Below are 72089 nucleotides of genomic sequence, written 5' to 3' on the forward strand. Positions count from 1 at the left end.
GCCAAAATTCAGCTCACAGACGATTCTAAATCAGAGGGAAAAGTCAAAAAGGAAGACACAACTTAGGGGGAAGATATGAGGAACATGGCATGGATACATAAAAAAAATACAAAAAAGAGAAAAAAACCTTTCCCAAAGTCCAAGCCATCAAAAGGCATGGCATGCCATCAGGTGCAGGGACATGCACCAAAGATTCCTCTCTTGGTCCCCATTGAAATCGCAAGATTCCTTTTCCCTTCGCGAAGGGAAATGAAATTTCCTTTTGGGAAGGGAAAAGGAATCTTGCGAAGCCCAAAAGAAAGGCTTACAAACACTCTGGAAAGGAGATAGGATCAAATGAAATGCAACTGCAAAAAACCTGAAAAAAACCAGAAAATGGGGACTCTGAGTGTCTTCAAAAAATAGGCTGTGAGGAAATGAGCTGCATTGCAAAGGACCAAAACTAAGCTCACGGATCTTGCAAAAGCATGGGGAAAAAGTCAAGGAGGAAGACACAACTTGGAGGGGAAGAGATGAGGGACATGGCATGGATACTTAAAAAAAAAAAAAAAACCAGAAAAATCTTTCCCAAAGTCAAAGCCATCAAAATGCAGGCAGGCCATATGCCATCAAGCGCAGGCACATGCAGCAAAGCTTGCCCAAAATGGATCCCCACTGAAGGCCAAAACAGAAAAGAAGGACTTGCAAACACTCCGGAATGGAGATACCATCAAAGGAATTGCAATTGGAGGAGAAAAAAAGAAAATTTGGGAAATTTGGTGACTAGAAGTAAATGGCCCGGGATTATATCAGGTGCAGTGCAAAGGACCAAACTCTGCCAAAATTCAGCTCACAGACGATTCTAAATCAGAGGGAAAAGTCAAAAAGGAAGACACAACTTAGGGGGAAGATATGAGGAACATGGCTTGGATACATAAAAAAAATACAAAAAAGAGAAAAAAATCTTTCCCAAAGTCCAAGCCATCAAAAGGCATGGCATGCCATCAGGTGCAGGGACATGCACCAAAGATTCCTCTCTTGGTCCCCACTGAAATCGCAAGATTCCTTTTCCCTTCCCGAAAGGAAATGAAATTTCCTTTTGGGAAGGGAAAGGAATCTTGCGAAGCCCAAAAGAAAGGCTTACAAACATCCTGGAAAGGAGATAGGATCAAATGAAATGCAACTGCAAAAAACCTGAAAAAAAACAGAAAATGGGGACTTTGAGTGTCTTCAAAAAATAGGCTGTGAGGAAATGAGCAGCATTGCAAAGGACCAAAACTAAGTTGACAGATCTTGCAAAAGCATGGGGAAAAAGTCAAGGAGGAAGACACAACTTGGAGGGGAAGAGATGAGGGACATGGCATGGATACGGAAAAAAAAAAAAAAAAAAAACCAGGAAAAATGTTTCCCAAAGTCAAAGCCATCAAAATGCAGGCAGGCCATATGCCATCAAGTGCAGGCACATGCAGCAAAGCTTGCCCAGAATGGATCCCCACTGAAGGCCAAAACAGAAAAGAAGGACTTGCAAACACTCCGGAATGGAGATACCATCAAAGGAATTGCAATTGGAGGAGAAAAAAAGAAAATTTGGGAAATTTGGTGACTAGAAGTAAATGGCCCGCGATTATATCAGGTGCAGTGCAAAGGACCAAACTCTGCCAAAATTCAGCTCACAGATGTTTCTAAATCAGAGGGAAAAGTCAAAAAGGAAGACACAACTTAGGGGGAAGATATGAGGAACATGGCATGGATACATAAAAAAAATACAAAAAAGAGAAAAAAATCTTTCCCAAAGTCCAAGCCATCAAAAGGCATGGCATGCCATCAGGTGCAGGGACATGCACCAAAGATTCCTCTCTTGGTCCCCATTGAAATCGCAAGATTCCTTTTCCCTTCGCGAAAGGAAATGAAATTTCCTTTCGGGAGGGGAAAGGAATCTTGCGAAGCCCAAAAGAAAGGCTTACAAACACTCTGGAAAGGAGATAGGATCAAATGAAATGCAACTGCAAAAAACCTGAAAAAAACCAGAAAATGGGGACTCTGAGTGTCTTCAAAAAATAGGCTGTGAGGAAATGAGCTGCATTGCAAAGGACCAAAACTAAGCTCACGGATCTTGCAAAAGCATGGGGAAAAAGTCAAGGAGGAAGACACAACTTGGAGGGGAAGAGATGAGGGACATGGCATGGATACTTAAAAAAAAAAAAAAAAACAGAAAAATCTTTCCCAAAGTCAAAGCCATCAAAATGCAGGCAGGCCATATGCCATCAAGTGCAGGCACATGCAGCAAAGCTTGCCCAAAATGGATCCCCACTGAAGGCCAAAACAGAAAAGAAGGACTTGCAAACACTCCGGAATGGAGATACCATCAAAGGAATTGCAATTGGAGGAGAAAAAAAGAAAATTTGGGAAATTTGGTGACTAGAAGTAAATGGCCCGCGATTATATCAGGTGCAGTGCAAAGGACCAAACTCTGCCAAAATTCAGCTCACAGATGTTTCTAAATCAGAGGGAAAAGTCAAAAAGGAAGACACAACTTAGGGGGAAGATATGAGGAACATGGCATGGATACATAAAAAAAATACAAAAAAGAGAAAAAAATCTTTCCCAAAGTCCAAGCCATCAAAAGGCATGGCATGCCATCAGGTGCAGGGACATGCACCAAAGATTCCTCTCTTGGTCCCCATTGAAATCGCAAGATTCCTTTTCCCTTCCCAAAAGGAAATGAAATTTCCTTTCGGGAAGGGAAAAGGAATCTTGCGAAGCCCAAAAGAAAGGCTTACAAACACTCTGGAAAGGAGATAGGATCAAATGAAATGCAACTGCAAAAAACCTGAAAAAAAACAGAAAATGGGGACTTTGAGTGTCTTCAAAAAATAGGCTGTGAGGAAATGAGCTGCATTGCAAAGGACCAAAACTAAGCTCACGGATCTTGCAAAAGCATGGGGAAAAAGTCAAGGAGGAAGACACAACTTGGAGGGGAAGAGATGAGGGACATGGCCTGGATACTTAAAAAAAAAAAAAAAAACCAGAAAAATCTTTCCCAAGGTCAAAGCCATCAAAATGCAGGCAGGCCATATGCCATCAAGTGCAGGCACATGCAGCAAAGCTTGCCCAAAATGGATCCCCACTGAAGGCCAAAACAGAAAAGAAGGACTTGCAAACACTCCGGAATGGACATACCATCAAAGGAATTGCAATTGGAGGAGAAAAAAAGAAAATTTGGGAAATTTGGTGACTAGAAGTAAATGGCCCGGGATTATATCAGGTGCAGTGCAAAGGACCAAACTCTGCCAAAATTCAGCTCACAGATGTTTCTAAATCAGAGGGAAAAGTCAAAAAGGAAGACACAACTTAGGGGGAAGATATGAGGAACATGGCATGGATACATAAAAAAAATACAAAAAAAAGAAAAAAATCTTTCCCAAAGTCCAAGCCATCAAAAGGCATGGCATGCCATCAGGTGCAGGGACATGCACCAAAGATTCCTCTCTTGGTCCCCATTGAAATCGCAAGATTCCTTTTCCCTTCCCAAAAGGAAATGAAATTTCCTTTCGGGAAGGGAAAAGGAATCTTGCGAAGCCCAAAAGAAAGGCTTACAAACACTCTGGAAAGGAGATAGGATCAAATGAAATGCAACTGCAAAAAACCTGAAAAAAACCAGAAAATGGGGACTTTGAGTGTCTTCAAAAAATAGGCTGTGAGGAAATGAGCTGCATTGCAAAGGACCAAAACTAAGCTCACGGATCTTGCAAAAGCATGGGGAAAAAGTCAAGGAGGAAGACACAACTTGGAGGGGAAGAGATGAGGGACATGGCATGGATACTTAAAAGAAAAAAAAAAAAACCAGAAAAATCTTTCCCAAAGTCAAAGCCATCAAAATGCAGGCAGGCCATATGCCATCAAGTGCAGGCACATGCAGCAAAGCTTGCCCAAAATGGATCCCCACTGAAGGCCAAAACAGAAAAGAAGCACTTGCAAACACTCCGGAATGGAGATACCATCAAAGGAATTGCAATTGGAGGAGAAAAAATGAAAATTTGGGAAATTTGGTGACTACAAGTAAATTGCCCGGGATTATATCAGGTGCAGTGCAAAGGACCAAACTCTGCCAAAATTCAGCTCACAGACGATTCTAAATCAGAGGGAAAAGTCAAAAAGGAAGACACAACTTAGGGGGAAGATATGAGGAACATGGCATGGATACATAAAAAAAATACAAAAAAGAGAAAAAAACCTTTCCCAAAGTCCAAGCCATCAAAAGGCATGGCATGCCATCAGGTGCAGGGACATGCACCAAAGATTCCTCTCTTGGTCCCCATTGAAATCGCAAGATTCCTTTTCCCTTCGCGAAGGGAAATGAAATTTCCTTTTGGGAAGGGAAAAGGAATCTTGCGAAGCCCAAAAGAAAGGCTTACAAACACTCTGGAAAGGAGATAGGATCAAATGAAATGCAACTGCAAAAAACCTGAAAAAAACCAGAAAATGGGGACTCTGAGTGTCTTCAAAAAATAGGCTGTGAGGAAATGAGCTGCATTGCAAAGGACCAAAACTAAGCTCACGGATCTTGCAAAAGCATGGGGAAAAAGTCAAGGAGGAAGACACAACTTGGAGGGGAAGAGATGAGGGACATGGCATGGATACTTAAAAAAAAAAAAAAAACCAGAAAAATCTTTCCCAAAGTCAAAGCCATCAAAATGCAGGCAGGCCATATGCCATCAAGCGCAGGCACATGCAGCAAAGCTTGCCCAAAATGGATCCCCACTGAAGGCCAAAACAGAAAAGAAGGACTTGCAAACACTCCGGAATGGAGATACCATCAAAGGAATTGCAATTGGAGGAGAAAAAAAGAAAATTTGGGAAATTTGGTGACTAGAAGTAAATGGCCCGGGATTATATCAGGTGCAGTGCAAAGGACCAAACTCTGCCAAAATTCAGCTCACAGACGATTCTAAATCAGAGGGAAAAGTCAAAAAGGAAGACACAACTTAGGGGGAAGATATGAGGAACATGGCTTGGATACATAAAAAAAATACAAAAAAGAGAAAAAAATCTTTCCCAAAGTCCAAGCCATCAAAAGGCATGGCATGCCATCAGGTGCAGGGACATGCACCAAAGATTCCTCTCTTGGTCCCCACTGAAATCGCAAGATTCCTTTTCCCTTCCCGAAAGGAAATGAAATTTCCTTTTGGGAAGGGAAAGGAATCTTGCGAAGCCCAAAAGAAAGGCTTACAAACATCCTGGAAAGGAGATAGGATCAAATGAAATGCAACTGCAAAAAACCTGAAAAAAAACAGAAAATGGGGACTTTGAGTGTCTTCAAAAAATAGGCTGTGAGGAAATGAGCAGCATTGCAAAGGACCAAAACTAAGTTGACAGATCTTGCAAAAGCATGGGGAAAAAGTCAAGGAGGAAGACACAACTTGGAGGGGAAGAGATGAGGGACATGGCATGGATACGGAAAAAAAAAAAAAAAAAAAACCAGGAAAAATGTTTCCCAAAGTCAAAGCCATCAAAATGCAGGCAGGCCATATGCCATCAAGTGCAGGCACATGCAGCAAAGCTTGCCCAGAATGGATCCCCACTGAAGGCCAAAACAGAAAAGAAGGACTTGCAAACACTCCGGAATGGAGATACCATCAAAGGAATTGCAATTGGAGGAGAAAAAAAGAAAATTTGGGAAATTTGGTGACTAGAAGTAAATGGCCCGCGATTATATCAGGTGCAGTGCAAAGGACCAAACTCTGCCAAAATTCAGCTCACAGATGTTTCTAAATCAGAGGGAAAAGTCAAAAAGGAAGACACAACTTAGGGGGAAGATATGAGGAACATGGCATGGATACATAAAAAAAATACAAAAAAGAGAAAAAAATCTTTCCCAAAGTCCAAGCCATCAAAAGGCATGGCATGCCATCAGGTGCAGGGACATGCACCAAAGATTCCTCTCTTGGTCCCCATTGAAATCGCAAGATTCCTTTTCCCTTCGCGAAAGGAAATGAAATTTCCTTTCGGGAGGGGAAAGGAATCTTGCGAAGCCCAAAAGAAAGGCTTACAAACACTCTGGAAAGGAGATAGGATCAAATGAAATGCAACTGCAAAAAACCTGAAAAAAACCAGAAAATGGGGACTCTGAGTGTCTTCAAAAAATAGGCTGTGAGGAAATGAGCTGCATTGCAAAGGACCAAAACTAAGCTCACGGATCTTGCAAAAGCATGGGGAAAAAGTCAAGGAGGAAGACACAACTTGGAGGGGAAGAGATGAGGGACATGGCATGGATACTTAAAAAAAAAAAAAAAACCAGAAAAATCTTTCCCAAAGTCAAAGCCATCAAAATGCAGGCAGGCCATATGCCATCAAGTGCAGGCACATGCAGCAAAGCTTGCCCAAAATGGATCCCCACTGAAGGCCAAAACAGAAAAGAAGGACTTGCAAACACTCCGGAATGGAGATACCATCAAAGGAATTGCAATTGGAGGAGAAAAAAAGAAAATTTGGGAAATTTGGTGACTAGAAGTAAATGGCCCGCGATTATATCAGGTGCAGTGCAAAGGACCAAACTCTGCCAAAATTCAGCTCACAGATGTTTCTAAATCAGAGGGAAAAGTCAAAAAGGAAGACACAACTTAGGGGGAAGATATGAGGAACATGGCATGGATACATAAAAAAAATACAAAAAAGAGAAAAAAATCTTTCCCAAAGTCCAAGCCATCAAAAGGCATGGCATGCCATCAGGTGCAGGGACATGCACCAAAGATTCCTCTCTTGGTCCCCATTGAAATCGCAAGATTCCTTTTCCCTTCCCAAAAGGAAATGAAATTTCCTTTCGGGAAGGGAACAGGAATCTTGCGAAGCCCAAAAGAAAGGCTTACAAACATCCTGGAGAGGAGATAGGATCAAATGAAATGCAACTGCAAAAAACCTGAAAAACACCAGAAAATGGGGACTTTGAGTGTCTTCAAAAAATAGGCTGTGAGGAAATGAGCTGCATTGCAAAGGACCAAAACTAAGCTCACAGATCTTGCAAAAGCATGGGGAAAAAGTCAAGGAGGAAGACACAACTTGGAGGGGAAGAGATGAGGGACATGGCATGGATACTTAAAAAAAACAAAAAAAAAAAAAAAAAGAAAATTATTTCCCAAAGTCAAAGCCATCAAAATGCAGGCAGGCCATATGCCATCAAGTGCAGGCACATGCAGCAAAGCTTGCCCAAAATGGATCCCCACTGAAGGCCAAAACAGAAAAGAAGGACTTGCAAACACTCCGGAATGGAGATACCATCAAAGGAATTGCAATTGGAGGAGAAAAAAAGAAAATTTGGGAAATTTGGTGACTAGAAGTAAATGGCCCGGGATTATATCAAATGCAGTGCAAAGGACCAAACTCTGCCAAAATTCAGCTCACAGATGTTTCTAAATCAGAGGGAAAAGTCAAAAAGGAAGACACAACTTAGGGGGAAGATATGAGGAACATGGCATGGATACATAAAAAAAATACAAAAAAGAGAAAAAAATCTTTCCCAAAGTCCAAGCCATCAAAAGGCATGGCATGCCATCAGGTGCAGGGACATGCACCAAAGATTCCTCTCTTGGTCCCCATTGAAATCGCAAGATTCCTTTTCCCTTCCCAAAAGGAAATGAAATTTCCTTTCGGGAAGGGAAAAGGAATCTTGCGAAGCCCAAAAGAAAGGCTTACAAACACTCTGGAAAGGAGATAGGATCAAATGAAATGCAACTGCAAAAAACCTGAAAAACCAGAAAATGGGGACTTTGAGTGTCTTCAAAAAATAGGCTGTGAGGAAATGAGCTGCATTGCAAAGGACTAAATCTAAGCTCACAGATCTTGCAAAAGCATGGGGAAAAAGTCAAGGAGGAAGACACAACTTGGAGGGGAAGAGATGAGGGACATGGCATGGATACTTAAAAAAAAAAAAAAAAATCCAGAAAAATCTTTCCCAAAGTCAAGGCCATCAAAATGCAGGCAGGCCATATGCCATCAAGTGCAGGCACATGCAGCAAAGCTTGCCCAAAATGGATCCCCACTGAAGGCCAAAACAGAAAAGAAGGACTTGCAAACACTCCGGAATGGAGATACCATCAAAGGAATTGCAATTGGAGGAGAAAAAAAGAAAATTTGGGAAATTTGGTGACTAGAAGTAAATGGCCCGGGATTATATCAAATGCAGTGCAAAGGACCAAACTCTGCCAAAATTCAGCTCACAGATGTTTCTAAATCAGAGGGAAAAGTCAAAAAGGAAGACACAACTTAGGGGGAAGATATGAGGAACATGGCATGGATACATAAAAAAATACAAAAAAAAGAAAAAAATCTTTCCCAAAGTCCAAGCCATCAAAAGGCATGGCATGCCATCAGGTGCAGGGACATGCACCAAAGATTCCTCTCTTGGTCCCCATTGAAATCGCAAGATTCCTTTTCCCTTCGCGAAGGGAAATGAAATTTCCTTTTGGGAAGGGAAAAGGAATCTTGCGAAGCCCAAAAGAAAGGCTTACAAACACTCTGGAAAGGAGATAGGATCAAATGAAATGCAACTGCAAAAAACCTGAAAAAAACCAGAAAATGGGGACTCTGAGTGTCTTCAAAAAATAGGCTGTGAGGAAATGAGCTGCATTGCAAAGGACCAAAACTAAGCTCACGGATCTTGCAAAAGCATGGGGAAAAAGTCAAGGAGGAAGACACAACTTGGAGGGGAAGAGATGAGGGACATGGCATGGATACTTAAAAAAAAAAAAAAAACCAGAAAAATCTTTCCCAAAGTCAAAGCCATCAAAATGCAGGCAGGCCATATGCCATCAAGCGCAGGCACATGCAGCAAAGCTTGCCCAAAATGGATCCCCACTGAAGGCCAAAACAGAAAAGAAGGACTTGCAAACACTCCGGAATGGAGATACCATCAAAGGAATTGCAATTGGAGGAGAAAAAAAGAAAATTTGGGAAATTTGGTGACTAGAAGTAAATGGCCCGGGATTATATCAGGTGCAGTGCAAAGGACCAAACTCTGCCAAAATTCAGCTCACAGATGTTTCTAAATCAGAGGGAAAAGTCAAAAAGGAAGACACAACTTAGGGGGAAGATATGAGGAACATGGCTTGGATACATAAAAAAAATACAAAAAAGAGAAAAAAATCTTTCCCAAAGTCCAAGCCATCAAAAGGCATGGCATGCCATCAGGTGCAGGGACATGCACCAAAGATTCCTCTCTTGGTCCCCACTGAAATCGCAAGATTCCTTTTCCCTTCCCGAAAGGAAATGAAATTTCCTTTTGGGAAGGGAAAGGAATCTTGCGAAGCCCAAAAGAAAGGCTTACAAACATCCTGGAAAGGAGATAGGATCAAATGAAATGCAACTGCAAAAAACCTGAAAAAAAACAGAAAATGGGGACTTTGAGTGTCTTCAAAAAATAGGCTGTGAGGAAATGAGCAGCATTGCAAAGGACCAAAACTAAGTTGACAGATCTTGCAAAAGCATGGGGAAAAAGTCAAGGAGGAAGACACAACTTGGAGGGGAAGAGATGAGGGACATGGCATGGATACGGAAAAAAAAAAAAAAAAAAAACCAGGAAAAATGTTTCCCAAAGTCAAAGCCATCAAAATGCAGGCAGGCCATATGCCATCAAGTGCAGGCACATGCAGCAAAGCTTGCCCAGAATGGATCCCCACTGAAGGCCAAAACAGAAAAGAAGGACTTGCAAACACTCCGGAATGGAGATACCATCAAAGGAATTGCAATTGGAGGAGAAAAAAAGAAAATTTGGGAAATTTGGTGACTAGAAGTAAATGGCCCGCGATTATATCAGGTGCAGTGCAAAGGACCAAACTCTGCCAAAATTCAGCTCACAGATGTTTCTAAATCAGAGGGAAAAGTCAAAAAGGAAGACACAACTTAGGGGGAAGATATGAGGAACATGGCATGGATACATAAAAAAAATACAAAAAAGAGAAAAAAATCTTTCCCAAAGTCCAAGCCATCAAAAGGCATGGCATGCCATCAGGTGCAGGGACATGCACCAAAGATTCCTCTCTTGGTCCCCATTGAAATCGCAAGATTCCTTTTCCCTTCGCGAAAGGAAATGAAATTTCCTTTCGGGAGGGGAAAGGAATCTTGCGAAGCCCAAAAGAAAGGCTTACAAACACTCTGGAAAGGAGATAGGATCAAATGAAATGCAACTGCAAAAAACCTGAAAAAAACCAGAAAATGGGGACTCTGAGTGTCTTCAAAAAATAGGCTGTGAGGAAATGAGCTGCATTGCAAAGGACCAAAACTAAGCTCACGGATCTTGCAAAAGCATGGGGAAAAAGTCAAGGAGGAAGACACAACTTGGAGGGGAAGAGATGAGGGACATGGCATGGATACTTAAAAAAAAAAAAAAAACCAGAAAAATCTTTCCCAAAGTCAAAGCCATCAAAATGCAGGCAGGCCATATGCCATCAAGTGCAGGCACATGCAGCAAAGCTTGCCCAAAATGGATCCCCACTGAAGGCCAAAACAGAAAAGAAGGACTTGCAAACACTCCGGAATGGAGATACCATCAAAGGAATTGCAATTGGAGGAGAAAAAAAGAAAATTTGGGAAATTTGGTGACTAGAAGTAAATGGCCCGCGATTATATCAGGTGCAGTGCAAAGGACCAAACTCTGCCAAAATTCAGCTCACAGATGTTTCTAAATCAGAGGGAAAAGTCAAAAAGGAAGACACAACTTAGGGGGAAGATATGAGGAACATGGCATGGATACATAAAAAAAATACAAAAAAGAGAAAAAAATCTTTCCCAAAGTCCAAGCCATCAAAAGGCATGGCATGCCATCAGGTGCAGGGACATGCACCAAAGATTCCTCTCTTGGTCCCCATTGAAATCGCAAGATTCCTTTTCCCTTCCCAAAAGGAAATGAAATTTCCTTTCGGGAAGGGAACAGGAATCTTGCGAAGCCCAAAAGAAAGGCTTACAAACATCCTGGAGAGGAGATAGGATCAAATGAAATGCAACTGCAAAAAACCTGAAAAACACCAGAAAATGGGGACTTTGAGTGTCTTCAAAAAATAGGCTGTGAGGAAATGAGCTGCATTGCAAAGGACCAAAACTAAGCTCACAGATCTTGCAAAAGCATGGGGAAAAAGTCAAGGAGGAAGACACAACTTGGAGGGGAAGAGATGAGGGACATGGCATGGATACTTAAAAAAAACAAAAAAAAAAAAAAAAAGAAAATTATTTCCCAAAGTCAAAGCCATCAAAATGCAGGCAGGCCATATGCCATCAAGTGCAGGCACATGCAGCAAAGCTTGCCCAAAATGGATCCCCACTGAAGGCCAAAACAGAAAAGAAGGACTTGCAAACACTCCGGAATGGAGATACCATCAAAGGAATTGCAATTGGAGGAGAAAAAAAGAAAATTTGGGAAATTTGGTGACTAGAAGTAAATGGCCCGGGATTATATCAAATGCAGTGCAAAGGACCAAACTCTGCCAAAATTCAGCTCACAGATGTTTCTAAATCAGAGGGAAAAGTCAAAAAGGAAGACACAACTTAGGGGGAAGATATGAGGAACATGGCATGGATACATAAAAAAAATACAAAAAAGAGAAAAAAATCTTTCCCAAAGTCCAAGCCATCAAAAGGCATGGCATGCCATCAGGTGCAGGGACATGCACCAAAGATTCCTCTCTTGGTCCCCATTGAAATCGCAAGATTCCTTTTCCCTTCCCAAAAGGAAATGAAATTTCCTTTCGGGAAGGGAAAAGGAATCTTGCGAAGCCCAAAAGAAAGGCTTACAAACACTCTGGAAAGGAGATAGGATCAAATGAAATGCAACTGCAAAAAACCTGAAAAACCAGAAAATGGGGACTTTGAGTGTCTTCAAAAAATAGGCTGTGAGGAAATGAGCTGCATTGCAAAGGACTAAATCTAAGCTCACAGATCTTGCAAAAGCATGGGGAAAAAGTCAAGGAGGAAGACACAACTTGGAGGGGAAGAGATGAGGGACATGGCATGGATACTTAAAAAAAAAAAAAAAAATCCAGAAAAATCTTTCCCAAAGTCAAGGCCATCAAAATGCAGGCAGGCCATATGCCATCAAGTGCAGGCACATGCAGCAAAGCTTGCCCAAAATGGATCCCCACTGAAGGCCAAAACAGAAAAGAAGGACTTGCAAACACTCCGGAATGGAGATACCATCAAAGGAATTGCAATTGGAGGAGAAAAAAAGAAAATTTGGGAAATTTGGTGACTAGAAGTAAATGGCCCGGGATTATATCAAATGCAGTGCAAAGGACCAAACTCTGCCAAAATTCAGCTCACAGATGTTTCTAAATCAGAGGGAAAAGTCAAAAAGGAAGACACAACTTAGGGGGAAGATATGAGGAACATGGCATGGATACATAAAAAAATACAAAAAAAAGAAAAAAATCTTTCCCAAAGTCCAAGCCATCAAAAGGCATGGCATGCCATCAGGTGCAGGGACATGCACCAAAGATTCCTCTCTTGGTCCCCATTGAAATCGCAAGATTCCTTTTCCCTTCCCAAAAGGAAATGAAATTTCCTTTCGGGAAGGGAAAAGGAATCTTGCGAAGCCCAAAAGAAAGGCTTACAAACACTCTGGAAAGGAGATAGGATCAAATGAAATGCAACTGCAAAAAACCTGAAAAACCAGAAAATGGGGACTTTGAGTGTCTTCAAAAAATAGGCTGTGAGGAAATGAGCTGCATTGCAAAGGACTAAATCTAAGCTCACAGATCTTGCAAAAGCATGGGGAAAAAGTCAAGGAGGAAGACACAACTTGGAGGGGAAGAGATGAGGGACATGGCATGGATACTTAAAAAAAAAAAAAAAAATCCAGAAAAATCTTTCCCAAAGTCAAAGCCATCAAAATGCAGGCAGGCCATATGCCATCAAGTGCAGGCACATGCAGCAAAGCTTGCCCAAAATGGATCCCCACTGAAGGCCAAAACAGAAAAGAAGGACTTGCAAACACTCCGGAATGGAGATACCATCAAAGGAATTGCAATTGGAGGAGAAAAAAAGAAAATTTGGGAAATTTGGTGACTAGAAGTAAATGGCCCGGGATTATATCAAATGCAGTGCAAAGGACCAAACTCTGCCAAAATTCAGCTCACAGATGTTTCTAAATCAGAGGGAAAAGTCAAAAAGGAAGACACAACTTAGGGGGAAGATATGAGGACCATGGCATGGATACATAAAAAAAATACAAAAAAGAGAAAAAAATCTTTCCCAAAGTCCAAGCCATCAAAAGGCATGGCATGCCATCAGGTGCAGGGACATGCACCAAAGATTCCTCTCTTGGTCCCCATTGAAATCGCAAGATTCCTTTTCCCTTCCCAAAAGGAAATGAAATTTCCTTTCGGGAAGGGAACAGGAATCTTGCGAAGCCCAAAAGAAAGGCTTACAAACATCCTGGAGAGGAGATAGGATCAAATGAAATGCAACTGCAAAAAACCTGAAAAACACCAGAAAATGGGGACTTTGAGTGTCTTCAAAAAATAGGCTGTGAGGAAATGAGCTGCATTGCAAAGGACCAAAACTAAGCTCACAGATCTTGCAAAAGCATGGGGAAAAAGTCAAGGAGGAAGACACAACTTGGAGGGGAAGAGATGAGGGACATGGCATGGATACTTAAAAAAAACAAAAAAAAAAAAAAAAAGAAAATTATTTCCCAAAGTCAAAGCCATCAAAATGCAGGCAGGCCATATGCCATCAAGTGCAGGCACATGCAGCAAAGCTTGCCCAAAATGGATCCCCACTGAAGGCCAAAACAGAAAAGAAGGACTTGCAAACACTCCGGAATGGAGATACCATCAAAGGAATTGCAATTGGAGGAGAAAAAAAGAAAATTTGGGAAATTTGGTGACTAGAAGTAAATGGCCCGGGATTATATCAAATGCAGTGCAAAGGACCAAACTCTGCCAAAATTCAGCTCACAGATGTTTCTAAATCAGAGGGAAAAGTCAAAAAGGAAGACACAACTTAGGGGGAAGATATGAGGAACATGGCATGGATACATAAAAAAAATACAAAAAAGAGAAAAAAATCTTTCCCAAAGTCCAAGCCATCAAAAGGCATGGCATGCCATCAGGTGCAGGGACATGCACCAAAGATTCCTCTCTTGGTCCCCATTGAAATCGCAAGATTCCTTTTCCCTTCCCAAAAGGAAATGAAATTTCCTTTCGGGAAGGGAAAAGGAATCTTGCGAAGCCCAAAAGAAAGGCTTACAAACACTCTGGAAAGGAGATAGGATCAAATGAAATGCAACTGCAAAAAACCTGAAAAACCAGAAAATGGGGACTTTGAGTGTCTTCAAAAAATAGGCTGTGAGGAAATGAGCTGCATTGCAAAGGACTAAATCTAAGCTCACAGATCTTGCAAAAGCATGGGGAAAAAGTCAAGGAGGAAGACACAACTTGGAGGGGAAGAGATGAGGGACATGGCATGGATACTTAAAAAAAAAAAAAAAAATCCAGAAAAATCTTTCCCAAAGTCAAGGCCATCAAAATGCAGGCAGGCCATATGCCATCAAGTGCAGGCACATGCAGCAAAGCTTGCCCAAAATGGATCCCCACTGAAGGCCAAAACAGAAAAGAAGGACTTGCAAACACTCCGGAATGGAGATACCATCAAAGGAATTGCAATTGGAGGAGAAAAAAAGAAAATTTGGGAAATTTGGTGACTAGAAGTAAATGGCCCGGGATTATATCAAATGCAGTGCAAAGGACCAAACTCTGCCAAAATTCAGCTCACAGATGTTTCTAAATCAGAGGGAAAAGTCAAAAAGGAAGACACAACTTAGGGGGAAGATATGAGGAACATGGCATGGATACATAAAAAAATACAAAAAAAAGAAAAAAATCTTTCCCAAAGTCCAAGCCATCAAAAGGCATGGCATGCCATCAGGTGCAGGGACATGCACCAAAGATTCCTCTCTTGGTCCCCATTGAAATCGCAAGATTCCTTTTCCCTTCCCAAAAGGAAATGAAATTTCCTTTCGGGAAGGGAAAAGGAATCTTGCGAAGCCCAAAAGAAAGGCTTACAAACACTCTGGAAAGGAGATAGGATCAAATGAAATGCAACTGCAAAAAACCTGAAAAACCAGAAAATGGGGACTTTGAGTGTCTTCAAAAAATAGGCTGTGAGGAAATGAGCTGCATTGCAAAGGACTAAATCTAAGCTCACAGATCTTGCAAAAGCATGGGGAAAAAGTCAAGGAGGAAGACACAACTTGGAGGGGAAGAGATGAGGGACATGGCATGGATACTTAAAAAAAAAAAAAAAAATCCAGAAAAATCTTTCCCAAAGTCAAAGCCATCAAAATGCAGGCAGGCCATATGCCATCAAGTGCAGGCACATGCAGCAAAGCTTGCCCAAAATGGATCCCCACTGAAGGCCAAAACAGAAAAGAAGGACTTGCAAACACTCCGGAATGGAGATACCATCAAAGGAATTGCAATTGGAGGAGAAAAAAAGAAAATTTGGGAAATTTGGTGACTAGAAGTAAATGGCCCGGGATTATATCAAATGCAGTGCAAAGGACCAAACTCTGCCAAAATTCAGCTCACAGATGTTTCTAAATCAGAGGGAAAAGTCAAAAAGGAAGACACAACTTAGGGGGAAGATATGAGGACCATGGCATGGATACATAAAAAAAATACAAAAAAGAGAAAAAAATCTTTCCCAAAGTCCAAGCCATCAAAAGGCATGGCATGCCATCAGGTGCAGGGACATGCACCAAAGATTCCTCTCTTGGTCCCCATTGAAATCGCAAGATTCCTTTTCCCTTCCCAAAAGGAAATGAAATTTCCTTTCGGGAAGGGAAAAGGAATCTTGCGAAGCCCAAAAGAAAGGCTTACAAACACTCTGGAAAGGAGATAGGATCAAATGAAATGCAACTGCAAAAAACCTGAAAAACCAGAAAATGGGGACTTTGAGTGTCTTCAAAAAATAGGCTGTGAGGAAATGAGCTGCATTGCAAAGGACTAAATCTAAGCTCACAGATTTTGCAAAAGCATGGGGAAAAAGTCAAGGAGGAAGACACAACTTGGAGGGGAAGAGATGAGGGACATGGCATGGATACTTAAAAAAAAAAAACAAAAAACCAGACAATTATTTCCCAAAGTCAAAGCCATCAAAATGCAGGCAGGCCATATGCCATCAAGTGCAGGCACATGCAGCAAAGCTTGCCCAAAATGGATCCCCACTGAAGGCCAAAACAGAAAAGAAGGACTTGCAAACACTCCGGAATGGAGATACCATCAAAGGAATTGCAATTGGAGGAGAAAAAAAGAAAATTTGGGAAATTTGGTGACTAGAAGTAAATGGCCCGGGATTATATCAAATGCAGTGCAAAGGACCAAACTCTGCCAAAATTCAGCTCACAGATGTTTCTAAATCAGAGGGAAAAGTCAAAAAGGAAGACACAACTTAGGGGGAAGATATGAGGAACATGGCATGGATACATAAAAAAAATACAAAAAAAAGAAAAAAATCTTTCCCAAAGTCCAAGCCATCAAAAGGCATGGCATGCCATCAGGTGCAGGGACATGCACCAAAGATTCCTCTCTTGGTCCCCATTGAAATCGCAAGATTCCTTTTCCCTTCCCAAAAGGAAATGAAATTTCCTTTCGGGAAGGGAAAAGGAATCTTGCGAAGCCCAAAAGAAAGGCTTACAAACACTCTGGAAAGGAGATAGGATCAAATGAAATGCAACTGCAAAAAACCTGAAAAACCAGAAAATGGGGACTTTGAGTGTCTTCAAAAAATAGGCTGTGAGGAAATGAGCTGCATTGCAAAGGACTAAATCTAAGCTCACAGATCTTGCAAAAGCATGGGGAAAAAGTCAAGGAGGAAGACACAACTTGGAGGGGAAGAGATGAGGGACATGGCATGGATACTTAAAAAAAAAAAAAAAAATCCAGAAAAATCTTTCCCAAAGTCAAGGCCATCAAAATGCAGGCAGGCCATATGCCATCAAGTGCAGGCACATGCAGCAAAGCTTGCCCAAAATGGATCCCCACTGAAGGCCAAAACAGAAAAGAAGGACTTGCAAACACTCCGGAATGGAGATACCATCAAAGGAATTGCAATTGGAGGAGAAAAAAAGAAAATTTGGGAAATTTGGTGACTAGAAGTAAAAGGCCCGGGATTATATCAAATGCAGTGCAAAGGACCAAACTCTGCCAAAATTCAGCTCACAGATGTTTCTAAATCAGAGGGAAAAGTCAAAAAGGAAGACACAACTTAGGGGGAAGATATGAGGAACATGGCATGGATACATAAAAAAATACAAAAAAAAGAAAAAAATCTTTCCCAAAGTCCAAGCCATCAAAAGGCATGGCATGCCATCAGGTGCAGGGACATGCACCAAAGATTCCTCTCTTGGTCCCCATTGAAATCGCAAGATTCCTTTTCCCTTCCCAAAAGGAAATGAAATTTCCTTTCGGGAAGGGAAAAGGAATCTTGCGAAGCCCAAAAGAAAGGCTTACAAACACTCTGGAAAGGAGATAGGATCAAATGAAATGCAACTGCAAAAAACCTGAAAAAAACCAGAAAATGGGGACTTTGAGTGTCTTCAAAAAATAGGCTGTGAGGAAATGAGCTGCATTGCAAAGGACTAAATCTAAGCTCACAGATCTTGCAAAAGCATGGGGAAAAAGTCAAGGAGGAAGACACAACTTGGAGGGGAAGAGATGAGGGACATGGCATGGATACTTAAAAAAAAAAAAAAAAATCCAGAAAAATCTTTCCCAAAGTCAAAGCCATCAAAATGCAGGCAGGCCATATGCCATCAAGTGCAGGCACATGCAGCAAAGCTTGCCCAAAATGGATCCCCACTGAAGGCCAAAACAGAAAAGAAGGACTTGCAAACACTCCGGAATGGAGATACCATCAAAGGAATTGCAATTGGAGGAGAAAAAAAGAAAATTTGGGAAATTTGGTGACTAGAAGTAAATGGCCCGGGATTATATCAAATGCAGTGCAAAGGACCAAACTCTGCCAAAATTCAGCTCACAGATGTTTCTAAATCAGAGGGAAAAGTCAAAAAGGAAGACACAACTTAGGGGGAAGATATGAGGAACATGGCATGGATACATAAAAAAAATACAAAAAAGAGAAAAAAATCTTTCCCAAAGTCCAAGCCATCAAAAGGCATGGCATGCCATCAGGTGCAGGGACATGCACCAAAGATTCCTCTCTTGGTCCCCATTGAAATCGCAAGATTCCTTTTCCCTTCCCAAAAGGAAATGAAATTTCCTTTCGGGAAGGGAAAAGGAATCTTGCGAAGCCCAAAAGAAAGGCTTACAAACACTCTGGAAAGGAGATAGGATCAAATGAAATGCAACTGCAAAAAACCTGAAAAACCAGAAAATGGGGACTTTGAGTGTCTTCAAAAAATAGGCTGTGAGGAAATGAGCTGCATTGCAAAGGACTAAATCTAAGCTCACAGATCTTGCAAAAGCATGGGGAAAAAGTCAAGGAGGAAGACACAACTTGGAGGGGAAGAGATGAGGGACATGGCATGGATACTTAAAAAAAAAAAACAAAAAACCAGACAATTATTTCCCAAAGTCAAAGCCATCAAAATGCAGGCAGGCCATATGCCATCAAGTGCAGGCACATGCAGCAAAGCTTGCCCAAAATGGATCCCCACTGAAGGCCAAAACAGAAAAGAAGGACTTGCAAACACTCCGGAATGGAGATACCATCAAAGGAATTGCAATTGGAGGAGAAAAAAAGAAAATTTGGGAAATTTGGTGACTAGAAGTAAAAGGCCCGGGATTATATCAGGTGCAGTGCAAAGGACCAAACTCTGCCAAAATTCAGCTCACAGATGTTTCTAAATCAGAGGGAAAAGTCAAAAAGGAAGACACAACTTAGGGGGAAGATATGAGGAACATGGCATGGATACATAAAAAAAATACAAAAAAGAGAAAAAAACCTTTCCCAAAGTCCAAGCCATCAAAAGGCATGGCATGCCATCAGGTGCAGGGACATGCACCAAAGATTCCTCTCTTGGTCCCCATTGAAATCGCAAGATTCCTTTTCCCTTCCCAAAAGGAAATGAAATTTCCTTTCGGGAAGGGAACAGGAATCTTGCGAAGCCCAAAAGAAAGGCTTACAAACATCCTGGAAAGGAGATAGGATCAAATGAAATGCAACTGCAAAAAACCTGAAAAACACCAGAAAATGGGGACTTTGAGTGTCTTCAACAAATAGGCTGTGAGGAAATGAGCTGCATTGCAAAGGACTAAAACTAAGCTCACAGATCTTGCAAAAGCATGGAGAAAAAGTCAAGGAGGAAGACACAACTTGGAGGGGAAGAGATGAGGGACATGGCATGGATACTTAAAAAAAACAAAAAAAACAAAAAAAAAGAAAATTATTTCCCAAAGTCAAAGCCATCAAAATGCAGGCAGGCCATATGCCATCAAGTGCAGGCACATGCAGCAAAGCTTGCCCAAAATGGATCCCCACTGAAGGCCAAAACAGAAAAGAAGGACTTGCAAACACTCCGGAATGGAGATACCATCAAAGGAATTGCAATTGGAGGAGAAAAAAAGAAAATTTGGGAAATTTGGTGACTAGAAGTAAATGGCCCGGGATTATATCAAATGCAGTGCAAAGGACCAAACTCTGCCAAAATTCAGCTCACAGATGTTTCTAAATCAGAGGGAAAAGTCAAAAAGGAAGACACAACTTAGGGGGAAGATATGAGGAACATGGCATGGATACATTAAAAAAATACAAAAAAAAGAAAAAAATCTTTCCCAAAGTCCAAGCCATCAAAAGGCATGGCATGCCATCAGGTGCAGGGACATGCACCAAAGATTCCTCTCTTGGTCCCCATTGAAATCGCAAGATTCCTTTTCCCTTCCCAAAAGGAAATGAAATTTCCTTTCGGGAAGGGAAAAGGAATCTTGCGAAGCCCAAAAGAAAGGCTTACAAACACTCTGGAAAGGAGATAGGATCAAATGAAATGCAACTGCAAAAAACCTGAAAAACACCAGAAAATGGGGACTTTGAGTGTCTTCAAAAAATAGGCTGTGAGGAAATGAGCTGCATTGCAAAGGACTAAAACTAAGCTCACAGATCTTGCAAAAGCATGGGGAAAAAGTCAAGGAGGAAGACACAACTTGGAGGGGAAGAGATGAGGGACATGGCATGGATACTTAAAAAAAAAACAAAAAAACAAAAAAAAAGAAAATTATTTCCCAAAGTCAAAGCCATCAAAATGCAGGCAGGCCATATGCCATCAAGTGCAGGCACATGCAGCAAAGCTTGCCCAAAATGGATCCCCACTGAAGGCCAAAACAGAAAAGAAGGACTTGCAAACACTCCGGAATGGAGATACCATCAAAGGAATTGCAATTGGAGGAGAAAAAAAGAAAATTTGGGAAATCTGGTGACTAGAAGTAAATGGCCCGGGATTATATCAAATGCAGTGCAAAGGACCAAACTCTGCCAAAATTCAGCTCACAGATGTTTCTAAATCAGAGGGAAAAGTCAAAAAGGAAGACACAACTTAGGGGGAAGATATGAGGAACATGGCATGGATACATAAAAAAAATACAAAAAAAAGAAAAAAATCTTTCCCAAAGTCCAAGCCATCAAAAGGCATGGCATGCCATCAGGTGCAGGGACATGCACCAAAGATTCCTCTCTTGGTCCCCATTGAAATCGCAAGATTCCTTTTCCCTTCCCAAAAGGAAATGAAATTTCCTTTCGGGAAGGGAAAAGGAATCTTGCGAAGCCCAAAAGAAAGGCTTACAAACACTCTGGAAAGGAGATAGGATCAAATGAAATGCAACTGCAAAAAACCTGAAAAACACCAGAAAATGGGGACTTTGAGTGTCTTCAAAAAATAGGCTGTGAGGAAATGAGCTGCATTGCAAAGGACTAAAACTAAGCTCACAGATCTTGCAAAAGCATGGGGAAAAAGTCAAGGAGGAAGACACAACTTGGAGGGGAAGAGATGAGGGACATGGCATGGATACTTAAAAAAAAAAAAAAAAAAACAAAAAAAAAGAAAATTATTTCCCAAAGTCAAAGCCATCAAAATGCAGGCAGGCCATATGCCATCAAGTGCAGGCACATGCAGCAAAGCTTGCCCAAAATGGATCCCCACTGAAGGCCAAAACAGAAAAGAAGGACTTGCAAACACTCCGGAATGGAGATACCATCAAAGGAATTGCAATTGGAGGAGAAAAAAAGAAAATTTGGGAAATCTGGTGACTAGAAGTAAATGGCCCGGGATTATATCAAATGCAGTGCAAAGGACCAAACTCTGCCAAAATTCAGCTCACAGATGTTTCTAAATCAGAGGGAAAAGTCAAAAAGGAAGACACAACTTAGGGGGAAGATATGAGGAACATGGCATGGATACATAAAAAAAATACAAAAAAAAGAAAAAAATCTTTCCCAAAGTCCAAGCCATCAAAAGGCATGGCATGCCATCAGGTGCAGGGACATGCACCAAAGATTCCTCTCTTGGTCCCCATTGAAATCGCAAGATTCCTTTTCCCTTCCCAAAAGGAAATGAAATTTCCTTTCGGGAAGGGAAAAGGAATCTTGCGAAGCCCAAAAGAAAGGCTTACAAACACTCTGGAAAGGAGATAGGATCAAATGAAATGCAACTGCAAAAAACCTGAAAAACACCAGAAAATGGGGACTTTGAGTGTCTTCAAAAAATAGGCTGTGAGGAAATGAGCTGCATTGCAAAGGACTAAAACTAAGCTCACAGATCTTGCAAAAGCATGGGGAAAAAGTCAAGGAGGAAGACACAACTTGGAGGGGAAGAGATGAGGGACATGGCATGGATACTTAAAAAAAAAAAAAAAAAAAACAAAAAAAAAGAAAATTATTTCCCAAAGTCAAAGCCATCAAAATGCAGGCAGGCCATATGCCATCAAGTGCAGGCACATGCAGCAAAGCTTGCCCAAAATGGATCCCCACTGAAGGCCAAAACAGAAAAGAAGGACTTGCAAACACTCCGGAATGGAGATACCATCAAAGGAATTGCAATTGGAGGAGAAAAAAAGAAAATTTGGGAAATTTGGTGACTAGAAGTAAATGGCCCGCGATTATATCAAATGCAGTGCAAAGGACCAAACTCTGCCAAAATTCAGCTCACAGATGTTTCTAAATCAGAGGGAAAAGTCAAAAAGGAAGACACAACTTAGGGGGAAGATATGAGGAACATGGCATGGATACATAAAAAAAATACAAAAAAGAGAAAAAAATCTTTCCCAAAGTCCAAGCCATCAAAAGGCATGGCATGCCATCAGGTGCAGGGACATGCACCAAAGATTCCTCTCTTGGTCCCCATTGAAATCGCAAGATTCCTTTTCCCTTCCCAAAAGGAAATGAAATTTCCTTTCGGGAAGGGAACGGGAATCTTGCGAAGCCCAAAAGAAAGGCTTACAAACATCCTGGAAAGGAGATAGGATCAAATGAAATGCAACTGCAAAAAACCTGAAAAACACCAGAAAATGGGGACTTTGAATGTCTTCAACAAATAGGCTGTGAGGAAATGAGCTGCATTGCAAAGGACTAAAACTAAGCTCACAGATCTTGCAAAAGCATGGAGAAAAAGTCAAGGAGGAAGACACAACTTGGAGGGGAAGAGATGAGGGACATGGCATGGATACTTAAAAGAAACAAAAAAAACAAAAAAAAAGAAAATTATTTCCCAAAGTCAAAGCCATCAAAATGCAGGCAGGCCATATGCCATCAAGTGCAGGCACATGCAGCAAAGCTTGCCCAAAATGGATCCCCACTGAAGGCCAAAACAGAAAAGAAGGACTTGCAAACACTCCGGAATGGAGATACCATCAAAGGAATTGCAATTGGAGGAGAAAAAAAGAAAATTTGGGAAATTTGGTGACTAGAAGTAAATGGCCCGGGATTATATCAAATGCAGTGCAAAGGACCAAACTCTGCCAAAATTCAGCTCACAGATGTTTCTAAATCAGAGGGAAAAGTCAAAAAGGAAGACACAACTTAGGGGGAAGATATGAGGAACATGGCATGGATACATAAAAAAAATACAAAAAAAAGAAAAAAATCTTTCCCAAAGTCCAAGCCATCAAAAGGCATGGCATGCCATCAGGTGCAGGGACATGCACCAAAGATTCCTCTCTTGGTCCCCATTGAAATCGCAAGATTCCTTTTCCCTTCCCAAAAGGAAATGAAATTTCCTTTCGGGAAGGGAACGGGAATCTTGCGAAGCCCAAAAGAAAGGCTTACAAACATCCTGGAAAGGAGATAGGATCAAATGAAATGCAACTGCAAAAAACCTGAAAAACACCAGAAAATGGGGACTTTGAATGTCTTCAACAAATAGGCTGTGAGAAAATGAGCTGCATTGCAAAGGACTAAAACTAAGCTCACAGATCTTGCAAAAGCATGGAGAAAAAGTCAAGGAGGAAGACACAACTTGGAGGGGAAGAGATGAGGGACATGGCATGGATACTTAAAAAAAAAAAAAAAAACAAAAAAAAGAAAATTATTTCCCAAAGTCAAAGCCATCAAAATGCAGGCAGGCCATATGCCATCAAGTGCAGGCACATGCAGCAAAGCTTGCCCAAAATGGATCCCCACTGAAGGCCAAAACAGAAAAGAAGGACTTGCAAACACTCCGGAATGGAGATACCATCAAAGGAATTGCAATTGGAGGAGAAAGAAAGAAAATTTGGGAAATTTGGTGACTAGAAGTAAATGGCCCGCGATTATATCAGGTGCAGTGCAAAGGACCAAACTCTGCCAAAATTCAGCTCACAGATGTTTCTAAATCAGAGGGAAAAGTCACAAAGGAAGACACAACTTAGGGGGAAGATATGAGGAACATGGCATGGATACATAAAAAAAATACAAAAAAGAGAAAAAAATCTTTCCCAAAGTCCAAGCCATCAAAAGGCATGGCATGCCATCAGGTGCAGGGACATGCACCAAAGATTCCTCTCTTGGTCCCCATTGAAATCGCAAGATTCCTTTTCCCTTCCCAAAAGGAAATGAAATTTCCTTTCGGGAAGGGAACAGGAATCTTGCGAAGCCCAAAAGAAAGGCTTACAAACATCCTGGAAAGGAGATAGGACCAAATGAAATGCAACTGCAAAAAACCTGAAAAACACCAGAAAATGGGGACTTTGAATGTCTTCAACAAATAGGCTGTGAGGAAATGAGCTGCATTGCAAAGGACTAAAACTAAGCTCACAGATCTTGCAAAAGCATGGAGAAAAAGTCAAGGAGGAAGACACAACTTGGAGGGGAAGAGATGAGGGACATGTCATGGATACTTAAAAAAAACAAAAAAAACAAAAAAAAAGAAAATTTTTTCCCAAAGTCAAAGCCATCAAAATGCAGGCAGGCCATATGCCATCAAGTGCAGGCACATGCAGCAAAGCTTGCCCAAAATGGATCCCCACTGAAGGCCAAAACAGAAAAGAAGGACTTGCAAACACTCCGGAATGGAGATACCATCAAAGGAATTGCAATTGGAGGAGAAAAAAAGAAAATTTGGGAAATTTGGTGACTAGAAGTAAATGGCCCGGGATTATATCAAATGCAGTGCAAAGGACCAAACTCTGCCAAAATTCAGCTCACAGATGTTTCTAAATCAGAGGGAAAAGTCAAAAAGGAAGACACAACTTAGGGGGAAGATATGAGGAACATGGCATGGATACATAAAAAAAATACAAAAAAAAGAAAAAAATCTTTCCCAAAGTCCAAGCCATCAAAAGGCATGGCATGCCATCAGGTGCAGGGACATGCACCAAAGATTCCTCTCTTGGTCCCCATTGAAATCGCAAGATTCCTTTTCCCTTCCCAAAAGGAAATGAAATTTCCTTTCGGGAAGGGAAAAGGAATCTTGCGAAGCCCAAAAGAAAGGCTTACAAACACTCTGGAAAGGAGATAGGATCAAATGAAATGCAACTGCAAAACACCTGAAAAACCAGAAAATGGGGACTTTGAGTGTCTTCAAAAAATAGGCTGTGAGGAAATGAGCTGCATTGCAAAGGACTAAAACTAAGCTCACAGATCTTGCAAAAGCATGGGGAAAAAGTCAAGGAGGAAGACACAACTTGGAGGGGAAGAGATGAGGGACATGGCATGGATACTTAAAAAAAAAAAAAAACAAATCCAGAAAAACCTTTCCCAAAGTCAAAGCCATCAAAATGCAGGCAGGCCATATGCCATCAAGTGCAGGCACATGCAGCAAAGCTTGCCCAAAATGGATCCCCACTGAAGGCCAAAACAGAAAAGAAGGACTTGCAAACACTCCGGAATGGAGATACCATCAAAGGAATTGCAATTGGAGGAGAAAAAAAGAAAATTTGGGAAATTTGGTGACTAGAAGTAAATGGCCCGCGATTATATCAAATGCAGTGCAAAGGACCAAACTCTGCCAAAATTCAGCTCACAGATGTTTCTAAATCAGAGGGAAAAGTCAAAAAGGAAGACACAACTTAGGGGGAAGATATGAGGAACATGGCATGGATACATTAAAAAAATACAAAAAAAAGAAAAAAATCTTTCCCAAAGTCCAAGCCATCAAAAGGCATGGCATGCCATCTGGTGCAGGGACATGCACCAAAGATTCCTCTCTTGGTCCCCATTGAAATCGCAAGATTCCTTTTCCCTTCCCAAAAGGAAATGAAATTTCCTTTCGGGACGGGAAAAGGAATCTTGCGAAGCCCAAAAGAAAGGCTTACAAACACTCTGGAAAGGAGATAGGATCAAATGAAATGCAACTGCAAAAAACCTGAAAAACCAGAAAATGGGGACTTTGAGTGTCTTCAAAAAATAGGCTGTGAGGAAATGAGCTGCATTGCAAAGGACCAAAACTAAGCTCACAGATCTTGCAAAAGCATGGGGAAAAAGTCAAGGAGGAAGACACAACTTGGAGGGGAAGAGATGAGGGACATGGCATGGATACTTAAAAAAAAAAAAACAAAAAACCAGAAAATTATTTCCCAAAGTCAAAGCCATCAAAATGCAGGCAGGCCATATGCCATCAAGTGCAGGCACATGCAGCAAAGCTTGCCCAAAATGGATCCCCACTGAAGGCCAAAACAGAAAAGAAGGACTTGCAAACACTCCGCAATGGAGATACCATCAAAGGAATTGCAATTGGAGGAGAAAAAAAGAAAATTTGGGAAATTTGGTGACTAGAAGTAAATGGCCCGCGATTATATCAAATGCAGTGCAAAGGACCAAACTCTGCCAAAATTCAGCTCACAGATGTTTCTAAATCAGAGGGAAAAGTCAAAAAGGAAGACACAACTTAGGGGGAAGATATGAGGAACATGGCATGGATACATAAAAAAAATACAAAAAAGAGAAAAAAATCTTTCCCAAAGTCCAAGCCATCAAAAGGCATGGCATGCCATCAGGTGCAGGGACATGCACCAAAGATTCCTCTCTTGGTCCCCATTGAAATCGCAAGATTCCTTTTCCCTTCCCAAAAGGAAATGAAATTTCCTTTCGGGAAGGGAACAGGAATCTTGCGAAGCCCAAAAGAAAGGCTTACAAACATCCTGGAAAGGAGATAGGATCAAATGAAATGCAACTGCAAAAAACCTGAAAAAAAACAGAAAATGGGGACTTTGAGTGTCTTCAAAAAATAGGCTGTGAGGAAATGAGCTGCTTTGCAAAGGACTAAAACTAAGCTCACAGATCTTGCAAAAGCATGGGGAAAAAGTCAAGGAGGAAGACACAACTTGGAGGGGAAGAGATGAGGGACATGGCATGGATACTTAAAAAAACCAAAAAAAACAAAAAACCAGAAAATTATTTCCCAAAGTCAAAGCCATCAAAATGCAGGCAGGCCATATGCCATCAAGTGCAGGCACATGCAGCAAAGCTTGCCCAAAATGGATCCCCACTGAAGGCCAAAACAGAAAAGAAGGACTTGCAAACACTCCGGAATGGAGATACCATCAAAGGAATTGCAATTGGAGGAGAAAAAAAGAAAATTTGGGAAATTTGGTGACTAGAAGTAAATGGCCCGGGATTATATCAAATGCAGTGCAAAGGACCAAACTCTGCCAAAATTCAGCTCACAGATGTTTCTAAATCAGAGGGAAAAGTCAAAAAGGAAGACACAACTTAGGGGGAAGATATGAGGAACATGGCATGGATACATAAAAAAAATACAAAAAAAAGAAAAAAATCTTTCCCAAAGTCCAAGCCATCAAAAGGCATGGCATGCCATCAGGTGCAGGGACATGCACCAAAGATTCCTCTCTTGGTCCCCATTGAAATCGCAAGATTCCTTTTCCCTTCCCAAAAGGAAATGAAATTTCCTTTCGGGAAGGGAAAAGGAATCTTGCGAAGCCCAAAAGAAAGGCTTACAAACACTCTGGAAAGGAGATAGGATCAAATGAAATGCAACTGCAAAAAACCTGAAAAACACCAGAAAATGGGGACTTTGAGTGTCTTCAAAAAATAGGCTGTGAGGAAATGAGCTGCGTTGCAAAGGACTAAAACTAAGCTCACAGATCTTGCAAAAGCATGGGGAAAAAGTCAAGGAGGAAGACACAACTTGGAGGGGAAGAGATGAGGGACATGGCATGGATACTTAAAAAAAAAAAAAAAAAACAAAAAAAAAGAACATTATTTCCCAAAGTCAAAGCCATCAAAATGCAGGCAGGCCATATGCCATCAAGTGCAGGCACATGCAGCAAAGCTTGCCCAAAATGGATCCCCACTGAAGGCCAAAACAGAAAAGAAGGACTTGCAAACACTCCGGAATGGAGATACCATCAAAGGAATTGCAATTGGAGGAGAAAAAAAGAAAATTTGGGAAATTTGGTGACTAGAAGTAAATGGCCCGCGATTATATCAGGTGCAGTGCAAAGGACCAAACTCTGCCAAAATTCAGCTCACAGATGTTTCTAAATCAGAGGGAAAAGTCAAAAAGGAAGACACAACTTAGGGGGAAGATATGAGGAACATGGCATGGATACATAAAAAAAATACAAAAAAGAGAAAAAAATCTTTCCCAAAGTCCAAGCCATCAAAAGGCATGGCATGCCATCAGGTGCAGGGACATGCACCAAAGATTCCTCTCTTGGTCCCCATTGAAATCGCAAGATTCCTTTTCCCTTCCCAAAAGGAAATGAAATTTCCTTTCGGGAAGGGAAAAGGAATCTTGCGAAGCCCAAAAGAAAGGCTTACAAACACTCTGGAAAGGAGATAGGATCAAATGAAATGCAACTGCAAAAAACCTGAAAAACACCAGAAAATGGGGACTTTGAATGTCTTCAACAAATAGGCTGTGAGGAAATGATCTGCATTGCAAAGGACTAAAACTAAGCTCACAGATCTTGCAAAAGCATGGAGAAAAAGTCAAGGAGGAAGACACAACTTGGAGGGGAAGAGATGAGGGACATGGCATGGATACTTAAAAAAAACAAAAAAAACAAAAAAAAAGAAAATTATTTCCCAAAGTCAAAGCCATCAAAATGCAGGCAGGCCATATGCCATCAAGTGCAGGCACATGCAGCAAAGCTTGCCCAAAATGGATCCCCACTGAAGGCCAAAACAGAAAAGAAGGACTTGCAAACACTCCGGAATGGAGATACCATCAAAGGAATTGCAATTGGAGGAGAAAAAAAGAAAATTTGGGAAATTTGGTGACTAGAAGTAAATGGCCCGGGATTATATCAAATGCAGTGCAAAGGACCAAACTCTGCCAAAATTCAGCTCACAGATATTTCTAAATCAGAGGGAAAAGTCAAAAAGGAAGACACAACTTAGGGGGAAGATATGAGGAACATGGCATGGATACATTAAAAAAATACAAAAAAAAGAAAAAAATCTTTCCCAAAGTCCAAGCCATCAAAAGGCATGGCATGCCATCAGGTGCAGGGACATGCACCAAAGATTCCTCTCTTGGTCCCCATTGAAATCGCAAGATTCCTTTTCCCTTCCCAAAAGGAAATGAAATTTCCTTTCGGGAAGGGAACAGGAATCTTGCGAAGCCCAAAAGAAAGGCTTACAAACACTCTGGAAAGGAGATAGGATCAAATGAAATGCAACTGCAAAACACCTGAAAAAAACCAGAAAATGGGGACTTTGAGTGTCTTCAAAAAATAGGCTGTGAGGAAATGAGCTGCATTGCAAAGGACCAAAACTAAGCTCACAGATCTTGCAAAAGCATGGGGAAAAAGTCAAGGAGGAAGACACAACTTGGAGGGGAAGAGATGAGGGACATGGCATGGATACTTAAAAAAAAAAAAAAAAACAAAAAAAAAGAAAATTATTTCCCAAAGTCAAAGCCATCAAAATGCAGGCAGGCCATATGCCATCAAGTGCAGGCACATGCAGCAAAGCTTGCCCAAAATGGATCCCCACTGAAGGCCAAAACAGAAAAGAAGGACTTGCAAACACTCCGCAATGGAGATACCATCAAAGGAATTGCAATTGGAGGAGAAAAAAAAAAATTTGGGAAATTTGGTGACTAGAAGTAAATGGCCCGGGATTATATCAAATGCAGTGCAAAGGACCAAACTCTGCCAAAATTCAGCTCACAGATGTTTCTAAATCAGAGGGAAAAGTCAAAAAGAAAGACACAACTTAGGGGGAAGATATGAGGAACATGGCATGGATACATTAAAAAAATACAAAAAAGAGAAAAAAACCTTTCCCAAAGTCCAAGCCATCAAAAGGCATGGCATGCCATCAGGTGCAGGGACATGCACCAAAGATTCCTCTCTTGGTCCCCATTGAAATCGCAAGATTCCTTTTCCCTTCGCGAAAGGAAATGAAATTTCCTTTCGGGAAGGGAAAAGGAATCTTGCGAAGCCCAAAAGAAAGGCTTACAAACACTCTGGAAAGGAGATAGGATCAAATGAAATGCAACTGCAAAAAACCTGAAAAACCAGAAAATGGGGACTTTGAGTGTCTTCAAAAAATAGGCTGTGAGGAAATGAGCTGCATTGCAAAGGACTAAATCTAAGCTCACAGATCTTGCAAAAGCATGGGGAAAAAGTCAAGGAGGAAGACACAACTTGGAGGGGAAGAGATGAGGGACATGGCATGGATACTTAAAAAAAAAAAAAAAAAACCAGAAAAATCTTTCCCAAAGTCAAAGCCATCAAAATGCAGGCAGGCCATATGCCATCAAGTGCAGGCACATGCAGCAAAGCTTGCCCAAAATGGATCCCCACTGAAGGCCAAAACAGAAAAGAAGGACTTGCAAACACTCCGGAATGGAGATACCATCAAAGGAATTGCAATTGGAGGAGAAAAAAAGAAAATTTGGGAAATTTGGTGACTAGAAGTAAATGGCCCGGGATTATATCAAATGCAGTGCAAAGGACCAAACTCTGCCAAAATTCAGCTCACAGATGTTTCTAAATAAGAGGGAAAAGTCAAAAAGCAAGACACAACTTAGGGGGAAGATATGAGGAACATGGCATGGATACATAAAAAAAATACAAAAAAAAGAAAAAAATCTTTCCCAAAGTCCAAGCCATCAAAAGGCATGGCATGCCATCAGGTGCAGGGACATGCACCAAAGATTCCTCTCTTGGTCCCCATTGAAATCGCAAGATTCCTTTTCCCTTCCCAAAAGGAAATGAAATTTCCTTTCGGGAAGGGAAAAGGAATCTTGCGAAGCCCAAAAGAAAGGCTTACAAACACTCTGGAAAGGAGATAGGATCAAATGAAATGCAACTGCAAAACACCTGAAAAAAAACAGAAAATGGGGACTTTGAGTGTCTTCAAAAAATAGGCTGTGAGGAAATGAGCTGCATTGCAAAGGACCAAAACTAAGCTCACAGATCATGCAAAAGCATGGGGAAAAAGTGAAGGATGAAGACACAACTTGGAGGGGAAGAGATGAGGGACATGGCATGGATACTTAAAAAAAAAAAAACAAAAAAACAGAAAATTATTTCCCAAAGTCAAAGCCATCAAAATGCAGGCAGGCCATATGCCATCAAGTGCAGGCACATGCAGCAAAGCTTGCCCAAAATGGATCCCCACTGAAGGCCAAAACAGAAAAGAAGGACTTGCAAACACTCCGGAATGGAGATACCATCAAAGGAATTGCAATTGGAGGAGAAAAAAAGAAAATTTGGGAAATTTGGTGACTAGAAGTAAATGGCCCGGGATTATATCAGGTGCAGTGCAAAGGACCAAACTCTGCCAAAATTCAGCTCACAGATGTTTCTAAATCAGAGGGAAAAGTCAAAAAGGAAGACACAACTTAGGGGGAAGATATGAGGAACATGGCATGGATACATAAAAAAAATACAAAAAAGAGAAAAAAATCTTTCCCAAAGTCCAAGCCATCAAAAGGCATGGCATGCCATCAGGTGCAGGGACATGCACCAAAGATTCCTCTCTTGGTCCCCATCGAAATCGCAAGATTCCTTTACCCTTCGCGAAAAGAAATTTCATTTCCTTTCGGGAAGGGGAAAGGAATCTTGCGAAGCCCAAAAGAAAGGCTTACAAACACTCTGGAAAGGAGATAGGATCAAATGAAATGCAACTGCAAAAAACCTTACAAAAACCAGAAAATGGGGACTTTGAGTGTCTTCAACAAATAGGCTGTGAGGAAATGAGCTGCATTGCAAAGGACCAAAACTAAGCTCACAGATCTTGCAAAAGCATGGGGAAAAATTCAAGGAGGAAGACACAACTTGGAGGGGAAGAGATGAGGGACATGGCATGGATATTTAAAAAAAAAAAAAAAAAACCAGAAAAATCTTTCCCAAAGTCAAAGCCATCAAAATGCAGGCAGGCCATATGCCATCAAGTGCAGGCACATGCAGCAAAGCTTGCCCAAAATGGATCCCCACTGAAGGCCAAAACAGAAAAGAAGGACTTGCAAACACTCCGGAATGGAGATACCATCAAAGGAATTGCAATTGGAGGAGAAAAAAAGAAAATTTGGGAAATTTGGTGACTAGAAGTAAATGGCCCGCGATTATATCAAATGCAGTGCAAAGGACCAAACTCCGCCAAAATTCAGCTCACAGATGTTTCTAAATAAGAGGGAAAAGTCAAAAAGGAAGACACAACTTAGGGGGAAGATATGAGGAACATGGCATGGATACATAAAAAAAATACAAAAAAAAGAAAAAAATCTTTCCCAAAGTCCAAGCCATCAAAAGGCATGGCATGCCATCAGGTGCAGGGACATGCACCAAAGATTCCTCTCTTGGTCCCCATTGAAATCGCAAGATTCCTTTTCCCTTCCCAAAAGGAAATGAAATTTCCTTTCGGGAAGGGAAAAGTAATCTTGCGAAGCCCAAAAGAAAGGCTTACAAACACTCTGGAAAGGAGATAGGATCAAATGAAATGCAACTGCAAAAAACCTGAAAAACCAGAAAATGGGGACTTTGAGTGTCTTCAAAAAATAGGATGTGAGGAAATGAGCTGCATTGCAAAGGACTAAAACTAAGCTCACAGATCTTGCAAAAGCATGGGGAAAAAGTCAAGGAGGAAGACACAACTTGGAGGGGAAGAGATGAGGGACATGGCATGGATACTTAAAAAAAAAAAAAAAAATCCAGCAAAATCTTTCCCAAAGTCAAAGCCATCAAAATGCAGGCAGGCCATATGCCATCAAGCGCAGGCACATGCAGCAAAGCTTGCCCAAAATGGATCCCCACTGAAGGCCAAAACAGAAAAGAAGGACTTGCAAACACTCCGGAATGGAGATACCATCAAAGGAATTGCAATTGGAGGAGAAAAAAAGAAAATTTGGGAAATTTGGTGACTAGAAGTAAATGGCCCGGGATTATATCAAATGCAGTGCAAAGGACCAAACTCTGCCAAAATTCAGCTCACAGACGATTCTAAATCAGAGGGAAAAGACAAAAAGGAAGACACAACTTAGGGGAAAGATATGAGGAACATGGCATGGATACATAAAAAAAATACAACAAAGAGAAAAAAACCTTTCCCAAAGTCCAAGCCATCAAAAGACATGGCATGCCATCAGGTGCAGGGACATGCACCAAAGATTCCTCTCTTGGTCCCCATTGAAATCGCAAGATTCCTTTTCCCTTCCCAAAAGGAAATGAAATTTCCTTTCGGGAAGGGAACAGGAATCTTGCGAAGCCCAAAAGAAAGGCTTACAAACACTCTGGAAAGGAGATAGGATCAAATGAAATGCAACTGCAAAACACCTGAAAAAAACCAGAAAATGGGGACTTTGAGTGTCTTCAAAAAATAGGCTGTGAGGAAATGAGCTGCATTGCAAAGGACCAAAACTAAGCTCACAGATCTTGCAAAAGCATGGGGAAAAAGTCAAGGAGGAAGACACAACTTGGAGGGGAAGAGATGAGGGACATGGCATGGATACTTAAAAAAAAAAAAAAAAAACCAGAAAAATCTTTCCCAAAGTCAAAGCCATCAAAATGCAGGCAGGCCATATGCCATCAAGTGCAGGCACATGCAGCAAAGCTTGCCCAAAATGGATCCCCACTGAAGGCCAAAACAGAAAAGAAGGACTTGCAAACACTCCGGAATGGAGATACCATCAAAGGAATTGCAATTGGAGGAGAAAAAAAGAAAATTTGGGAAATTTGGTGACTAGAAGTAAATGGCCCGGGATTATATCAGGTGCAGTGCAAAGGACCAAACTCTGCCAAAATTCAGCTCACAGATGTTTCTAAATCAGAGGGAAAAGTCAAAAAGGAAGACACAACTTAGGGGGAAGATATGAGGAACATGGCATGGATACATTAAAAAAATACAAAAAAAAGAAAAAAATCTTTCCCAAAGTCCAAGCCATCAAAAGGCATGGCATGCCATCTGGTGCAGGGACATGCACCAAAGATTCCTCTCTTGGTCCCCATTGAAATCGCAAGATTCCTTTTCCCTTCCCGAAAGGAAATGAAATTTCCTTTCGGGAAGGGAACAGGAATCTTGCGAAGCCCAAAAGAAAGGCTTACAAACACTCTGGAAAGGAGATAGGATCAAATGAAATGCAACTGCAAAAAACCTGAAAAAAACCAGAAAATTGGGACTTTGAGTGTCTTCAAAAAATAGGCTGTGAGGAAATGAGCTGCATTGCAAAGGACCAAAACTAAGCTCACAGATCTTGCAAAAGCATGGGAAAAAGTCAAGGAGGAAGACACAACTTGGAGGGGAAGAGATGAGGGACATGGCATGGATACTTATAAAAAAACAACAAAAATCCAGAAAATTATTTCCCAAAGTCAAAGCCATCAAAATGCAGGCAGGCCATATGCCATCAAGTGCAGGCACATGCAGCAAAGCTTGCCCAAAATGGATCCCCACTGAAGGCCAAAACAGAAAAGAAGGACTTGCAAACACTCCGGAATGGACAAACCATCAAAGGAATTGCAATTGGAGGAGAAAAAAAGAAAATTTGGGAAATTTGGTGACTAGAAGTAAATGGCCCGGGATTATATCAGGTGCAGTGCAAAGGACCAAACTCTGCCAAAATTCAGCTCACAGATGTTTCTAAATCAGAGGGAAAAGTCAAAAAGGAAGACACAACTTAGGGGGAAGATATGAGGAACATGGCATGGATACATAAAAAAAATACAAAAAAGAGAAAAAAATCTTTCCCAAAGTCCAAGCCATCAAAAGGCATGGCATGCCCTCAGGTGCAGGGACATGCACCAAAGATTCCTCTCTTGGTCCCCATTGAAATCGCAAGATTCCTTTTCCCTTTGCGAAAGGAAATTTCATTTCCTTTCGGGAAGGGAAAAGGAATCTTGCGAAGCCCAAAAGAAAGGCTTACAAACACTCTGGAAAGGAGATAGGATCAAATGAAATGCAACTGCAAAAAACCTTACAAAAACCAGAAAATGGGGACTTTGAGTGTCTTCAAAAAATAGGCTGTGAGGAAATGAGCTGCATTGCAAAGGACCAAAACTAAGCTCACAGATCATGCAAAAGCATGGGGAAAAAGTGAAGGATGAAGACACAACTTGGAGGGGAAGAGATGAGGGACATGGCATGGATACTTAAAAAAAAAAAAACAAAAAACCAGAAAATTATTTCCCAAAGTCAAAGCCATCAAAATGCAGGCAGGCCATATGCCATCAAGTGCAGGCACATGCAGCAAAGCTTGCCCAAAATGGATCCCCACTGAAGGCCAAAACAGAAAAGAAGGACTTGCAAACACTCCGGAATGGAGATACCATCAAAGGAATTGCAATTGGAGGAGAAAAAAAGAAAATTTGGGAAATTTGGTGACTACAAGAAAATGGCCCGTGATTATATCAGGTGCAGTGCAAAGGACCAAACTCTGCCAAAATTCAGCTCACAGATGTTTCTAAATCAGAGGGAAAAGTCAAAAAGGAAGACACAACTTAGGGGGAAGATATGAGGAACATGGCATGGATACATAAAAAAAATACAAAAAAGAGAAAAAAATCTTTCCCAAAGTCCAAGCCATCAAAAGGCATGGCATGCCATCAGGTGCAGGGACATGCACCAAAGATTCCTCTCTTGGTCCCCATCGAAATCGCAAGATTCCTTTACCCTTCGCGAAAAGAAATTTCATTTCCTTTCGGGAAGGGGAAAGGAATCTTGCGAAGCCCAAAAGAAAGGCTTACAAACACTCTGGAAAGGAGATAGGATCAAATGAAATGCAACTGCAAAAAACCTTACAAAAACCAGAAAATGGGGACTTTGAGTGTCTTCAACAAATAGGCTGTGAGGAAATGAGCTGCATTGCAAAGGACCAAAACTAAGCTCACAGATCTTGCAAAAGCATGGGGAAAAATTCAAGGAGGAAGACACAACTTGGAGGGGAAGAGATGAGGGACATGGCATGGATATTTAAAAAAAAAAAAAAAAAACCAGAAAAATCTTTCCCAAAGTCAAAGCCATCAAAATGCAGGCAGGCCATATGCCATCAAGTGCAGGCACATGCAGCAAAGCTTGCCCAAAATGGATCCCCACTGAAGGCCAAAACAGAAAAGAAGGACTTGCAAACACTCCGGAATGGAGATACCATCAAAGGAATTGCAATTGGAGGAGAAAAAAAGAAAATTTGGGAAATTTGGTGACTAGAAGTAAATGGCCCGCGATTATATCAAATGCAGTGCAAAGGACCAAACTCCGCCAAAATTCAGCTCACAGATGTTTCTAAATAAGAGGGAAAAGTCAAAAAGGAAGACACAACTTAGGGGGAAGATATGAGGAACATGGCATGGATACATAAAAAAAATACAAAAAAAAGAAAAAAATCTTTCCCAAAGTCCAAGCCATCAAAAGGCATGGCATGCCATCAGGTGCAGGGACATGCACCAAAGATTCCTCTCTTGGTCCCCATTGAAATCGCAAGATTCCTTTTCCCTTCCCAAAAGGAAATGAAATTTCCTTTCGGGAAGGGAAAAGGAATCTTGCGAAGCCCAAAAGAAAGGCTTACAAACACTCTGGAAAGGAGATAGGATCAAATGAAATGCAACTGCAAAAAACCTGAAAAACCAGAAAATGGGGACTTTGAGTGTCTTCAAAAAATAGGCTGTGAGGAAATGAGCTGCATTGCAAAGGACTAAAACTAAGCTCACAGATCTTGCAAAAGCATGGGGAAAAAGTCAAGGAGGAAGACACAACTTGGAGGGGAAGAGATGAGGGACATGGCATGGATACTTAAAAAAAAAAAAAAAAATCCAGCAAAATCTTTCCCAAAGTCAAAGCCATCAAAATGCAGGCAGGCCATATGCCATCAAGCGCAGGCACATGCAGCAAAGCTTGCCCAAAATGGATCCCCACTGAAGGCCAAAACAGAAAAGAAGGACTTGCAAACACTCCGGAATGGAGATACCATCAAAGGAATTGCAATTGGAGGAGAAAAAAAGAAAATTTGGGAAATTTGGTGACTAGAAGTAAATGGCCCGGGATTATATCAAATGCAGTGCAAAGGACCAAACTCTGCCAAAATTCAGCTCACAGACGATTCTAAATCAGAGGGAAAAGACAAAAAGGAAGACACAACTTAGGGGAAAGATATGAGGAACATGGCATGGATACATAAAAAAAATACAACAAAGAGAAAAAAACCTTTCCCAAAGTCCAAGCCATCAAAAGACATGGCATGCCATCAGGTGCAGGGACATGCACCAAAGATTCCTCTCTTGGTCCCCATTGAAATCGCAAGATTCCTTTTCCCTTCCCAAAAGGAAATGAAATTTCCTTTCGGGAAGGGAACAGGAATCTTGCGAAGCCCAAAAGAAAGGCTTACAAACACTCTGGAAAGGAGATAGGATCAAATGAAATGCAACTGCAAAACACCTGAAAAAAACCAGAAAATGGGGACTTTGAGTGTCTTCAAAAAATAGGCTGTGAGGAAATGAGCTGCATTGCAAAGGACCAAAACTAAGCTCACAGATCTTGCAAAAGCATGGGGAAAAAGTCAAGGAGGAAGACACAACTTGGAGGGGAAGAGATGAGGGACATGGCATGGATACTTAAAAAAAAAAAAAAAAAACCAGAAAAATCTTTCCCAAAGTCAAAGCCATCAAAATGCAGGCAGGCCATATGCCATCAAGTGCAGGCACATGCAGCAAAGCTTGCCCAAAATGGATCCCCACTGAAGGCCAAAACAGAAAAGAAGGACTTGCAAACACTCCGGAATGGAGATACCATCAAAGGAATTGCAATTGGAGGAGAAAAAAAGAAAATTTGGGAAATTTGGTGACTAGAAGTAAATGGCCCGGGATTATATCAGGTGCAGTGCAAAGGACCAAACTCTGCCAAAATTCAGCTCACAGATGTTTCTAAATCAGAGGGAAAAGTCAAAAAGGAAGACACAACTTAGGGGGAAGATATGAGGAACATGGCATGGATACATTAAAAAAATACAAAAAAAAGAAAAAAATCTTTCCCAAAGTCCAAGCCATCAAAAGGCATGGCATGCCATCTGGTGCAGGGACATGCACCAAAGATTCCTCTCTTGGTCCCCATTGAAATCGCAAGATTCCTTTTCCCTTCCCGAAAGGAAATGAAATTTCCTTTCGGGAAGGGAACAGGAATCTTGCGAAGCCCAAAAGAAAGGCTTACAAACACTCTGGAAAGGAGATAGGATCAAATGAAATGCAACTGCAAAAAACCTGAAAAAAACCAGAAAATTGGGACTTTGAGTGTCTTCAAAAAATAGGCTGTGAGGAAATGAGCTGCATTGCAAAGGACCAAAACTAAGCTCACAGATCTTGCAAAAGCATGGGAAAAAGTCAAGGAGGAAGACACAACTTGGAGGGGAAGAGATGAGGGACATGGCATGGATACTTATAAAAAAACAACAAAAATCCAGAAAATTATTTCCCAAAGTCAAAGCCATCAAAATGCAGGCAGGCCATATGCCATCAAGTGCAGGCACATGCAGCAAAGCTTGCCCAAAATGGATCCCCACTGAAGGCCAAAACAGAAAAGAAGGACTTGCAAACACTCCGGAATGGACAAACCATCAAAGGAATTGCAATTGGAGGAGAAAAAAAGAAAATTTGGGAAATTTGGTGACTAGAAGTAAATGGCCCGGGATTATATCAGGTGCAGTGCAAAGGACCAAACTCTGCCAAAATTCAGCTCACAGATGTTTCTAAATCAGAGGGAAAAGTCAAAAAGGAAGACACAACTTAGGGGGAAGATATGAGGAACATGGCATGGATACATAAAAAAAATACAAAAAAGAGAAAAAAATCTTTCCCAAAGTCCAAGCCATCAAAAGGCATGGCATGCCCTCAGGTGCAGGGACATGCACCAAAGATTCCTCTCTTGGTCCCCATTGAAATCGCAAGATTCCTTTTCCCTTTGCGAAAGGAAATTTCATTTCCTTTCGGGAAGGGAAAAGGAATCTTGCGAAGCCCAAAAGAAAGGCTTACAAACACTCTGGAAAGGAGATAGGATCAAATGAAATGCAACTGCAAAAAACCTTACAAAAACCAGAAAATGGGGACTTTGAGTGTCTTCAACAAATAGGCTGTGAGGAAATGAGCTGCATTGCAAAGGACCAAAACTAAGCTCACAGATCATGCAAAAGCATGGGGAAAAAGTGAAGGATGAAGACACAACTTGGAGGGGAAGAGATGAGGGACATGGCATGGATACTTAAAAAAAAAAAAACAAAAAACCAGAAAATTATTTCCCAAAGTCAAAGCCATCAAAATGCAGGCAGGCCATATGCCATCAAGTGCAGGCACATGCAGCAAAGCTTGCCCAAAATGGATCCCCACTGAAGGCCAAAACAGAAAAGAAGGACTTGCAAACACTCCGGAATGGAGATACCATCAAAGGAATTGCAATTGGAGGAGAAAAAAAGAAAATTTGGGAAATTTGGTGACTACAAGAAAATGGCCCGTGATTATATCAGGTGCAGTGCAAAGGACCAAACTCTGCCAAAATTCAGCTCACAGATGTTTCTAAATCAGAGGGAAAAGTCAAAAAGGAAGACACAACTTAGGGGGAAGATATGAGGAACATGGCATGGATACATAAAAAAAATACAAAAAAGAGAAAAAAATCTTTCCCAAAGTCCAAGCCATCAAAAGGCATGGCATGCCATCAGGTGCAGGGACATGCACCAAAGATTCCTCTCTTGGTCCCCATCGAAATCGCAAGATTCCTTTACCCTTCGCGAAAAGAAATTTCATTTCCTTTCGGGAAGGGGAAAGGAATCTTGCGAAGCCCAAAAGAAAGGCTTACAAACACTCTGGAAAGGAGATAGGATCAAATGAAATGCAACTGCAAATATCCTTACAAAAACCAGAAAATGGGGACTTTGAGTGTCTTCAACAAATAGGCTGTGAGGAAATGAGCTGCATTGCAAAGGACTAAAACTAAGCTCACAGATCTTGCAAAAGCATGGGGAAAAAGTCAAGGAGGAAGACACAACTTGGAGGGGAAGAGATGAGGGACATGGCATGGATACTTAAAAAAAAAAAAAAAAAAAAAAAAATCCAGAAAATTATTTCCCAAAGTCAAAGCCATCAAAATGCAGGCAGGCCATATGCCATCAAGTGCAGGCACATGCAGCAAAGCTTGCCCAAAATGGATCCCCACTGAAGGCCAAAACAGAAAAGAAGGACTTGCAAACACTCCGGAATGGAGATACCATCAAAGGAATTGCAATTGGAGGAGAAAGAAAGAAAATTTGGGAAATTTGGTGACTAGAAGTAAATGGCCCGGGATTATATCAGGTGCAGTGCAAAGGACCAAACTCTGCCAAAATTCAGCTCACAGATGTTTCTAAATCAGAGGGAAAAGTCAAAAAGGAAGACCCAACTTAGGGGGAAGATATGAGGAACATGGCATGGATACATAAAAAAAATACAAAAAAAAGAAAAAAATCTTTCCCAAAGTCCAAGCCATCAAAAGGCATGGCATGCCATCAGGTGCAGGGACATGCACCAAAGATTCCTCTCTTGGTCCCCATTGAAATCGCAAGATTCCTTTTCCCTTCGCGAAAGGAAATTTCATTTCCTTTCGGGAAGGGAAAAGAAATCTTGCAAAGCCCAAAAGAAAGGCTTACAAACACTCTGGAAAGGAGATAGGATCAAATGAAATGCAACTGCAAAAAACCTGACAAAAACCAGAAAATGGGGACTTTGAGTGTCTTCAAAAAATAGGCTGTGAGGAAATGAGCTGTATTGCATAGGACCAAAACTAAGCTCACAGATCTTGCAAAAGCATGGGGAAAAAGTCAAGGAGGAAGACACAACTTGGAGGGGAAGAGATGAGGGACATGGCATGGATACTTAAAAAAAAAAAAAAAAAAAAAAAAATCCAGAAAATTATTTCCCAAAGTCAAAGCCATCAAAATGCAGGCAGGCCATATGCCATCAAGTGCAGGCACATGCAGCAAAGCTTGCCCAAAATGGATCCCCACTGAAGGCCAAAACAGAAAAGAAGGACTTGCAAACACTCCGGAATGGAGATACCATCAAAGGAATTGCAATTGGAGGAGAAAAAAAGAAAATTTGGGAAATTTGGTGACTAGAACTAAATGGCCCGGGATTATATCAGGTGCAGTGCAAAGGACCAAACTCTGCCAAAATTCAGCTCACAGATGTTTCTAAATCAGAGGGAAAAGTCAAAAAGGAAGACACAACTTAGGGGGAAGATATGAGGAACATGGCATGGATACATAAAAAAAATACAAAAAAAAGAAAAAAATCTTTCCCAAAGTCCAAGCCATCAAAAGGCATGGCATGCCATCAGGTGCAGGGACATGCACCAAAGATTCCTCTCTTGGTCCCCATTGAAATCGCAAGATTCCTTTTCCCTTCGCGAAAGGAAATTTCATTTCCTTTCGGGAAGGGAAAAGGAATCTTGCGAAGCCCAAAAGAAAGGCTTACAAACACTCTGGAAAGGAGATAGGATCAAATGAAATGCAACTGCAAAAAACCTGACAAAAACCAGAAAATGGGGACTTTGAGTGTCTTCAAAAAATAGGCTGTGAGGAAATGAGCTGTATTGCATAGGACCAAAACTAAGCTCACAGATCTTGCAAAAGCATGGGGAAAAAGTCAAGGAGGAAGACACAACTTGGAGGGGAAGAGATGAGGGACATGGCATGGATACTTAAAAAAAAAAAAAAAAAAAAAAAAATCCAGAAAATTATTTCCCAAAGTCAAAGCCATCAAAATGCAGGCAGGCCATATGCCATCAAGTGCAGGCACATGCAGCAAAGCTTGCCCAAAATGGATCCCCACTGAAGGCCAAAACAGAAAAGAAGGACTTGCAAACACTCCGGAATGGAGATACCATCAAAGGAATTGCAATTGGAGGAGAAAAAATGAAAATTTGGGAAATTTGGTGACTAGAAGTAAATGGCCCGGGATTATATCAGGTGCAGTGCAAAGGACCAAACTCTGCCAAAATTCAGCTCACAGATGTTTCTAAATCAGAGGGAAAAGTCAAAAAGGAAGACCCAACTTAGGGGGAAGATATGAGGAACATGGCATGGATACATTAAAAAAATACAAAAAAAAGAAAAAATTCTTTCCCAAAGTCCAAGCCATCAAAAGGCATGGCATGCCATCAGGTGCAGGGACATGCACCAAAGATTCCTCTCTTGGTCCCCATTGAAATCGCAAGATTCCTTTTCCCTTCGCGAAAGGAAATTTCATTTCCTTTCGGGAAGGGAAAAGAAATCTTGCAAAGCCCAAAAGAAAGGCTTACAAACACTCTGGAAAGGAGATAGGATCAAATGAAATGCAACTGCAAAAAACCTGACAAAAACCAGAAAATGGGGACTTTGAGTGTCTTCAAAAAATAGGCTGTGAGGAAATGAGCTGTATTGCATAGGACCAAAACTAAGCTCACAGATCTTGCAAAAGCATGGGGAAAAAGTCAAGGAGGAAGACACAACTTGGAGGGGAAGAGATGAGGGACATGGCATGGATACTTAAAAAAAAAAAAAAAAAAAAAAAAAAAATCCAGAAAATTATTTCCCAAAGTCAAAGCCATCAAAATGCAGGCAGGCCATATGCCATCAAGTGCAGGCACATGCAGCAAAGCTTGCCCAAAATGGATCCCCACTGAAGGCCAAAACAGAAAAGAAGGACTTGCAAACACTCCGGAATGGAGATACCATCAAAGGAATTGCAATTGGAGGAGAAAGAAAGAAAATTTGGGAAATTTGGTGACTAGAAGTAAATGGCCCGGGATTATATCAGGTGCAGTGCAAAGGACCAAACTCTGCCAAAATTCACCTCACAGATGTTTCTAAATCAGAGGGAAAAGTCAAAAAGGAAGACCCAACTTAGGGGGAAGATATGAGGAACATGGCATGGATACATTAAAAAAATACAAAAAAAAGAAAAAAATCTTTCCCAAAGTCCAAGCCATCAAAAGGCATGGCATGCCATCAGGTGCAGGGACATGCGCCAAAGATTGCTCTCTTGGTACCCATTGAAATCGCAAGATTCCTTTTCCCTTCCCAAAAGGAAATGAAATTTCCTTTCGGGAAGGGAAAAGAAATCTTGCGAAGCCCAAAAGAAAGGCTTACAAACACTCTGGAAAGGAGATAGGATCAAATGAAATGCAACTGCAAAAAACCTGACAAAAACCAGAAAATGGGGACTTTGAGTGTCTTCAAAAAATAGGCTGTGAGGAAATGAGCTGCATTGCAAAGGACCAAAACTAAGCTCACAGATCTTGCAAAAGCATGGGGAAAATGTCAAGGAGGAAGACACAACTTGGAGGGGAAGAGATGAGGGACATGGCATGGATACTTAAAAAAAAAAAAAAAAAAAAAAAAAAACAGAAAAATCTTTCCCAAAGTCAAAGCCATCAAAATGCAGGCAGGCCATATGCCATCAAGTGCAGGCACATGCAGCAAAGCTTGCCCAAAATGGATCCCCACTGAAGGCCAAAACAGAAAAGAAGGACTTGCAAACACTCCGGAATGGAGATACCATCAAAGGAATTGCAATTGGAGGAGAAAAAAAGAAAATTTGGGAAATTTGGTGACTAGAAGTAAAAGGCCCGGGATTATATCAGGTGCAGTGCAAAGGACCAAACTCTGCCAAAATTCAGCTCACAGATGTTTCTAAATCAGAGGGAAAAGTCAAAAAGGAAGACACAACTTAGGGGGAAGATATGAGGAACATGGCATGGATACATAAAAAAAATACAAAAAAAAGAAAAAAATCTTTCCCAAAGTCCAAGCCATCAAAAGGCATAGCATGCCATCAGGTGCAGGGACATGCACCAAAGATTCCTCTCTTGGTCCCCATTGAAATCGCAAGATTCCTTTTCCCTTCGCGAAAGGAAATTTCATTTCCTTTCGGGAAGGGAAAAGAAATCTTGCAAAGCCCAAAAGAAAGGCTTACAAACACTCTGGAAAGGAGATAGGATCAAATGAAATGCAACTGCAAAAAACCTGACAAAAACCAGAAAATGGGGACTTTGAGTGTCTTCAAAAAATAGGCTGTGAGGAAATGAGCTGTATTGCATAGGACCAAAACTAAGCTCACAGATCTTGCAAAAGCATGGGGAAAAAGTCAAGGAGGAAGACACAACTTGGAGGGGAAGAGATGAGGGACATGGCATGGATACTTAAAAAAAAAAAAAAAAAAAAAAAAAATCCAGAAAATTATTTCCCAAAGTCAAAGCCATCAAAATGCAGGCAGGCCATATGCCATCAAGTGCAGGCACATGCAGCAAAGCTTGCCCAAAATGGATCCCCACTGAAGGCCAAAACAGAAAAGAAGGACTTGCAAACACTCCGGAATGGAGATACCATCAAAGGAATTGCAATTGGAGGAGAAAGAAAGAAAATTTGGGAAATTTGGTGACTAGAAGTAAATGGCCCGGGATTATATCAGGTGCAGTGCAAAGGACCAAACTCTGCCAAAATTCAGCTCACAGATGTTTCTAAATCAGAGGGAAAAGTCAAAAAGGAAGACCCAACTTAGGGGGAAGATATGAGGAACATGGCATGGATACATAAAAAAAATACAAAAAAAAGAAAAAAATCTTTCCCAAAGTCCAAGCCATCAAAAGGCATGGCATGCCATCAGGTGCAGGGACATGCGCCAAAGATTCCTTTCTTGGTCCCCATTGAAATCGCAAGATTCCTTTTCCCTTCGCGAAAGGAAATTTCATTTCCTTTCGGGAAGGGAAAAGAAATCTTGCAAAGCCCAAAAGAAAGGCTTACAAACACTCTGGAAAGGAGATAGGATCAAATGAAATGCAACTGCAAAAAACCTGACAAAAACCAGAAAATGGGGACTTTGAGTGTCTTCAAAAAATAGGCTGTGAGGAAATGAGCTGTATTGCATAGGACCAAAACTAAGCTCACAGATCTTGCAAAAGCATGGGGAAAAAGTCAAGGAGGAAGACACAACTTGGAGGGGAAGAGATGAGGGACATGGCATGGATACTTAAAAAAAAAAAAAAAAAAAAAAAAAGAAAAAACAGAAAAATCTTTCCCAAATTCAAAGCCATCAAAATGCAGGCAGGCCATATGCCATCAAGTGCAGGCACATGCAGCAAAGCTTGCCCAAAATGGATCCCCACTGAAGGCCAAAACAGAAAAGAAGGACTTGCAAACACTCCGGAATGGAGATACCATCAAAGGAATTGCAATTGGAGGAGAAAGAAAGAAAATTTGGGAAATTTGGTGACTAGAAGTAAATGGCCCGGGATTATATCAGGTGCAGTGCAAAGGACCAAACTCTGCCAAAATTCAGCTCACAGATGTTTCTAAATCAGAGGGAAAAGTCAAAAAGGAAGACACAACTTAGGGGGAAGATATGAGGAACATGGCATGGATACATAAAAAAAATACAAAAAAAAGAAAAAAATCTTTCCCAAAGTCCAAGCCATCAAAAGGCATGGCATGCCATCAGGTGCAGGGACATGCGCCAAAGATTCCTCTCTTGGTACCCATTGAAATCGCAAGATTCCTTTTCCCTTCGCGAAAGGAAATGAAATTTCCTTTCGGGAAGGGAAAAGAAATCTTGTGAAGCCCAAAAGAAAGGCTTACAAACACTCTGGAAAGGAGATAGGATCAAATGAAATGCAACTGCAAAAAACCTGACAAAAACCAGAAAATGGGGACTTTGAGTGTCTTCAAAAAATAGGCTGTGAGGAAATGAGCTGTATTGCATAGGACCAAAACTAAGCTCACAGATCTTGCAAAAGCATGGGGAAAAAGTCAAGGAGGAAGACACAACTTGGAGGGGAAGAGATGAGGGACATGGCATGGATACCTAAAAAAAAAAAAAAAAAAAAAAAAAATCCAGAAAATTATTTCCCAAAGTCAAAGCCATCAAAATGCAGGCAGGCCATATGCCATCAAGTGCAGGCACATGCAGCAAAGCTTGCCCAAAATGGATCCCCACTGAAGGCCAAAACAGAAAAGAAGGACTTGCAAACACTCCGGAATGGAGATACCATCAAAGGAATTGCAATTGGAGGAGAAAGAAAGAAAATTTGGGAAATTTGGTGACTAGAAGTAAATGGCCCGGGATTATATCAGGTGCAGTGCAAAGGACCAAACTCTGCCAAAATTCAGCTCACAGATGTTTCTAAATCAGAGGGAAAAGTCAAAAAGGAAGACCCAACTTAGGGGGAAGATATGAGGAACATGGCATGGATACATTAAAAAAATACAAAAAAAAGAAAAAAATCTTTCCCAAAGTCCAAGCCATCAAAAGGCATGGCATGCCATCAGGTGCAGGGACATGCGCCAAAGATTCCTCTCTTGGTCCCCATTGAAATCGCAAGATTCCTTTTCCCTTCGCGAAAGGAAATTTCATTTCCTTTTGGGAAGGGAAAAGAAATCTTGCAAAGCCCAAAAGAAAGGCTTACAAACACTCTGGAAAGGAGATAGGATCAAATGAAATGCAACTGCAAAAAACCTGACAAAAACCAGAAAATGGGGACTTTGAGTGTCTTCAAAAAATAGGCTGTGAGGAAATGAGCTGTATTGCATAGGACCAAAACTAAGCTCACAGATCTTGCAAAAGCATGGGGAAAAAGTCAAGGAGGAAGACACAACTTGGAGGGGAAGAGATGAGGGACATGGCATGGATACTTAAAAAAAAAAAAAAAAAAAAAAAAATCCAGAAAATTATTTCCCAAAGTCAAAGCCATCAAAATGCAGGCAGGCCATATGCCATCAAGTGCAGGCACATGCAGCAAAGCTTGCCCAGAATGGATCCCCACTGAAGGCCAAAACAGAAAAGAAGGACTTGCAAACACTCCGGAATGGAGATACCATCAAAGGAATTGCAATTGGAGGAGAAAGAAAGAAAATTTGGGAAATTTGGTGACTAGAAGTAAATGGCCCGGGATTATATCAGGTGCAGTGCAAAGGACCAAACTCTGCCAAAATTCAGCTCACAGATGTTTCTAAATCAGAGGGAAAAGTCAAAAAGGAAGACCCAACTTAGGGGGAAGATATGAGGAACATGGCATGGATACATTAAAAAAATACAAAAAAAAGAAAAAAATCTTTCCCAAAGTCCAAGCCATCAAAAGGCATGGCATGCCATCAGGTGCAGGGACATGCGCCAAAGATTCCTCTCTTGGTACCCATTGAAATCGCAAGATTCCTTTTCCCTTCCCAAAAGGAAATGAAATTTCCTTTCGGGAAGGGAAAAGAAATCTTGCGAAGCCCAAAAGAAAGGCTTACAAACACTCTGGAAAGGAGATAGGATCAAATGAAATGCAACTGCAAAAAACCTGAAAAAAAACAGAAAATGGGGACTTTGAGTGTCTTCAAAAAATAGGCTGTGAGGAAATGAGCTGCATTGCAAAGGACCAAAACTAAGCTCACAGATCTTGCAAAAGCATGGGGAAAATGTCAAGGAGGAAGACACAACTTGGAGGGGAAGAGATGAGGGACATGGCATGGATACTTAAAAAAAAAAAAAAAAAAAAAAAAAAAACAGAAAAATCTTTCCCAAAGTCAAAGCCATCAAAATGCAGGCAGGCCATATGCCATCAAGTGCAGGCACATGCAGCAAAGCTTGCCCAAAATGGATCCCCACTGAAGGCCAAAACAGAAAAGAAGGACTTGCAAACACTCCGGAATGGAGATACCATCAAAGGAATTGCAATTGGAGGAGAAAGAAAGAAAATTTGGGAAATTTGGTGACTAGAAGTAAATGGCCCGCGATTATATCAGGTGCAGTGCAAAGGACCAAACTCTGCCAAAATTCAGCTCACAGATGTTTCTAAATCAGAGGGAAAAGTCAAAAAGGAAGACACAACTTAGGGGGAAGATATGAGGAACATGGCATGGATACATTAAAAAAATACAAAAAAGAGAAAAAAATCTTTCCCAAAGTCCAAGCCATCAAAAGGCATGGCATGCCATCAGGTGCAGGGACATGCGCCAAAGATTCCTCTCTTGGTACCCATTGAAATCGCAAGATTCCTTTTCCCTTCGCGAAAGGAAATGAAATTTCCTTTCGGGAAGGGAAAAGAAATCTTGCGAAGCCCAAAAGAAAGGCTTAAAAACACTCTGGAAAGGAGATAGGATCAAATGAAATGCAACAGCAAAAAACCTGAAAAAAACCAGAAAATGGGGACTTTGAGTGTCTTCAAAAAATAGGCTGTGAGGAAATGAGCTGCATTGCAAAGGACCAAAACTAAGCTCACAGATCTTGCAAAAGCATGGGGAAAATGTCAAGGAGGAAGACACAACTTGGAGGGGAAGAGATGAGGGACATGGCATGGATACTTAAAAAAAAAAAACAAAAAAAAAAAACCCAGAAAAATCTTTCCCAAAGTCAAAGCCATCAAAATGCAGGCAGGCCATATGCCATCAAGTGCAGGCACATGCAGCAAAGCTTGCCCAAAATGGATCCCCACTGAAGGCCAAAACAGAAAAGAAGGACTTGCAAACACTCTGGAATGGAGATACCATCAAAGGAATTGCAATTGGAGGAGAAAGAAAGAAAATTTGGGAAATTTGGTGACTAGAAGTAAATGGCCCGGGATTATATCAGGTGCAGTGCAAAGGACCAAACTCTGCCAAAATTCAGCTCACAGATGTTTCTAAATCAGAGGGAAAAGTCAAAAAGGAAGACACAACTTAGGGGGAAGATATGAGGAACATGGCATGGATACATTAAAAAAATACAAAAAAGAGAAAAAAATCTTTCCCAAAGTCCAAGCCATCAAAAGGCATGGCATGCCATCAGGTGCAGGGACATGCGCCAAAGATTCCTCTCTTGGTACCCATTGAAATCGCAAGATTCCTTTTCCCTTCGCGAAAGGAAATGAAATTTCCTTTCGGGAAGGGAAAAGAAATCTTGCGAAGCCCAAAAGAAAGGCTTACAAACACTCTGGAAAGGAGATAGGATCAAATGAAATGCAACTGCAAAAAACCTGAAAAACACCAGAAAATGGGGACTTTGAGTGTCTTCAAAAAATAGGCTGTGAGGAAATGAGCTGCATTGCAAAGGACCAAAACTAAGCTCACAGATCTTGCAAAAGCATGGGGAAAATGTCAAGGAGGAAGACACAACTTGGAGGGGAAGAGATGAGGGACATGGCATGGATACTTAAAAAAAAAAAAAAAAAAAAAAAAACCCAGAAAAATCTTTCCCAAAGTCAAAGCCATCAAAATGCAGGCAGGCCATATGCCATCAAGTGCAGGCACATGCAGCAAAGCTTGCCCAAAATGGATCCCCACTGAAGGCCAAAACAGAAAAGAAGGACTTGCAAACACTCCGGAATGGAGATACCATCAAAGGAATTGCAATTGGAGGAGAAAGAAAGAAAATTTGGGAAATTTGGTGACTAGAAGTAAATGGCCCGGGATTATATCAGGTGCAGTGCAAAGGACCAAACTCTGCCAAAATTCAGCTCACAGATGTTTCTAAATCAGAGGGAAAAGTCAAAAAGGAAGACACAACTTAGGGGGAAGATATGAGGAACATGGCATGGCTACATAAAAAAAATACAAAAAAAAAGAAAAAAATCTTTCCCAAAGTCCAAGCCATCAAAAGGCATGGCATGCCATCAGGTGCAGGGACATGCACCAAAGATTCCTCTCTTGGTCCCCATTGAAATCGCAAGATTCCTTTTCCCTTCGCGAAAGGAAATTTCATTTCCTTTTGGGAAGGGAAAAGGAATCTTGCGAAGCCCAAAAGAAAGGCTTACAAACACTCTGGAAAGGAGATAGGATCAAATGAAATGCAACTGCAAAAAACCTGAAAAAAACCAGAAAATGGGGACTTTGAGTGTCTTCAAAAAATAGGCTGTGAGGAAATGAGCTGCATTGCAAAGGACCAAAACTAAGCTCACAGATCTTGCAAAAGCATGGGGAAAAAGTCAAGGAGGAAGACACAACTTGGAGGGGAAGAGATGAGGGACATGGCATGGATACTTAAAAAAAAAAAACAAAAAACCAGAAAAATCTCTCCCAACGTCAAAGCCATCAAAATGCAGGCAGGCCATATGCCATCAAGTGCAGGCACATGCAGCAAAGCTTGCCCAAAATGGATCCCCACTGAAGGCCAAAACAGAAAAGAAGGACTTGCAAACACTCCGGAATGGAGATACCATCAAAGGAATTGCAATTGGAGGAGAAAGAAAGAAAATTTGGGAAATTTGGTGACTAGAAGTAAATGGCCCGGGATTATATCAGGTGCAGTGCAAAGGACCAAACTCTGCCAAAATTCAGCTCACAGATGTTTCTAAATCAGAGGGAAAAGTCAAAAAGGAAGACACAACTTAGGGGGAAGATATGAGGAACATGGCATGGATACATAAAAAAAATACAAAAAAGAGAAAAAAATCTTTGCCAAAGTCCAAGCCATCTAAAGGCATGGCATGCCATCAGGTGCAGGGACATGCACCAAAGATTCCTCTCTTGGTCCCCATTGAAATCGCAAGATTCCTTTTCCCTTCGCGAAAGGAAATTTCATTTCCTTTTGGGAAGGGAAAAGGAATCTTGCGAAGCCCAAAAGAAAGGCTTACAAACACTCTGGAAAGGAGATAGGATCAAATGAAATGCAACTGCAAAAAACCTGAAAAAAACCAGAAAATGGGGACTTTGAGTGTCTTCAAAAAATAGGCTGTGAGGAAATGAGCTGCATTGCATAGGACCAAAACTAAGCTCACAGATCTTGCAAAAGCATGGGGAAAAAGTCAAGGAGGAAGACACAACTTGGAGGGGAAGAGATGAGGGACATGGCATGGATACTTAAAAAAAAAAAAAAAAAAAATTCAGAAAATTATTTCCCAAAGTCAAAGCCATCAAAATGCAGGCAGGCCATATGCCATCAAGTGCAGGCACATGCAGCAAAGCTTGCCCAAAATGGATCCCCACTGAAGGCCAAAACAGAAAAGAAGGACTTGCAAACACTCCGGAATGGAGATACCATCAAAGGAATTGCAATTGGAGGAGAAAGAAAGAAAATTTGGGAAATTTGGTGACTAGAAGTAAATGGCCCAGGATTATATCAGGTGCAGTGCAAAGGACCAAACTCTGCCAAAATTCAGCTCACAGATATTTCTAAATCAGAGGGAAAAGTCAAAAAGGAAGACACAACTTAGGGGGAAGATATGAGGAACATGGCATGGATACATTAAAAAAATACAAAAAAGAGAAAAAAATCTTTCCCAAAGTCCAAGCCATCAAAAGGCATGGCATGCCATCAGGTGCAGGGACATGCGCCAAAGATTCCTCTCTTGGTACCCATTGAAATCGCAAGATTCCTTTTCCCTTCGCGAAAGGAAATGAAATTTCCTTTCGGGAAGGGAACAAGAATCTTGCGAAGCCCAAAAGAAAGGCTTACAAACACTCTGGAAAGGAGATAGGATCAAATGAAATGCAACTGCAAAAAACCTGAAAAACACCAGAAAATGGGGACTTTGAGTGTCTTCAAAAAATAGGCTGTGAGGAAATGAGCTGCATTGCAAAGGACCAAAACTAAGCTCACAGATCTTGCAAAAGCATGGGGAAAATGTCAAGGAGGAAGACACAACTTGGAGGGGAAGAGATGAGGGACATGGCATGGATACTTAAAAAAAAAAAAAAAAAAAAAAACCCAGAAAAATCTTTCCCAAAGTCAAAGCCATCAAAATGCAGGCAGGCCATATGCCATCAAGTGCAGGCACATGCAGCAAAGCTTGCCCAAAATGGATCCCCACTGAAGGCCAAAACAGAAAAGAAGGACTTGCAAACACTCCGGAATGGAGATACCATCAAAGGAATTGCAATTGGAGGAGAAAGAAAGAAAATTTGGGAAATTTGGTGACTAGAAGTAAATGGCCCGGGATTATATCAGGTGCAGTGCAAAGGACCAAACTCTGCCAAAATTCAGCTCACAGATGTTTCTAAATCAGAGGGAAAAGTCAAAAAGGAAGACACAACTTAGGGGGAAGATATGAGGAACATGGCATGGATACATAAAAAAAATACAAAAAAGAGAAAAAAATCTTTGCCAAAGTCCAAGCCATCTAAAGGCATGGCATGCCATCAGGTGCAGGGACATGCACCAAAGATTCCTCTCTTGGTCCCCATTGAAATCGCAAGATTCCTTTTCCCTTCGCGAAAGGAAATTTCATTTCCTTTTGGGAAGGGAAAAGGAATCTTGCGAAGCCCAAAAGAAAGGCTTACAAACACTCTGGAAAGGAGATAGGATCAAATGAAATGCAACTGCAAAAAACCTGAAAAAAACCAGAAAATGGGGACTTTGAGTGTCTTCAAAAAATAGGCTGTGAGGAAATGAGCTGCATTGCATAGGACCAAAACTAAGCTCACAGATCTTGCAAAAGCATGGGGAAAAAGTCAAGGAGGAAGACACAACTTGGAGGGGAAGAGATGAGGGACATGGCATGGATACTTAAAAAAAAAAAAAAAAAAAATTCAGAAAATTATTTCCCAAAGTCAAAGCCATCAAAATGCAGGCAGGCCATATGCCATCAAGTGCAGGCACATGCAGCAAAGCTTGCCCAAAATGGATCCCCACTGAAGGCCAAAACAGAAAAGAAGCACTTGCAAACACTCCGGAATGGAGATACCATCAAAGGAATTGCAATTGGAGGAGAAAGAAAGAAAATTTGGGAAATTTGGTGACTAGAAGTAAATGGCCCAGGATTATATCAGGTGCAGTGCAAAGGACCAAACTCTGCCAAAATTCAGCTCACAGATGTTTCTAAATCAGAGGGAAAAGTCAAAAAGGAAGACACAACTTAGGGGGAAGATATGAGGAACATGGCATGGAAACATTAAAAAAATACAAAAAAAAGAAAAAAATCTTTCCCAAAGTCCAAGCCATCAAAAGGCATGGCATGCCATCAGGTGCAGGGACATGCGCCAAAGATTACTCTCTTGGTACCCATTGAAATCGCAAGATTCCTTTTCCCTTCCCAAAAGGAAATTTCATTTCCTTTCGGGAAGGGAAAAGGAATCTTGCAAAGCCCAAAAGAAAGGCTTACAAACACTCTGGAAAGGAGATAGGATCAAATGAAATGCAACTGCAAAACACCTGAAAAAAAACAGAAAATGGGGACTTTGAGTGTCTTCAAAAAATAGGCTGTGAGGAAATGAGCTGCATTGCAAAGGACCAAAACTAAGCTCACAGATCTTGCAAAAGCATGGGGAAAAAGTCAAGGAGGAAGACACAACTTGGAGGGGAAGAGATGAGGGACATGGCATGGATACTTAAAAGAAAAAAAAAAAAAAAAAACAACAAAAAGCAGAAAATTATTTCCCAAAGTCAATGCCATCAAAATGCAGGCAGGCCATATGCCATCAAGTGCAGGCACATGCAGCAAAGCTTGCCCAAAATGGATCCCCAATGAAGGCCAAAACAGAAAAGAAGGACTTGCAAACACTCCGGAATGGAGATACCATCAAAGGAATTGCAATTGGAGGAGAAAAAAAGAAAATTTGGGAAATTTGGTGACTAGAAGTAAATGGCCCGCGATTATATCAGGTGCAGTGCAAAGAACCAAACTCTGCCAAAATTCAGCTCACAGATGTTTCTAAATCAGAGGGAAAAGTCAAAAAGGAAGACACAACTTAGGGGGAAGATATGAGGAACATGGCATGGATACATAAAAAAAATACAAAAAAAAGAAGAAATTCTTTCCCAAAGTCCAAGCCATCAAAAGGCATGGCATGCCATCAGGTGCAGGGACATGCACCAAAGATTCCTCTCTTGGTCCCCATTGAAATCGCAAGATTCCTTTTCCCTTCGCGAAAGGAAATTTCATTTCCTTTTGAGAAGGGAAAAGGAATCTTGCGAAGCCCAAAAGAAAGGCTTACAAACACTCTGGAAAGGAGATAGGATCAAATGAAATGCAACTGCAAAAAACCTGAAAAAAAAACCAGAAAATGGGGACTTTGAGTGTCTTCAAAAAATAGGCTGTGAGGAAATGAGCTGCATTGCAAAGGACCAAAACTAAGCTCACAGATCTTGCAAAAGCATGGGGAAAAAGTCAAGGAGGAAGACACAACTTGGAGGGGAAGAGATGAATGACATGGCATGGATACTTAAAAAAATCAAAAAAAAAACCAGAAAAATCTTTCCCAAAGTCAAAGCCATCAAAATGCAGGCAGGCCATATGCCATCAAGTGCAGGCACATGCAGCAAAGCTTGCCCAAAATGGATCCCCACTGAAGGCCAAAACAGAAAAGAAGGACTTGCAAACACTCTGGAATGGAGATACCATCAAAGGAATTGCAATTGGAGGAGAAAGAAAGAAAATTTGGGAAATTTGGTGACTAGAAGTAAATGGCCCGGGATTATATCAGGTGCAGTGCAAAGGACCAAACTCTGCCAAAATTCAGCTCACAGATGTTTCTAAATCAGAGGGAAAAGTCAAAAAGGAAGACACAACTTAGGGGGAAGATATGAGGAACATGGCATGGATACATAAAAAAAATACAAAAAAGAGAAAAAAATCTTTCCCAAAGTCCAAGCCATCAAAAGGCATGGCATGCCATCAGGTGCAGGGACATGCGCCAAAGATTCCTCTCTTGGTACCCATTGAAATCGCAAGATTCCTTTTCCCTTCCCGAAAGGAAATGAAATTTCTTTTCGGGAAGGGAAAAGAAATCTTGCGAAGCCCAAAAGAAAGGCTTACAAACACTCTGGAAAGGAGATAGGATCAAATGAAATGCAACTGCAAAACACCTGAAAAAAAACAGAAAATGGGGACTTTGAGTGTCTTCAAAAAATAGGCTGTGAGGAAATGAGCTGCATTGCAAAGGACCAAAACTAAGCTCACAGATCTTGCAAAAGCATGGGGAAAAAGTCAAGGAGGAAGACACAACTTGGAGGGGAAGAGATGAGGGACATGGCATGGATACTTAAAAGAAAAAAAAAACAAAAAACCAGAAAAATCTCTCCCAAAGTCAAAGCCATCAAAATGCAGGCAGGCCATATGCCATCAAGTGCAGGCACATGCAGCAAAGCTTGCCCAAAATGGATCCCCACTGAAGGCCAAAACAGAAAAGAAGGACTTGCAAACACTCCGGAATGGAGATACCATCAAAGGAATTGCAATTGGAGGAGAAAAAAAGAAAATTTGGGAAATTTGGTGACTAGAAGTAAATGGCCCGCGATTATATCAGGTGCAGTGCAAAGAACCAAACTCTGCCAAAATTCAGCTCACAGATGTTTCTAAATCAGAGGGAAAAGTCAAAAAGGAAGACACAACTTAGGGGGAAGATATGAGGAACATGGCATGGATACATAAAAAAAATACAAAAAAAAGAAAAAAATCTTTCCCAAAGTCCAAGCCATCAAAAGGCATGGCATGCCATCAGGTGCAGGGACATGCACCAAAGATTCCTCTCTTGGTCCCCATTGAAATCGCAAGATTCCTTTTCCCTTTGCGAAAGGAAATGAAATTTCTTTTCGGGAAGGGAAAAGAAATCTTGCGAAGCCCAAAAGAAAGGCTTACAAACACTCTGGAAAGGAGATAGGATCAAATGAAATGCAACTGCAAAAAACCTGAAAAAAACCAGAAAATGGGGACTTTGAGTGTCTTCAAAAAATAGGCTGTGAGGAAATGAGCTGCATTGCAAAGGACCAAAACTAAGCTCACAGATCTTGCAAAAGCATGGGGAAAAAGTCAAGGAGGAAGACACAACTTGGAGGGGAAGAGATGAGGGACATGGCATGGATACTTAAAAGAAAAAAAAAACAAAAAACCAGAAAAATCTCTCCCAAAGTCAAAGCCATCAAAATGCAGGCAGGCCATATGCCATCAAGTGCAGGCACATGCAGCAAAGCTTGCCCAAAATGGATCCCCAATGAAGGCCAAAACAGAAAAGAAGGACTTGCAAACACTCCGGAATGGAGATACCATCAAAGGAATTGCAATTGGAGGAGAAAAAAAGAAAATTTGGGAAATTTGGTGACTAGAAGTAAATGGCCCGCGATTATATCAGGTGCAGTGCAAAGAACCAAACTCTGCCAAAATTCAGCTCACAGATGTTTCTAAATCAGAGGGAAAAGTCAAAAAGGAAGACACAACTTAGGGGGAAGATATGAGAAACATGGCATGGATACATAAAAAAAATACAAAAAAAAGAAGAAATTCTTTCCCAAAGTCCAAGCCATCAAAAGGCATGGCATGCCATCAGGTGCAGGGACATGCACCAAAGATTCCTCTCTTGGTCCCCATTGAAATCGCAAGATTCCTTTTCCCTTCGCGAAAGGAAATTTCATTTCCTTTTGGGAAGGGAAAAGGAATCTTGCGAAGCCCAAAAGAAAGGCTTACAAACACTCTGGAAAGGAGATAGGATCAAATGAAATGCAACTGCAAAAAACCTGAAAAAAAAAAAAGAAAATGGGGACTTTGAGTGTCTTCAAAAAATAGGCTGTGAGGAAATGAGCTGCATTGCAAAGGACCAAAACTAAGCTCACAGATCTTGCAAAAGCATGGGGAAAAAGTCAAGGAGGAAGACACAACTTGGAGGGGAAGAGATGAGGGACATGGCATGGATACTTAAAAGAAAAAAAAAAAAAAAAAAACAGAAAAATCTTTCCCAAAGTCAAAGCCATCAAAATGCAGGCAGGCCATATGCCATCAAGTGCAGGCACATGCAGCAAAGCTTGCCCAAAATGGATCCCCACTGAAGGCCAAAACAGAAAAGAAGGACTTGCAAACACTCCGGAATGGAGATACCATCAAAGGAATTGCAATTGGAGGAGAAAAAAAGAAAATTTGGGAAATTTGGTGACTAGAAGTAAATGGCCCGGGATTATATCAGGTGCAGTGCAAAGGACCAAACTCTGCCAAAATTCAGCTCACAGATGTTTCTAAATCAGAGGGAAAAGTCAAAAAGGAAGACACAACTTAGGGGGAAGATATGAGGAACATGGCATGGATACATAAAAAAAATACAAAAACGAGAAAAAAATCTTTCCCAAAGTCCAAGCCATCAAAAGGCATGGCATGCCATCAGGTGCAGGGACATGCGCCAAAGATTCCTCTCTTGGTACCCATTGAAATCGCAAGATTCCTTTTCCCTTCCCGAAAGGAAATGAAATTTCTTTTCGGGAAGGGAAAAGAAATCTTGCGAAGCCCAAAAGAAAGGCTTACAAACACTCTGGAAAGGAGATAGGATCAAATGAAATGCAACTGCAAAACACCTGAAAAAAAACAGAAAATGGGGACTTTGAGTGTCTTCAAAAAATAGGCTGTGAGGAAATGAGCTGCATTGCAAAGGACCAAAACTAAGCTCACAGATCTTGCAAAAGCATGGGGAAAAAGTCAAGGAGGAAGACACAACTTGGAGGGGAAGAGATGAGGGACATGGCATGGATACTTAAAAGAAAAAAAAAACAAAAAACCAGAAAAATCTCTCCCAAAGTCAAAGCCATCAAAATGCAGGCAGGCCATATGCCATCAAGTGCAGGCACATGCAGCAAAGCTTGCCCAAAATGGATCCCCACTGAAGGCCAAAACAGAAAAGAAGGACTTGCAAACACTCCGGAATGGAGATACCATCAAAGGAATTGCAATTGGAGGAGAAAAAAAGAAAATTTGGGAAATTTGGTGACTAGAAGTAAATGGCCCGGGATTATATCAGGTGCAGTGCAAAGGACCAAACTCTGCCAAAATTCAGCTCACAGATGTTTCTAAATCAGAGGGAAAAGTCAAAAAGGAAGACACAACTTAGGGGGAAGATATGAGGAACATGGCATGGATACATAAAAAAAATACAAAAAAAAGAAGAAATTCTTTCCCAAAGTCCAAGCCATCAAAAGGCATGGCATGCCATCAGGTGCAGGGACATGCACCAAAGATTCCTCTCTTGGTCCCCATTGAAATCGCAAGATTCCTTTTCCCTTCGCGAAAGGAAATTTCATTTCCTTTTGGGAAGGGAAAAGGAATCTTGCGAAGCCCAAAAGAAAGGCTTACAAACACTCTGGAAAGGAGATAGGATCAAATGAAATGCAACTGCAAAAAACCTGAAAAAAACCAGAAAATGGGGACTTTGAGTGTCTTCAAAAAATAGGCTGTGAGGAAATGAGCTGCATTGCAAAGGACCAAAACTAAGCTCACAGATCTTGCAAAAGCATGGGGAAAAAGTCAAGGAGGAAGACACAACTTGGAGGGGAAGAGATGAGGGACATGGCATGGATACTTAAAAAAAAAAGAAACAAAAAACCAGAAAAATCTTTCCCAAAGTCAAAGCCATCAAAATGCAGGCAGGCCATATGCCATCATGTGCAGGCACATGCAGCAAAGCTTGCCCAAAATGGATCCCCACTGAAGGCCAAAACAGAAAAGAAGGACTTGCAAACACTCCGGAATGGAGATACCATCAAAGGAATTGCAATTGGAGGAGAAAAAAAGAAAATTTGGGAAATTTGGTGACTAGAAGTAAATGGCCCAGGATTATATCAGGTGCAGTGCAAAGGACCAAACTCTGCCAAAATTCAGCTCACAGATGTTTCTAATACAGAGGGAAAAGTCAAAAAGGAAGACACAACTTAGGGGGAAGATATGAGGAACATGGCATGGATACATAAAAAAAATACAAAAAAAAGAAGAAATTCTTTCCCAAAGTCCAAGCCATCAAAAGGCATGGCATGCCATCAGGTGCAGGGACATGCACCAAAGATTCCTCTCTTGGTCCCCATTGAAATCGCAAGATTCCTTTTCCCTTCGCGAAAGGAAATTTCATTTCCTTTCGGGAAGGGAAAAGAAATCTTGCGAAGCCCAAAAGAAAGGCTTACAAACACTCTGGAAAGGAGATAGGATCAAATGAAATGCAACTGCAAAAAACCTGAAAAAAAAACCAGTAAATGGGGACTTTGAGTGTCTTCAAAAAATAGGCTGTGAGGAAATGAGCTGCATTGCAAAGGACCAAAACTAAGCTCACAGATCTTGCAAAAGCATGGGGAAAAAGTCAAGGAGGAAGACACAACTTGGAGGGGAAGAGATGAGGGACATGGCATGGATACTTAAAAAAAACACAAAAAAAAAAAAAAAAAAAACCAGAAAAATCTTTCCCAAAGTCAAAGCCATCAAAATGCAGGCAGGCCATATGCCATCAAGTGCAGGCACATGCAGCAAAGCTTGCCCAAAATGGATCCCCACTGAAGGCCAAAACAGAAAAGAAGGACTTGCAAACACTCCGGAATGGAGATACCATCAAAGGAATTGCAATTGGAGGAGAAAAAAAGAAAATTTGGGAAATTTGGTGACTAGAAGTAAATGGCCCAGGATTATATCAGGTGCAGTGCAAAGGACCAAACTCTGCCAAAATTCAGCTCACAGATGTTTCTAAATCAGAGGGAAAAGTCAAAAAGGAAGACACAACTTAGGGGGAAGATATGAGGAACATGGCATGGATACATAAAAAAAATACAAAAAAGAGAAAAAAACCTTTCCCAAAGTCCAAGCCATCAAAAGGCATGGCATGCCATCAGGTGCAGGGACATGCACCAAAGATTCCTCTTTTGGTCCCCATTGAAATCGCAAGATTCCTTTTCCCTTCCCAAAAGGAAATGAAATTTCCTTTCGGGAAGGGAAAAGGAGTCTTGCGAAGCCCAAAAGAAAGGCTTACAAACACTCTGGAAAGGAGATAGGATCAAATGAAATGCAACTGCAAAAAACCTGAAAAAAACCAGCAAATGGGGACTTTGAGTGTCTTCAAAAAATAGGCTGTGAGGAAATGAGCTGCATTGCAAAGGACCAAAACTAAGCTCACAGATCTTGCAAAAGCATGGGGAAAAAGTCAAGGAGGAAGACACAACTTGGAGGGGAAGAGATGAGGGACATGGCATGGATACTTAAAAAAAAAAAAAAAAAAACAGAAAAATCTTTCCCAAGGTCAAAGCCATCAAAATGCAGGCAGGCCATATGCCATCAAGTGCAGGCACATGCAGCAAAGCTTGCCCAAAATGGATCCCCACTGAAGGCCAAAACAGAAAAGAAGGACTTGCAAACACTCCGGAATGGAGATACCATCAAAGGAATTGCAATTGGAGGAGAAAAAAAGAAAATTTGGGAAATTTGGTGACTAGAAGTAAATGGCCCGGGATTATATCAGGTGCAGTGCAAAGGACCAAACTCTGCCAAAATTCAGCTCACAGACGTTTCTAATACAGAGGGAAAAGTCAAAAAGGAAGACACAACTTAGGGGGAAGATATGAGGAACATGGCATGGATACATTAAAAAAATACAAAAAAGAGAAAAAAACCTTTCCCAAAGTCCAAGCCATCAAAAGGCATGGCATGCCATCAGGTGCAGGGACATGCACCAAAGATTCCTCTTTTGGTCCCCATTGAAATCGCAAGATTCCTTTTCCCTTCCCAAAAGGAAATGAAATTTCCTTTCGGGAAGGGAAAAGGAGTCTTGCGAAGCCCAAAAGAAAGGCTTACAAACACTCTGGAAAGGAGATAGGATCAAATGAAATGCAACTGCAAAAAACCTGAAAAAAAACAGAAAATGGGGACTTTGAGTGTCTTCAAAAAATAGGCTGTGAGGAAATGAGCTGCATTGCAAAGGACCAAAACTAAGCTCACAGATCTTGCAAAAGCATGGGGAAAAAGTCAAGGAGGAAGACACAACTTGGAGGGGAAGAGATGAGGGACATGGCATGGATACTTAAAAAAAAAAAAAAAAAAACAGAAAAATCTTTCCCAAAGTCAAAGCCATCAAAATGCAGGCAGGCCATATGCCATCAAGTGCAGGCACATGCAGCAAAGCTTGCCCAAAATGGATCCCCACTGAAGGCCAAAACAGAAAAGAAGGACTTGCAAACACTCCGGAATGGAGATACCATCAAAGGAATTGCAATTGGAGGAGAAAAAAAGAAAATTTGGGAAATTTGGTGACTAGAAGTAAATGGCCCGCGATTATATCAGGTGCAGTGCAAAGGACCAAACTCTGCCAAAATTCAGCTCACAGACGATTCTAAATCAGAGGAAAAAGTCAAAAAGGAAGACACAACTTAGGGGGAAGATATGAGGAACATGGCATGGATACATAAAAAAAATACAAAAAAGAGAAAAAAACCTTTCCCAAAGTCCAAGCCATCAAAAGGCATGGCATGCCATCAGGTGCAGGGACATGCACCAAAGATTCCTCTTTTGGTCCCCATTGAAATCGCAAGATTCCTTTTCCCTTCGCGAAAGGAAATGAAATTTCCTTTCGGGAAGGGAAAATGAATCTTGCGAAGCCCAAAAGAAAGGCTTACAAAGAGTCTGGAAAGGAGATATGATCAAATGAAATGCAACTGCAAAAAACCTGAAAAAAACCAGCAAATGGGGACTTTGAGTGTCTTCAAAAAATAGGCTGTGAGGAAATGAGCTGCATTGCAAAGGACCAAAACTAAGCTCACAGATCTTGCAAAAGCATGGGGAAAAAGTCAAGGAGGAAGACACAACTTGGAGGGGAAGAGATGAGGGACATGGCATGGATACTTAAAAAAAAAAAAAAAAAAACAGAAAAATCTTTCCCAAGGTCAAAGCCATCAAAATGCAGGCAGGCCATATGCCATCAAGTGCAGGCACATGCAGCAAAGCTTGCCCAGAATGGATCCCCACTGAAGGCCAAAACAGAAAAGAAGGACTTGCAAACACTCCGGAATGGAGATACCATCAAAGGAATTGCAATTGGAGGAGAAAAAAAGAAAATTTGGGAAATTTGGTGACTAGAAGTAAATGGCCCGGGATTATATCAGGTGCAGTGCAAAGGACCAAACTCTGCCAAAATTCAGCTCACAGACGATTCTAAATCAGAGGGAAAAGTCAAAAAGGAAGACACAACTTAGGGGGAAGATATGAGGAACATGGCATGGATACATAAAAAAAATACAAAAAAGAGAAAAAAACCTTTCCCAAACTCCAAGCCATCAAAAGGCATGGCATGCCATCAGGTGCAGGGACATGCACCAAAGATTCCTCTCTTGGTCCCCATTGAAATCGCAAGATTCCTTTTCCCTTCCCAAAAGGAAATGAAATTTCCTTTTGGGAAGGGAAAAGAAATCTTGCAAAGCCCAAAAGAAAGGCTTACAAACACTCTGGAAAGGAGATAGGATCAAATGAAATGCAACTGCAAAAAACCTGAAAAAAACAAGAAAATGGGGACTTTGAGTGTCTTCAACAAATAGGCTGTGAGGAAATGAGCTGCATTGCAAAGGACCAAAACTAAGCTCACAGATCTTGCAAAAGCATGGGGAAAAAGTCAAGGAGGAAGACACAACTTGGAGGGGAAGAGATGAGGGACATGGCATGGATACTTAAAAGAAAAAAAAAAAAAAAAACCAGAAAAATCTTTCCCAAATTCAAAGCCATCAAAATGCAGGCAGGCCATATGCCATCAAGTGCAGGCACATGCAGCAAAGCTTGCCCAAAATGGATCCCCACTGAAGGCCAAAACAGAAAAGAAGGACTTGCAAACACTCCGGAATGGAGATACCATCAAAGGAATTGCAATTGGAGGAGAAAAAAAGAAAATTTGGGAAATTTGGTGACTAGAAGTAAATGGCCCGCGATTATATCAGGTGCAGTGCAAAGGACCAAACTCTGCCAAAATTCAGCTCACAGATATTTCTAAATCAGAGGGAAAAGTCAAAAAGGAAGACACAACTTAGGGGGAAGATATGAGGAGCATGGCATGGATACATTAAAACAATACAAAAAAAAGAAAAAAATCTTTCCCAAAGTCCAAGCCATCAAAAGGCATGGCATGCCATCAGGTGCAGGGACATGCACCAAAGATTCCTCTCTTGGTCCCCATTGAAATCGCAAGATTCCTTTTCCCTTCGCGAAAGGGAATTTCATTTCCTTTTGGGAAGGGAAAAGGAATCTTGCGAAGCCCAAAAGAATGGCTTACAAACAGTCTGGAAAGGAGATAGGATCAAATGAAATGCAACTGCAAAAAACCTGAAAAAAACCAGAAAATGGGGACTTTGAGTGTCTTCAAAAAATAGGCTGTGAGGAAATGAGCTGCATTGCAAAGGACCAAAACTAAGCTCACAGATCTTGCAAAAGCATGGGGAAAAAGTCAAGGAGGAAGACACAACTTGGAGGGGAAGAGATGAGGGACATGGCATGGATACTTAAAAGAAAAAAAAAACAAAAAACCAGAAAAATCTTTCCCAAAGTCAAAGCCATCAAAATGCAGGCAGGCCATATGCCATCATGTGCAGGCACATGCAGCAAAGCTTGCCCAAAATGGATCCCCACTGAAGGCCAAAACAGAAAAGAAGGACTTGCAAACACTCCGGAATGGAGATACCATCAAAGGAATTGCAATTGGAGGAGAAAAAAAGAAAATTTGGGAAATTTGGTGACTAGAAGTAAATGGCCCAGGATTATATCAGGTGCAGTGCAAAGGACCAAACTCTGCCAAAATTCAGCTCACAGATGTTTCTAATACAGAGGGAAAAGTCAAAAAGGAAGACACAACTTAGGGGGAAGATATGAGGAACATGGCATGGATACATTAAAAAAATACAAAAAAAAGAAAAAATTCTTTCCCAAAGTCCAAGCCATCAAAAGGCATGGCATGCCATCAGGTGCAGGGACATGCACCAAAGATTCCTCTCTTGGTCCCCATTGAAATCGCAAGATTCCTTTTCCCTTCGCGAAAGGAAATTTCATTTACTTTTGGGAAGGGAAAAGGAATCTTGCGAAGCCCAAAAGAAAGGCTTACAAACACTCTGGAAAGGAGATAGGATCAAATGAAATGCAACTGCAAAAAACCTGAAAAAAACCAGAAAATGGGGACTTTGAGTGTCTTCAAAAAATAGGCTGTGAGGAAATGAGCTGCATTGCAAAGGACCAAAACTAAGCTCACAGATCTTGCAAAAGCATGGGGAAAAAGTCAAGGAGGAAGACACAACTTGGAGGGGAAGAGATGAGGGACATGGCATGGATACTTAAAAGAAAAAAAAAAAAAAACAGAGAAATCTTTCCCAAAGTCAAAGCCATCAAAATGCAGGCAGGCCATATGCCATCAAGTGCAGGCACATGCAGCAAAGCTTGCCCAAAATGGATCCCCACTGAAGGCCAAAACAGAAAAGAAGGACTTGCAAACACTCCGGAATGGAGATACCATCAAAGGAATTGCAATTGGAGGAGAAAAAAAGAAAATTTGGGAAATTTGGTGACTAGAAGTACGTGGCCTGGGTTTATATCAAGTGCAGTGCAAAGGACCAAACTCTGCCAAAATTCAGCTCACAGATGTTTCTAAATCAGAGGGAAAAGTCAAAAAGGAAGACACAACTTAGGGGGAAGATATGAGGAACATGGCATGGATACATTAAAATAATACAAAAAAAAGAAGAAATTCTTTCCCAAAGTCCAAGCCATCAAAAGGCATGGCATGCCATCAGGTGCAGGGACATGCACCAAAGATTCCTCTCTTGGTCCCCATTGAAATCGCAAGATTCCTTTTCCCTTCGCAAAAGGAAATTTCATTTCCTTTCGGGAAGGGAAAAGAAATCTTGCGAAGCTCAAAAGAAAGGCTTACAAACAGTCTGGAAAGGAGATAGGATCAAATGAAATGCAACTGCAAAAAACCTGAAAAAAACCAGAAAATGGGGACTTTGAATGTCTTCAAAAACTAGGCTGTGAGGAAATGAGCTGCATTGCAAAGGACCAAAACTAAGCTCACAGATCTTGCAAAAGCATGGGGAAAATGTCAAGAAGGAAGACACAACTTGGAGGGGAAGAGATGAGGGACATGGCATGGATACTTAAAAAAAACACAAAAAAAAAAAAAAAAAAAAACCAGAAAAATCTTTCCCAAAGTCAAAGCCATCAAAATGCAGGCAGGCCATATGCCATCAAGTGCAGGCACATGCAGCAAAGCTTGCCCAAAATGGATCCCCACTGAAGGCCAAAACAGAAAAGAAGGACTTGCAAACACTCCGGAATGGAGATACCATCAAAGGAATTGCAATTGGAGGAGAAAAAAAGAAAATTTGGGAAATTTGGTGACTAGAAGTAAATGGCCCGGGATTATATCAGGTGCAGTGCAAAGGACCAAACTCTGCCAAAATTCAGCTCACAGATGTTTCTAAATCAGAGGGAAAAGTCAAAAAGGAAGACACAACTTAGGGGGAAGATATGAGGAACATGGCATGGATACATTAAAACAATACAAAAAAAAGAAAAAAATCTTTCCCAAAGTCCAAGCCATCAAAAGGCATGGCATGCCATCAGGTGCAGGGACATGCACCAAAGATTCCTCTCTTGGTCCCCATTGAAATCGCAAGATTCCTTTTCCCTTCGCGAAAGGAAATTTCATTTCCTTTTGGGAAGGGAAAAGGAATCTTGCGAAGCCCAAAAGAAAGGCTTACAAACACTCTGGAAAGGAGATAGGATCAAATGAAATGCAACTGCAAAAAACCTGAAAAAAACCAGAAAATGGGGACTTTGAGTGTCTTCAAAAAATAGGCTGTGAGGAAATGAGCTGCATTGCAAAGGACCAAAACTAAGCTCACAGATCTTGCAAAAGCATGGGGAAAAAGTCAAGGAGGAAGACACAACTTGGAGGGGAAGAGATGAGGGACATGGCATGGATACTTAAAAGAAAAAAAAAAAAAAAAACCAGAAAAATCTTTCCCAAAGTCAAAGCCATCAAAATGCAGGCAGGCCATATGCCATCATGTGCAGGCACATGCAGCAAAGCTTGCCCAAAATGGATCCCCACTGAAGGCCAAAACAGAAAAGAAGGACTTGCAAACACTCCGGAATGGAGATACCATCAAAGGAATTGCAATTGGAGGAGAAAAAAAGAAAATTTGGGAAATTTGGTGACTAGAAGTAAATGGCCCGCGATTATATCAGGTGCAGTGCAAAGGACCAAACTCTGCCAAAATTCAGCTCACAGATGTTTCTAAATCAGAGGGAAAAGTCAAAAAGGAAGACACAACTTAGGGGGAAGATATGAGGAACATGGCATGGATACATTAAAAAAATACAAAAAAAAGAAAAAAATCTTTCCCAAAGTCCAAGCCATCAAAAGGCAAGCATGCCATCAGGTGCAGGGACATGCACCAAAGATTCCTCTCTTGGTCCCCATTGAAATCGCAAGATTCCTTTTCCCTTCGCGAAAGGAAATTTCATTTCCTTTCGGGAAGGGAAAAGAAATCTTGCGAAGCTCAAAAGAAAGGCTTACAAACAGTCTGGAAAGGAGATAGGATCAAATGAAATGCAACTGCAAAAAACCTGAAAAAAATCAGAAAATGGGGACTTTGAGTGTCTTCAAAAAATAGGCTGTGAGGAAATGAGCTGCATTGCAAAGGACCAAAACTAAGCTCACAGATCTTGCAAAAGCATGGGGAAAAAGTCAAGGAGGAAGACACAACATGGAGGGGAAGAGATGAGGGACATGGCATGGATACTTAAAAGAAACAAAAAAAAAAAAACCAGAAAAATCTATCCCAAAGTCAAAGCCATCAAAATGCAGGCAGGCCATATGCCATCAAGTGCAGGCACATGCAGCAAAGCTTGCCCAAAATGGATCCCCACTGAAGGCCAAAACAGAAAAGAAGGACTTGCAAACACTCCAGAATGGAGATACCATCAAAGGAATTGCAATTGGAGGAGAAAAAAAGAAAATTTGGGAAATTTGGTGACTAGAAGTAAATGGCCCGGGATTATATCAGGTGCAGTGCAAAGGACCAGACTCTGCCAAAATTCAGCTCACAGATGTTTCTAAATCAGAGGGAAAAGTCAAAAAGGAAGACACAACGTAGGGGGAAGATATGAGGAACATGGCATGGATATATTAAAAAAATACAAAAAAAAGAAAAAAATCTTTCCCAAAGTCCAAGCCATCAAAAGGCATGGCATGCCATCAGGTGCAGGGACATGCACCAAAGATTCCTCTCTTGGTCCCCATTGAAATCGCAAGATTCCTTTTCCCTTCGCGAAAGGAAATGAAATTTCCTTTCGGGAAGGGAAAAGAAATCTTGCGAAGCCCAAAAGAAAGGCTTACAAACACTCTGGAAAGGAGATAGGATCAAATGAAATGCAACTGCAAAAAACCTGAAAAAAACCAGAAAATGGGGACTTTGAGTGTCTTCAAAAAATAGGCTGTGAGGAAATGAGCTGCATTGCAAAGGACCAAAACTAAGCTCACAGATCTTGCAAAAGCATGGGGAAAAAGTCAAGGAGGAAGACACAACTTGGAGGGGAAGAGATGAGGGACATGGCATGGATACTTAAAAGAAAAAAAAAAAAAAACAGAGAAATCTTTCCCAAAGTCAAAGCCATCAAAATGCAGGCAGGCCATATGCCATCAAGTGCAGGCACATGCAGCAAAGCTTGCCCAAAATGGATCCCCACTGAAGGCCAAAACAGAAAAGAAGGACTTGCAAACACTCCGGAATGGAGATACCATCAAAGGAATTGCAATTGGAGGAGAAAAAAAGAAAATTTGGGAAATTTGGTGACTAGAAGTACGTGGCCTGGGATTATATCAAGTGCAGTGCAAAGGACCAAACTCTGCCAAAATTCAGCTCACAGATGTTTCTAAATCAGAGGGAAAAGTCAAAAAGGAAGACACAACTTAGGGGGAAGATATGAGGAACATGGCATGGATACATTAAAATAATACAAAAAAAAGAAGAAATTCTTTCCCAAAGTCCAAGCCATCAAAAGGCATGGCATGCCATCAGGTGCAGGGACATGCACCAAAGATTCCTCTCTTGGTCCCCATTGAAATCGCAAGATTCCTTTTCCCTTCGCAAAAGGAAATTTCATTTCCTTTCGGGAAGGGAAAAGAAATCTTGCGAAGCTCAAAAGAAAGGCTTACAAACAGTCTGGAAAGGAGATAGGATCAAATGAAATGCAACTGCAAAAAACCTGAAAAAAACCAGAAAATGGGGACTTTGAATGTCTTCAAAAACTAGGCTGTGAGGAAATGAGCTGCATTGCAAAGGACCAAAACTAAGCTCACAGATCTTGCAAAAGCATGGGGAAAATGTCAAGAAGGAAGACACAACTTGGAGGGGAAGAGATGAGGGACATGGCATGGATACTTAAAAAAAACACAAAAAAAAAAAAAAAAAAAAACCAGAAAAATCTTTCCCAAAGTCAAAGCCATCAAAATGCAGGCAGGCCATATGCCATCAAGTGCAGGCACATGCAGCAAAGCTTGCCCAAAATGGATCCCCACTGAAGGCCAAAACAGAAAAGAAGGACTTGCAAACACTCCGGAATGGAGATACCATCAAAGGAATTGCAATTGGAGGAGAAAAAAAGAAAATTTGGGAAATTTGGTGACTAGAAGTAAATGGCCCGGGATTATATCAGGTGCAGTGCAAAGGACCAAACTCTGCCAAAATTCAGCTCACAGATGTTTCTAAATCAGAGGGAAAAGTCAAAAAGGAAGACACAACTTAGGGGGAAGATATGAGGAACATGGCATGGATACATTAAAACAATACAAAAAAAAGAAAAAAATCTTTCCCAAAGTCCAAGCCATCAAAAGGCATGGCATGCCATCAGGTGCAGGGACATGCACCAAAGATTCCTCTCTTGGTCCCCATTGAAATCGCAAGATTCCTTTTCCCTTCGCGAAAGGAAATTTCATTTCCTTTTGGGAAGGGAAAAGGAATCTTGCGAAGCCCAAAAGAAAGGCTTACAAACACTCTGGAAAGGAGATAGGATCAAATGAAATGCAACTGCAAAAAACCTGAAAAAAACCAGAAAATGGGGACTTTGAGTGTCTTCAAAAAATAGGCTGTGAGGAAATGAGCTGCATTGCAAAGGACCAAAACTAAGCTCACAGATCTTGCAAAAGCATGGGGAAAAAGTCAAGGAGGAAGACACAACTTGGAGGGGAAGAGATGAGGGACATGGCATGGATACTTAAAAGAAAAAAAAAACAAAAAACCAGAAAAATCTTTCCCAAAGTCAAAGCCATCAAAATGCAGGCAGGCCATATGCCATCATGTGCAGGCACATGCAGCAAAGCTTGCCCAAAATGGATCCCCACTGAAGGCCAAAACAGAAAAGAAGGACTTGCAAACACTCCGGAATGGAGATACCATCAAAGGAATTGCAATTGGAGGAGAAAAAAAGAAAATTTGGGAAATTTGGTGACTAGAAGTAAATGGCCCGCGATTATATCAGGTGCAGTGCAAAGGACCAAACTCTGCCAAAATTCAGCTCACAGATGTTTCTAAATCAGAGGGAAAAGTCAAAAAGGAAGACACAACTTAGGGGGAAGATATGAGGAACATGGCATGGATACATTAAAAAAATACAAAAAAAAGAAAAAAATCTTTCCCAAAGTCCAAGCCATCAAAAGGCAAGCATGCCATCAGGTGCAGGGACATGCACCAAAGATTCCTCTCTTGGTCCCCATTGAAATCGCAAGATTCCTTTTCCCTTCGCGAAAGGAAATTTCATTACCTTTCGGGAAGGGAAAAGAAATCTTGCGAAGCTCAAAAGAAAGGCTTACAAACAGTCTGGAAAGGAGATAGGATCAAATGAAATGCAACTGCAAAAAACCTGAAAAAAATCAGAAAATGGGGACTTTGAATGTCTTCAAAAACTAGGCTGTGAGGAAATGAGCTGCATTGCAAAGGACCAAAACTAAGCTCACAGATCTTGCAAAAGCATGGGGAAAAAGTCAAGGAGGAAGACACAACTTGGAGGGGAAGAGATGAGGGACATGGCATGGATACTTAAAAGAAACACAAAAAAAAAAAAAAAAAAAAAACCAGAAAAATCTTTCCCAAAGTCAAAGCCATCAAAATGCAGGCAGGCCATATGCCATCAAGTGCAGGCACATGCAGCAAAGCTTGCCCAAAATGGATCCCCACTGAAGGCCAAAACAGAAAAGAAGGACTTGCAAACACTCCGGAATGGAGATACCATCAAAGGAATTGCAATTGGAGGAGAAAAAAAGAAAATTTGGGAAATTTGGTGACTAGAAGTAAATGGCCCGGGATTATATCAGGTGCAGTGCAAAGGACCAAACTCTGCCAAAATTCAGCTCACAGATGTTTCTAAATCAGAGGGAAAAGTCAAAAAGGAAGACACAACTTAGGGGGAAGATATGAGGAACATGGCATGGATACATTAAAACAATACAAAAAAAAGAAAAAAATCTTTCCCAAAGTCCAAGCCATCAAAAGGCATGGCATGCCATCAGGTGCAGGGACATGCACCAAAGATTCCTCTCTTGGTCCCCATTGAAATCGCAAGATTCCTTTTCCCTTCGCGAAAGGAAATTTCATTTCCTTTTGGGAAGGGAAAAGGAATCTTGCGAAGCCCAAAAGAAAGGCTTACAAACACTCTGGAAAGGAGATAGGATCAAATGAAATGCAACTGCAAAAAACCTGAAAAAAACCAGAAAATGGGGACTTTGAGTGTCTTCAAAAAATAGGCTGTGAGGAAATGAGCTGCATTGCAAAGGACCAAAACTAAGCTCACAGATCTTGCAAAAGCATGGGGAAAAAGTCAAGGAGGAAGACACAACTTGGAGGGGAAGAGATGAGGGACATGGCATGGATACTTAAAAGAAAAAAAAAACAAAAAACCAGAAAAATCTTTCCCAAAGTCAAAGCCATCAAAATGCAGGCAGGCCATATGCCATCATGTGCAGGCACATGCAGCAAAGCTTGCCCAAAATGGATCCCCACTGAAGGCCAAAACAGAAAAGAAGGACTTGCAAACACTCCGGAATGGAGATACCATCAAAGGAATTGCAATTGGAGGAGAAAAAAAGAAAATTTGGGAAATTTGGTGACTAGAAGTAAATGGCCCGCGATTATATCAGGTGCAGTGCAAAGGACCAAACTCTGCCAAAATTCAGCTCACAGATGTTTCTAAATCAGAGGGAAAAGTCAAAAAGGAAGACACAACTTAGGGGGAAGATATGAGGAACATGGCATGGATACATTAAAAAAATACAAAAAAAAGAAAAAAATCTTTCCCAAAGTCCAAGCCATCAAAAGGCAAGCATGCCATCAGGTGCAGGGACATGCACCAAAGATTCCTCTCTTGGTCCCCATTGAAATCGCAAGATTCCTTTTCCCTTCGCGAAAGGAAATTTCATTACCTTTCGGGAAGGGAAAAGAAATCTTGCGAAGCTCAAAAGAAAGGCTTACAAACAGTCTGGAAAGGAGATAGGATCAAATGAAATGCAACTGCAAAAAACCTGAAAAAAATCAGAAAATGGGGACTTTGAGTGTCTTCAAAAAATAGGCTGTGAGGAAATGAGCTGCATTGCAAAGGACCAAAACTAAGCTCACAGATCTTGCAAAAGCATGGGGAAAAAGTCAAGGAGGAAGACACAACTTGGAGGGGAAGAGATGAGGGACATGGCATGGATACTTAAAAGAAACAAAAAAAAAAAAACCAGAAAAATCTATCCCAAAGTCAAAGCCATCAAAATGCAGGCAGGCCATATGCCATCAAGTGCAGGCACATGCAGCAAAGCTTGCCCAAAATGGATCCCCACTGAAGGCCAAAACAGAAAAGAAGGACTTGCAAACACTCCAGAATGGAGATACCATCAAAGGAATTGCAATTGGAGGAGAAAAAAAGAAAATTTGGGAAATTTGGTGACTAGAAGTAAATGGCCCGGGATTATATCAGGTGCAGTGCAAAGGACCAAACTCTGCCAAAATTCAGCTCACAGATGTTTCTAAATCAGAGGGAAAAGTCAAAAAGGAAGACACAACGTAGGGGGAAGATATGAGGAACATGGCATGGATATATTAAAAAAATACAAAAAAAAGAAAAAAATCTTTCCCAAAGTCCAAGCCATCAAAAGGCATGGCATGCCATCAGGTGCAGGGACATGCACCAAAGATTCCTCTCTTGGTCCCCATTGAAATCGCAAGATTCCTTTTCCCTTCGCGAAAGGAAATGAAATTTCCTTTCGGGAAGGGAAAAGAAATCTTGCGAAGCCCAAAAGAAAGGCTTACAAACACTCTGGAAAGGAGATAGGATCAAATGAAATGCAACTGCAAAAAACCTGAAAAAAAAACCAGAAAATGGGGACTTTGAGTGTCTTCAAAAAATAGGCTGTGAGGAAATGAGCTGCATTGCAAAGGACCAAAACTAAGCTCACAGATCTTGCAAAAGCATGGGGAAAAAGTCAAGGAGGAAGACACAACTTGGAGGGGAAGAGATGAGGGACATGGCATGGATACTTAAAAGAAAAAAAACCAAAAAACCAGACAATTATTTCCCAAAGTCAAAGCCATCAAAATGCAGGCAGGCCATATGCCATCAAG

Source organism: Ammospiza nelsoni, chromosome 4 (assembly GCF_027579445.1).
Source record: "Ammospiza nelsoni isolate bAmmNel1 chromosome 4, bAmmNel1.pri, whole genome shotgun sequence".
In the NCBI taxonomy this organism is placed as follows: Eukaryota; Metazoa; Chordata; class Aves; order Passeriformes; family Passerellidae; genus Ammospiza; species Ammospiza nelsoni.